The 66,520-nt window shown below is 39.6% G+C and overlaps 1 protein-coding gene across 8 annotated transcripts; it reads right to left on the minus strand.

The window, feature by feature from the left end:
* Positions 1-24,873: 24,873 nt before the first annotated feature.
* On the minus strand, positions 24,874-58,364 carry GPBP1 (GC-rich promoter binding protein 1). 8 transcript variants are annotated; one of them, XM_079330618.1, is made up of 13 exons: positions 58,345-58,364; positions 56,193-57,242; positions 55,342-55,409; positions 42,750-42,868; positions 38,756-38,879; positions 38,058-38,281; positions 37,370-37,436; positions 35,150-35,334; positions 34,073-34,213; positions 33,478-33,642; positions 29,936-30,120; positions 26,400-26,502; positions 24,874-25,349 (listed from the first exon to the last, which is right to left on the minus strand). In XM_079330618.1, exons 4-13 carry the CDS (start codon positions 42,810-42,812, stop codon positions 25,194-25,196), a joined length of 1,413 nt encoding a protein of 470 aa, XP_079186744.1. In that variant the 5' UTR covers positions 42,813-42,868; positions 55,342-55,409; positions 56,193-57,242; positions 58,345-58,364; the 3' UTR covers positions 24,874-25,193. The 8 variants fall into 8 exon arrangements, with proteins under 8 accessions (XP_079186744.1, XP_079186743.1, XP_079186742.1 ...); XM_079330617.1 differs by lacking the exon at positions 58,345-58,364 and adding an exon at positions 57,969-58,232; XM_079330616.1 differs by lacking the exon at positions 58,345-58,364 and adding an exon at positions 57,363-57,550.
* Between the last annotated feature and the right edge of the window lie 8,156 nt (positions 58,365-66,520).

A 66,520-nucleotide genomic window follows, 5' to 3' on the forward strand; every position in this document is an offset into this window, starting at 1 on the left:
GGAATGCTGAGTTCCACCTGAAACCACCGGGCAGGGGAAGCCATGACCCATGTGCTCTAGCCTGGCTGCTAAAATCCTAGCTTCTCCCCCCAGCATGGCTACCTAAAAATTCACTGTAAACAGCTCTGGCCACCCAACTGGGAACACATGGCTCTCTGCAGGCCTCAGGAAAAATATTAACTCTTTCACTGCACAGATGAGACTTGCAGACCTTCAATCCTCTTTCAAGTGAAAGAAAAGGACAGAGTGAAGACAAGCAGAGAAACAACATGAAGGCATCAAGGTCAGAAAGGAAGGAGTCAGGTCCCAGATGGGAGAGGATGAGGAAATGCCCTAGCTTGGACTGAAATTCTCTTGTGGGGCTGTGGTTAAGGTATGATTGATACATCAGGCTCTTTTCCCTGTAACTCATTAAAAAGCATGGGGTGGTTGAAGTGTTCAAACTCTAGATTATGAGCAAAGGCACCTATGCTAAAGCAAGCAGATGTTGAAGTAGCCATGATTCCATGAGAAGTCTGGACAGAGAAAGAGAAGGGTGATGAACACCCTTTGCCCACAGGGAAGAAGACCTGTGCTCCCAGAAATGAAGATGATCTCAGAGATAGATAAAGAGAACCTTTGCTTTTGAACAGATCTTCCTTAAAATAGTACCCCATAAGTTTTACATGGTCCATAAAGGCAGTTGTAGAAAGGCTGTAAAAATAGGAGGGATTTTGCAATAGCAGATTTCTGGGCAGCTGCTCTTCATGAAAGTTAAAAGCCATGAGAGAACTGTTTTCTTATGGAGAAGTCTCCATAGCACAAGAGACACCTCTCCCTAAGTGAGCTGGAGAAAGACTATTTTAGAGATGGTAAACTGACTGATTTGTCTCTGTACATTGTCAGTGGGAAAGAAAAGAGGGTATGAGGGGAGTAGAAGTATTCTGAAGGTTTTATTCTGGTTTATACTGGTTTTTTGTTTAGTTTCTGTGAATAAAGTTTTCTTTTGTATCCTTCAAAGTTTGAGCCTGCTTTGCTCTTCTCCTAATCCTATCTCACAGCAGGAAATGAGTAAATAATTCTAGTCAGTGTGCTGGCATTTGGTCAGTGCTAGAGCCATCACACAAACTGGCGTGTTGGCCGGGAAATCTCAGATTGGCGAACCAAAACCACTACACCAACAGAAACCTGAGGAACAGCAGAAAAGCAGCAAGATACACTTCAAGAAGCAGGAGGTCTCACAGCTTGAGTAACCAAAACTGACCCTTCCAGTTCAGCATTTCCTTGACCTCACAACCTTAAGGATACCTTCCTGTTTTGTGAAGCAAGAAAATAACTGGAATCAAGGAGGATGGGTGTACACTAACCAAACATGGGAAGGGAGAGATGATTCGGAAAACATCAGCACTGTTTCACAAAGGCATTCCCTCTTCTACAAACCTCTATGAATTGTCTGGACAGATATGCAATTGTGTGGAGGTCTAGGTATGATTGTCAGATAATCTCTCTGCATTTCTAACAATCAGCAAAGTCATCCACCAAGGATTTCTAGACAGGTGAGAGGCAGGTCACCTTCTCCAAGGTTCAGCTCTGGGATTTGTGGTGTAGAACAAATTTAGAATGATGTGGAAAAACCAATGTGGTGATATTGCTGATGTTTATTCTTCAGGGTAGTTGAAAAGGGCAATCTTCAACAATTTCAAGAGAACCTCATGAAACTAAAAGTCTATAGAGATAATAACACAGCAGAAATTCAGGACACGCAATAATAAAGTCAGTCTTAAGGGAGAAAAACAAAATATCCTAATTTCCAATGTAAGATGATGTTTTCCAAGCTAACTGTTACCACTCAAGCAAAACTTTGAGATTCTGATAAATAGTTACATAAATACAATTTAGAGCTCAGTAGGAGTCAAAAGAGCAAACTGAATAATAAGAATTCTTGGAAAAGGAACAGAGACCAAAATCAAGACCATTATGTCCCTGTATAAATCCAAGGTTTATCCATAAATTAAATACTGTGTGCAATTCCATTACTCTCATCTTCAACAGTGCATAATAAAACTGGAAAGGGTTCAGAGAAGGGACACAAAGATGTTAAAGGTGCAGATTGTTTCCCACTAAGAAGCAAAAGTTTGGGTTATTTTTGTTTCAGAGTCCTGCATCTGAAGAAAAAACAACCAAGGAGGACAATGTTAGAGAGACACACAAAAAGATGACACCCTGCAGGGACAGTGGCACTGCGTGTGGCTGGCAGCTCAGGAAAGGCGTTTGGGGCAGGCTGTCCAGGACTGGCATTGTAGCATTAATCATAAAAGGAGCAATTTGGCTAACCAAAGTCTGCAGGGAGAGATAATACCTCATTAAATCAAACAGTATACTTGGGGAAGAGATGACAAATTTCTGGGTATACTCACCCTTTGGGTTATTTGGCATCTACCACACTATATATCGGGTAAGAAAATGTGTCTTTCAAGGCCTGTATTGAAATGTCTTGTAGCTTTTTCTAATGACTTGATTGCTATTTTGTTCACAAAGCACAGCACACATCAGCTGTTTTACTCACAGTGTCCATGTATTGGCTGAAGCTCACATGATTTAGCTGAGGTGGGAATGGGAGAAAGGATCCCACACACAACCTTCTCCTGTTCATTGCATGGGGAGCTGGAGCCTGTGGCTCAAAGTCATATACCTCTGCAGCACCTACATTACCATGAACACTGACCAGTGCAGGAAGACCTTAGTCACTTCTGAGTCTTGGTTCCTAATGTAGTGACTTTTTTAAATGAAAAATAAAAAAAATCCAAACAGGAAGAATGCTTCCCACTGTAACAGGAGTGTCTAACAGGGTGAAGATAGCAGGGCAGCCATACATTCTCTTTTTCTCTTGCTGGTAAGACATACATGTAAGTGATATTTGTGATATGTGATATTATTCAGCAATGTCAGTGCATCTGCTTATGTCACAGTGTTATGGGCTGATAAGGAAGGAATGCAGATATCTAGGAAACAGCTCATCTGAGCTACATGCCATGATGGTATCTTCTCTGATTTACAGTTCAGAGCATTCAATTCTTATTATACACAATCAGAAGCAATCTGTATTTTTTGTCCTCTGTAGTAACTCAGTGAAACAAGAGCTTTTTATCTTACAATGTCTCATCCAGTGCTCCTGGAAGAGAATTTGTTAACATATCAGAATAATAGGATATATGTTAAATGCAAGGCTACTGAGTACAAGTTAATAGCCCTCGTGCTTATTATTCCACTATTGGAAGTTAAATATGTTTGCCATGCACTGTTACCTCAGTGACCTAAAGAGCACGTCAGTAGAGCTCTACCCACATTGCTGACACCTGTGATCTCCCTGGAAGTCTCAGGAGCAGCAGCAGCAGCAGCAAGACAAGGAAACAAGAACAACCCAATAGAATTAGTGGAACTGCCACAACACACACTGGGGGCAGAGTCATTAAAATGCTGGGGAATTAGTTTCAGTCTGGAAATTATCCATGACCTAAATGCCTTTTATAGATTACCAATCCTAATGACGTTTTGCCTATTCACACGTTAAAAACAGTTTTCCATCGTTTGTAATTAATTGTTGAAAGTGAACAAACACCCAAATGTCTGATGGCACAGCCTCAATTCTGTAAACCAAGGTAAGTGTTGAATTTTATTCACACAAGTAGCTCTTTTAACTTCATGCATACAAAATTCCAGGAAAACAACTACATTCATCTGCACTTGCAAAATCAGAGCCAAGGATCATTGCCAACTTTCTCTCCTCATAAAGCTAAACACATACTTTCTTTTTGTTCCAGAGGACTTGTGGTAGAGAGTGGTTAATCTCTTTGTTGTGAGGTCACAGTGTGGGGTGGGAGTTGGGAGGGAATGTGTGGAAAGAGGGAGAAAAACAATAAAGTAAACATTTCACAACAATCTCCAATAAAAGTCGCCACAAGGCATGCCAGCACTGCCAGATGGATTGGGTAAATATGAATTTCAACAGATTTTCCTCAGAGATTATCTCCTAGCTTGTAAAGCTACACTGTGAGTTGACTGTTTATGGTTTGGATTTATTGCATGTCAGCAGCTTCAGCCTAGATATGTTCCATTTAACAGAAAGAACACAAAGCAAACAAAATCCCTTTCTTAACAAAATATTACTTCCCTGAGGAACAGAATGACTGAACTATTTGATACAAATTTGTCATATTCTGCCTTAGAACTATTCCTGAAGTTTTATTACTTTTATCCCTTTCACATGCTCATTTGAAATTTAGTATTGCTCTATGAGGTTAAGCAGCTGCTGTACACAAGGGTGGATATGTATCAGAAAGGTGCAGTGGTTTCTGTGCATATTATACACAAGGAGAAATACAGCATGGGCCCAAGAGATATGAAACTGTAGGCAAGTAAAGAGTGCATCACAGTAAAGCATCACATATATATCTGGGGAATTAGCAGTTGCATGCCTGGTCAGGGCTCTCTGGAACCACAGCCCAGCAGATGAAAGCATACACACACTGAAGTATTACCTGAACCCAAACCAACCACAGTAAGTTTCTGAAAGCAGATATTTAGTAGCTGCTTGTGAAGAGCTGAAGTATCCTTCAGACCTTCAAGCTTTTATTCTGGGCTTTTACCACTAATTAACTGTGTCAAAAACTAGGTCCTCTCAGTAGAACAAATATAAACATATGCTTATAAAAGAAGCCACAGGCCTATAGCTTTATGTGTTATTAGTGAAGGGGCATAGTTTGGCAGCCTGGGAAAACATTTCATTAAAATACCCAGTGCAATTTGAATGCTGGGCTGCACACACTCATTGGCCTCTGCTCAGTCGAAACTGTTTTGCTACCAATTATTATGGCAAAGCAACTTTGGCATCAACAAAGTCCACAGATATCTCTGAAAGGAGTCTCCTGCCTGTTCAGCTCCAGCTGCAAGTGCACCATGGGATCCTCATGGGTCCTTCTGCCCTTTTCAGAAGGAGCTCATTAGCCAAGCATCAGTGCCAAGTCTTTATCACCTGCCATCTGCCCTGGACTAGAGGCTCCCACAGCATTTTCCACCTCCACTCTGTATTTCCATTCTGTTTCTGCCTTTCACAGACAAGAGAGATAAGCAGACCTTTGCTGTGAAAAGGCAGCCAAGCCCCACAATTTCAGCATAATCGGAATTACAGCCCCCAGACCTCCAGCTGCACAGTGTCCTTTCAGACCACACTAGACTGTAGCAGTAAACTATTATTAAGAGTGAAAAGCCATCATGGGAAAAGTAGAAAACACCAGAATTAGAGTTGCATTCACAATGTCATTGGGACACAAATGGTTTTACCTATTGAAGACAAGTCTGTTGGCTTTGGATTTGGTTCTCAGCTTCATTTCAGGCTGGTGTTCTGAAAATTACTATTGCTTTATTATTTGTTTTAATATTTTCAGAGAAGTTTGTTCTAACTATGCCCTTTTCATTCCTTCTTTCATAGAAAAGTAAAGGTTTAAGGTAACATTGATTTGAACTTTAAAAAAAAAAGAAAACAAATACAGAAATTCAAAAACAAATTTTGTCTCTAAATGCAAAGGAAAAAAAAAAAAGAAAAAAGAAATGGGTTAATTGTGGGCAGTTTTTGAAGTTTCTACCCAGAACTATCTGATTGGAAGATGCTGTAAACCAGCCCTTTCTCTACAAATGCTTTTGCTCAATCTGTACTTCTGGTTCTCCCTGTGGATGATATTATTTACTTCCAACTATTCAAACCATACTCAGACAATGTAATTATATTGTTACTCTGACACTGAGCTTTGTTGTGGTGTTCTTCAATCCCACTGCCCCTTTCCAGTCTCCACAGGAGCATCCTGGACCCTTCTGCATGACCTTGCCCAGCTGTCACCTCCCCTTTCCTGACACAGACAATATATTCTTGCCCCAGTTACATCTTTTCCTTGAACACCGTATCACAGCCACTACTTCATTTCTTTCTACTCATCATCATCACAAAGGTATTTTTATTACCCAAGCCAAGCTAACCATCACTCATTGGAAGTCTGCAGAGACAGAGGCTGGGATGGAAAAACAGAAACCTGGACAAGTGGAGTTATCCCCAGCCACTCATACCTCTTCCCATCCAACATTACATGCCTGAAATATTCAGATAGCCATGGGAAAAAACCTTCTATAAACTCCATCAGCCCCCTTCAAAAGCACATGCACTAGTCAACCTGAGACAGACTCACAACACCCATTTTTTTAGCCCATGCAGTCCAAGTAATAAGAAACTTAGTTGAAGAGAAATAGGAAGTCTTCTAATGGAAAACGTTAAACACCCTTAATAAGTACTGTAAATTTTTTGCTGCTGAAGGAGGAAACAGCCTTTCTACAACATGAATCTGACTCCTATTCTTAGAGGGCATTTTTTCATATTTTGCCTCTCTTCCTACATGTGTTTATTGCTTCCTCTGACTCCTTTAGTCTCTGTTCCCCCCCCATGTTTTCAGCAAAATCTCATTGAAACAGACCAAGGCTCAACTCGTGGCATCAACTGACATCAGCTCTTCTGTTTATAATTAGTTCAAGGCTTTTAGGAATATAAACTAACTTATATTTTACTGTTCAGGATAAAAATTCCCTTCTCATGTAATGTGAGGATGAGAAGGAAGCTCTGCCATCTCTGGAATACAGCAGCACACACAGCACAGCCAGACTGGTGACCTGCTGCTAGCTGGGAGACAAGGCTGCTCCAGCATCTCCAAATCTTGCTATTATGTTCATTAAAAAGAGTCCTTGGGGGTGATAGATTAAAAAAATACTTACTCTGGGCAATTAGTTGTTATCTGATTTAATTAAAGGGCTATGTGCTGATAACTACATCATAGACAATGGTAAACATTGGTAAACAATGGTAAAAAATCCACAGAAGTTGCTCATTCACACACCTTTTTTCACACCCTGCAAAGGTATTAGAAGCACAGATGAACCAAACAGTTCATCACCTCTAAAACAGAAAAGACATACTTTGCTCCATGGACTCAGTTAGCAACTGGAAAATAAAAATGTGCAAAGAAATTCTGAGACCCTGATATGCCTACCAAGAATCCAAAACTCCGAAATTAGGCTTAAAAATAATTTTATATAGCTTACAGGTGTGAGCTAAAGGACATCTAATAGTGACAGAAGCTATTGTGAATTTAATGGCTCAGATACAATACATTAGGATGAAAAAAATTAAATCAGCATTAATAGTGCATTACAAGAAAAAATCTTTTAAGTGTAGACCCAGGGAAAGCAAGCTTTAAAGCAAGATTAACACTCCACCTTGAGCCCAGTGTGCAACAGAACCAGGGCAAAACAAGAGATGAGTCCAAGTGGCACTTGCAAAACAAGGTAACCTTTCAGAAAACAACACTTGCAGTACTTCATTTTCTCTATGAAGCCTGAGGGCTGGGAGTCAGTGTCCTGCTCTGTGGAGGACCAGCCTCCAGGAGAGCAGGACTTCAGCCCTGTGTTCAGAAAAGAGCCCATCACTGGCACTGACCCCTGCACATCTATCACCATCTGCTCCCTGTCCTGCTGAGCTCAGCACCAGAACCAGTCACAGGCACTGAGAGCTTGAGCAGGGCCAGAGAGGGTCATATCATCACCTGGAACCCCATAACAGCAGACTGCACCAGGCAACTGACATGGAAATTATGGAAAATCAAAGCAGGAATATCAAGTGTTCCTGATCCATTCCACTGGCTGAGGGCAAGCTCTCACTGAGCTCTTTACAAACACCATTATTGCAGTTAAGAAATTACTATAAGCTGTCCTTTTGTCCTCTGCCTTCTCACCACATACTTCTCCTAATAACCATGATTGCACAAATTGCAAAGAGCTCTGGAAAAGTGAAGCATATAAAAAAAATAGTTGAACTGTCTTTGCTTTGTTTGATTTTAACTACTTCATTGCATAATATTAAAAAGCCTGACTTTAAGTCCATTAGCTTAAAACAGCAGAAAACAAACAAGTGATGATCTTTGTCAGGATAAGATGCACACGAAAGACCATTTTATTTCCATCCACCATCCCATTTCCAAACAACACGCTATTTGTGTGCACTTGGTATGCTTCCTCCTGGCTTGGTTGGTTTCAGATACATTGGTGATTTATGAGATGCTACACTGGCTGCTCATGCTAACGTGAAAGCATTTGGAACAGCTGCAGAGCTGCACTAACAACCTTTTTTTCTGAAGAAAATAAAAGTTCAACAGGAACCATGTGTAAACAGATTCTCTGAAAACCAGGGAGACATTTTAAAAGCAAACATCTCACACTCACCAGAAGACAGAGTTTCACTTTTCTCAGGAAAAATCAAATAGGCTTAGGGGTTTTTTCCCAATTTTATGCACAGAATCAGTTTACCAAGGGATCAAGGATATCTGAGTCAATTCAAGAGGCACTGGAGCATGGAGAGCCATATAGCCAGCAGGCAAATTCTCCAGAAGTAAAACCCTTTCCTGGTAGCAGTAACCTGGTAGATGTGCTCTGCCAATGCCATGAAATTACACCCCCATTTGTGTCAACTCAGACTAGCAGAGATAATTTTGGCCAGTGGATGGATGAAAGATAAGGGGCTGTCTTCCATACAGCAATGTCTGGCTGATCCAGGAGGATGGTTAATCATGCAGTAGCAGAAGTTCAGGCAGAAGGATCAGCACAAAGTCAGCATTTTCCTGGGCAGTATTTAATGTAGGCAACTTCAGAACCACCATTGCCACAAAGCAGAGGCATACCAGCAGGTAAAATGTTTGCTGCCTCTCAGCAACCTGTCATTTTTGTGAAAAAATTATGAAAAGGCAAAACTTTTGAAAAGATAGAAAATACATTTCTGAAGGTGTCTGCGATGTGCATGATTAGCAGCACCAGACTGCAAAACCTTATAGTCCTTTGTAACCCACTACTTAAATCAGTGCTGTTTTCCTGTTTTCTGGTATTGAGGACCTGGACCTCGGAGAGGAGGAATCACAGAGCACACATAAGCATTGATGTGCACAACAGGACCTATCCAGAAAAAATTACACAATGAATTCTCAAATTAACATAACAGAAATAAGATCCTTTCCAAACCTTCATCTTTGCAGTTGTATAAGGTATCCTTTCTCTTCCCTAGCTCCACTTTTGCAGAAATTTGGACTCACTGATCAGTCTTTGAGAAGCATCCCATAACAAATCATTAAACTTTTCAAATCCAAAATTACCCTTTGATAAGCATGTGAGACTTGACCTTAGCTCTCAAAGTCCAGTCATCATAACACTGAATGTTTTAAGACACATAAAGAGCCTTTTTGGAGCATTATTTTCCTTCTCACAAATGGCAAGGGCCTCTTTTGCTGGCAGAAATCTATGGCATACACCTGTTCACTTGAACATACAAACCTTGAAAAATAATGTAGGAAAAAAAGAACCTAATTTGAGTTCCCCCTCTTCAGATTCATTCCTATAATCCTGCAGACAGACTCAGCATACATCATACTTTACAAAGAATTCAAAGTGGTTTCTAGAATTCACTTACATAAATTAAAAAATCCAAATATATAGAGTTCCCTTGCTCCCATCATCCTAGGAAGGATGACAGTATTAAAAAAAAAAAAATGACCTGAAGTTTCCTGTGAAGATTTGATAATTTTTATAAATGCAGTGGAGAAAAGATCCATTTCTGTGCCTTGATTTCCAAGTTTTCCATTGACTGAGCAAGTGACAACTCTAACAAGCAGGATTTTCAGCTGTTTACATCCACCCTGTGATATCTTCAGAGACTGCAGGGCTCTCAGTGCATCTGCTGTAACAACCAAACCGAAGTCCATAACTAAAGAAATAGACACACAACCAGGCAGGACTAGGGGAGGACTCACCAGCATGTGTCCTTATCTCACATGAGCTGCCTAATGCTGTGCTTCAGACTTATTGCAGAATCCTGTGTCTAGTTCCTGCTATCCCTTTCAATTCTATGCTTAATTTGGAAATTACAGTAGCTATATGTTGTAGCTAAATTTGCTTCAAGAAGGAAAGCAGCAGGGCAAGAAACAAACTCAAATGCAAGCATTCTAAAGGCCTATTTCCAGCATTATCTGATTTCAATTAAAAAAAAAAAACCAACCAAAGAAGCTATTTTGATTCAGAAAGATCATTAATAATCTTTGAACTCTTTGGTTGTCCTGTGGGTTGGGACCCACAGGCATAATTCAAACTCCTTTCAATCATATTGACTTATGAAAACAGAGGTCAATAATCCAAGACTGTCCAAAAGGGAGTAAACAGCAGTAAAGTAAAAGGAGCAAAAGGCACAGAGACTGCCCAGAGCTACTACAGCTGAATTTGAGAACTCAGTGTTGTACAGGCACTGACATGTCCTTGCACTCTTTTATTCTTTACTCCCTAAAGCATTTCCAAATAATTTTCTTCCGTGGACTTCACTGGTCTCTTTCCTCTTTACTTGCCTTCATACTGTGCTACCTTTTGCTATGCATTCGTGCTGGCTTTCATATCAAGCAAACTATTTTAAGAATCTCTGACCTTGATATAGTTGCAGGATTCCTACAGCATAAAAATCCTTGCCCTCTTCTAAATCCCAGTAATGCCAGACACAAACATTATAGATTTCAAAAATACCTTAAAGTCAACTAAGCACAAAAAACTGAAGTAATTTTTTATTTAAAACACATGTTTTAATTTAAAACTCACCAAATCTACCCATATGAAAAATTTAATGTTTGGACTAGGTCCAGCTGGGTACCCTGCCTCCCCAGCAGCCAGGAACAGAAGCATGAGTGCAGGAAGAATGGTACCATAGTGATAATTTCTGTGGACATTGTACCTACAGGCTTTCCTGAATCAGAGTCTGTGTATTAAATCTACTTCCATTAATTCTACCAAGGACTTCTTCAACCATCTTAGCTCAGCAGTTACTTGTTTTGCTCCAATCCAGCACCAGGTTGCTTTCCTGAAAACAGAGAGAGAATCTGGAGTTCCATGACTTTCCATTTCCATAAAACGGGGGGGAAAATAGCACAGGGAACAAAATAGGAACACACAGCCAACCTCAATGTGAACCAAACCAGAAGGGTTATTTTGGCTATTCTGTTTCATGTTCTTTTGAACTTTTAGGACTTACTTTGGCATCTTACTGCTTCACTTTCATGTGGGAAAAAAAACTGGCAGGAGAAAAGAGAGGCAATGACTCTCCTTTCACTCTGAGATTTGGTAGAGTTTTGTTGCTCCAGGTGAAACCTGAATGAAAGGAAGGGAGTCCCAAATCAAGCTCTCTATGCACTTCAGACATCACCAGTAACTTTTACCCTAACCAGTCTCCAAACAAATCTATTTAGGCCTGAGTAGAGGATGAGATCTCCACGGCTTCAGTCTGTGCTTGCAGTTAGGGGTTGGGGAAGGGGAGTAATGCCCACTCCCACTGCCCTGACCCTTGATTCTTGTCTTGCTACAAACTGCTGTTGTCACCTAATTTGATACCATTGCAGTTTGCTGAGCACATGTTGGTAAACAAAGAGGCAATGGAAGGGCAGCATCCTGTTTATATTTCACTGCGAGATGATTCACTTACAGTTCTTCAGCAGGGTAGAGCCTGTAATCATGCAAAAGGTCAGCAGTTTCTGCTAGGGCTTTTGCATTTAGTCAGATACTGTTTAGGTTTAAAAAAAAAAAAAAAACTAGTGTTGATATAATTCTGCTGAACAATCTTCATCTTTCCTGGAAATCAAGAGTTTGACGTAGATGGAACTTCTTTAATTTAAGGTATGGAAAACTACTCCCTAGTTTCAAAAGGAAGTTGATTGTCTCCGAGTACATCTCATGTAATCTGCCTGCAAACTGAACCTTCTGGCAGGCACTGGCAATGGGCCACCTCCCACAGATCTCCAAAACTAGTGCTGCCAGACTTGCAAGGTGAAGGAAAAGAAATCACCATAAGCATGAGTGTCATCTGTTAAATAGGGCTGGGGGAAACTCTGCCATTGGTTGGATAAATAATTACAATAGGCAAATCATCTAAAGCACTGACACTTCAGTTATAAAGTACATGGCCTTCAGGATCAGCCACTGAAATTCAGCATCAAGATATTGAGCACAACATCCAGCACAATGGATGAGTAGGAGCTCATCCATTTCTGACCAGCTATGATTTCTTCATACTTAACATTTGCCTGGAATCTTCCACCCCAGTCACTGAGCTGTAGCTTTCATATGCATTAAGGAACACCTTTTCATGGTGAGGCCTCACTGTGAGACCAACACATGTAGGTAGTGCTTGTCCCCCAGTCTCTGCAAGAACACTTCATGAAATCCATGCACAAGCTCCCAGATAAGTTATTGATTTAGAACTTGACACCAGCCCCTAAATATAGCAAACCCTCCAAAGGTGTATCCTCTTCAAACACTAATCTTAGTTTGTCTTTACCAGAATAGACACAAGGAACAACCTTCCCTAGAGTCTGACCTTAAAATGCTGTATTATTTATATTACAATCAAATAAACATGGCCTCTGAGAAGATTAGAGCTACTTATTGCTTTCCAAATATTCCCTCACATAAGCACTTTCAAGCCAAAGATGTCCTTAAATCAGTAACTACCTCAAGAAACCCTCAAGGAACTAGGATGTAATTATTACAGCACTAGCTCCTGATTAAGGACTTGTTTGAGAAAGAGTTCATTAGTTTTCATGCACATCTGATTGACTGTGGTGGAAGGGAGCAGACAGAGAGCAAGGTACTGCTTTCCCTGCACAGTTCTTAGAGCATCAAATACATGCATACATGTCTGTTACAAGAATTGTCACCTGCTTGTTTCCCCCCTCTGCTATACCTTAACCCTAATACCTCAGATCTCTCCTTTTCTCATTGACCAAATTACTGTCAATAGTTCTGTGCAAGTCTGTCCAGATTATATTCACAAAAAACAGTGTTTCAGGGAAGTCTAACCTGCTTCCAAAGAGTGCACAAAAGGAGGGAGGGACATCAGCATGGCTGGGAAATAACCTGCTGCTTGTTTTCCCCTTTGTTCTGCTGCTATATAGAATACAGCCATCTCATAGTGATACGAAAAGTAACTCTGTGAAACTGATAATACCATGCTAAGGACTGCTCAGGAAAATGTGAATATAGCTCCATTTTATAAGTTCGCTTTAATAAAGAGAAAGATTTCTTTGCAATTTTATCTCCACTATGAAAAAGGTTTTAAGTCTTTAAAAAAAGTTTATAAGCTTTATAAGCCAGGTCTATGTAATTGAATTATCACAGGCCAGTTGGCCAGCTTTACCCTGGAAACCAGAAGGAAGGCAGGTAAAACAACCTCACTACTTCAGCAAGACAAAGGCCACTGAAACAGGAACTACAGGAACAACAAGTACATGGGAGTACACTGGTCAATTTACCTGGCAGTGTTCCCCAGCACCAGCTGACAATACCACAAACCCACAGGAAGGAGGGAGCCCCACATGCATGGAGCCCAGGTGCCAAAAAAAGTCTCCCTCTCAGGTTCCACCCCTGCACACGTGAGCAGTTACTTTGCCTCCAGTTTCCCAATGCCTGCCTACAACCTCACGCAGAATACCCTGGAGCTGGCTCAATTTTGATGGAGCTTTCTGTGAAAAAATGGGAAGAAATGTTATAGGAGTACCAGAAAAGTTCATTTTATTCATGACCTGGAGCAGAAGAAATGCAGAGCTAACATGTTTGTCCTCCCAGTTACTCATATACTTCTTCATTTTGTAAAATATTCACTATTTTAGGTCAGACACTAGTACTGCTTTCAAGCGAGTGGCACAGAATCACTTGCAGACAAAATTCTTCATGTTATTAATTCCAGGGAACTATGCTTTGAATAAATAGTTGCAAGCTGTCTGGGAGAAATACCTCTCCCCTGCCTTTGTTGAACAGTGTTCGACATTATCAGGTCTTTAGCTTGTTTTAACACACAAGCTTTTCACCTGCTGATGATTCCAAACACTCATAAATTTTCACCAAACTCTAGGATTTGGGGTTTTTTGTTTTCCTAAATATCCACTTGCTTGTTTATCTTGGCCAAAACATTCCCGTGTTCACAGTGAAACTTTCAAGAATTTGGAGGAACATTAGAGACAGCCACTTTTTTCTCCATGCATGCAAAGGGATCACACTGGCAGCTGTGACCCCTCTGCTGGAGATTGGACACCCAGCTCTTCCCAAGGCTTGCTTCTCCACCTCTGCTCCTCCCTAGGGACCAGTTCTCACACTCCTGACCACACAGAGCTATTGGATATCTTGTCTCTGGAGAGCAGCTTTATCTCTAAAAGGACCACTTCGGAGGCAGTCAAATGCCAGGTATTCAGGCCTGCCAAAACTTTTCCTAAAAATCCTGTACAAAGAAAAGCCTATTCCTTCCTATCCACTGTGCTTGAGGCTGCTTCCCTTGCCTTGTGTACTTCTGTTGCTGCTGATAAACAGAGGATGGAGTGATAGCAGTGAACACAGGCAATCTCCACTGCCAGTAGTTATTTAGCACTTAACAACCACAAAAGGATTGGCAGGATGGCCATGATCCTACAACAACGGGCAAGCTATATATAATAATCATAAAAATTATGTGACCAACTCCATCCAATGCTTTTGTTGAGCATTGTAGAACCAGAATAAAATAAGATGTTAAAACTCATAAAACTCAAATCATCATTCTTATATGAACATTACCAGATGGCCTTAGACCCAAGAAAATCTTGATTTTCAGTAGAAAAGAAATACGGTTTAATCAAGTTGTCCCTGCATGTCTACAAATTAAATATTATTCTGATGCATGGGAACTTCACAGTTTATAAAACTTGTGTTCAGGAATGCTACTGAGATCCATAGCAGCTCTGTAGAAGAAAAGGGAAAATTGTTTAAATCAATATGAAAATGCTCAAAATCAGTAAGACATGAAACAAATTATTTGCATTTCTCAATAAACAGAAAAAAAAATGAAGATTTAAGATCTGCAGGTAACAAGTTATAGAAATACTGGTTTTAAAAAATTCCTTTGCCCCTACCATTTTTTTAATTCATGTGATGGTTTAGAAAGAATATAACAAATAATGTCAACACAAAGCTAATTACTACAAAAGTGCACTTGCATTCCATTTAGGAAAGATCTGATACACAAAAGCCAAGAGCTGCAGATTGTTGCTTTTTTTTCTCAAATGTAAACCCAAGCACACTGTAAGGTCTACAAAACCAACAAACAAACATGATGAGTTCATTGGACTAAGTGTTCACTTTAACCCCAGAATATATTAATCTGCATATACAAACACTGTGTGAGAAGAGTTCTCTGTTTCTCAATTACACACCATGTTTCTCAGACATATGGCAAATAACCTTTGGAAAGGTTGCCTCTGGTTTCCCTGCATAGTAAGCCAATTCACTGCCTGAACATAAATATAAATCACATGCTCCAGGAAAAAGAAAACTGGTTTTCTTGAAAAGTCCTGAAGAGGGGAACCAGCTGTCCTGTGCTTGGTGGGTGCACGGGCATCAGTGCACCAGAACTGACCCCAGCAACAGCCTCATGCCCTGCAATGCTCCTCACACATGGGAAAAGCATTTCAGAGGCACAGACAGCCTCCCTGCTCTGAGGGGAGCTGCTTGATGTATTTAAAAGCCAATGTGTGGTTTAGTAATAGTGAAAATTGAGTGGCCAACACAAGAACTAGCCACTGAAGAGATGCTTCTAGAGAGACCTGCAGGTATGGTGCCTGCACAGGTGCCCTCTGCAGGTGATGGAACAGGTGGGTCAGGAAGGAGGCAGCATAGTTACACCCAATCCACTCTTCCAGATCTTCATTTAGATTTATTCATTCCTTACCTACCACACTTGAAAATAACCTCTGAGCACTCAGGCCTTAGAAGAGAGTTTATAGTTTGGTTCATCAAGGCAGGATTTTAACCAGTAACAAACATAGACAGTAGTTTGTTATTACTCTCACGAGGTAGTCCCAGCCTGGAGGGAGGATAAGGACATATTCTGCTTACACAAAGCAGCACAAGCTGCAGTCAGGCAGTCCTCTGACCTTTCTCAGGCTGCGTGAATCCAGGCACCTTCAGTGATACTGCAGGTCTGCCCACTACAACCACACCACGTACCTGGGGCTTAGAGCCTACAGCAAGAGTGTTAAACTTGTAAGCAGCATGTCCTTTAACAGAGAAGGCAGAAAAAATGAAACATTCCACAAAAAATGAGATGGTTCAAAAAGGAAGGAAGGACTAAAATACGATCTGTACTCAGAGTCCTTACACAGCTGAAGAATTCTACATACATGCATATACATGGACATTCAGATGCATTGGCTTTAAGAGTTTACTATGGAATAAGAAAAAAAACCCAATTAGAAAACTCACAATGCATTTTTTAATGGATTCCATATTTTTGCAACACCATTTCCAACAGAAAGTCATGAAAAGTTTAGTAAGAAAACTTCAAGATTTCAGCTGAAGAAAATTGTATTTCCTACTTTAAACTCTCACCTCCAGAGCCTGCTGCACACTTACATCACATACAGTGACATTTGTGAGATGGTTAGTTAACTCTCCTAAATTTCACCTTGCTCTATTGTCCATTCACTGTAAACCCAAGTGCCTTCCTTCAAGCACCTGCTGTCTCAGCAGCCTGATCCCTCACATTTTGGTGTGCTTCATGTGTTCTGCCTTTACCAGTAGAGCAAGATAGGCTACATAATGTTCTTTCCTATAAAAAGGAATTATCTGGGCCTGTCTTAGAGGCAATGGAAATGATTTAATGGGTCTGGAGCTGTTAGAATTCCCTCTGCTGTTCAGCTCTGCCTCCAGCACTGCAGCACAGCAGTGCCATCTGCTCACAGCAGTGAGATGCACCCACCACACACACCCAGCCTGTGCACCATCACTGCCACCACCAACCTGGGAAAGATGGAATCTGCTCCCCCTCTGGCATGATCAGGAGAAACTCTCAGATTTGAAACGCTCAGGGTATTGCCGCTGAGTGAAGGGAAAACTGAAATGCCTGAGCTCTCCTTACAGGGCAAAAAAAGCAATAGAAGAATTGGAAGAAGGTAAGGGCAGAGGATTTCTTTCAAATTACCCTTTGCAAGTGTGTTTTGGTCTGGTTTTTTTTTTTTTTCAAAGGTGTGAAAACCTGGGCCCTGATTTGAATGGTAAACAAAGTGGAGGCTTGCACAAGAGAGAGTGCAAAAACTTGTGTGGGCAGATGAGGGATTAATTCCCATTACAGTACAGAATTAACACCAAAAAAAAATCTATGGATTTACTTTCCCATTCTTAGATGGATACCTGCTGTTTTCCTGGGAGACGGACACAGGAGTGGGCACCTTTATTTCACTTGGACCTATATGAATCCCCAAAGCTCTATCATAAAACAGCTTTCTGCTGTGTAAATGCTCGACCTCTATTACACATGTAGCCTTTGATTTTTATTTATAAAAATACTTAAGCAGCTTTCTAGCCCCACAGAGCAGGACAGTGTGCCCACAACTACAAACAATTGTGACTGAGGGACTGAAGGGCATTTAACCCAGGACACAACCACCCGTAGCATGGTTAAAAAAAGAATCTCCAGTAGCATGATTAAAGAACAAAATAGGGAGGAGTGCTGCCCATCTCCCTGAGGAAGAGAGGCACTGTCATCTCATATCCATAGACACAGGCTGGCACATTAATACATCTCATTGCTTAACTCCCTTAGGTGTGGATAGATAAAGGAAATTTTCTTCTAATTAGAAGTCTAAAATCAAATAATGAAGTCTTGTTTTCAGTCATTGTATCTTTTACTCCCACTGGGAAACAGCAAGGGATTTGCTCTCCATCTCTGAATAAAGGCACCTAGTGCTAGCCCCTCAAAATTGAAGATTTTTGTCCAAAAGCTACAAAAACCTGCTTAAGTGCTCATGGCCCATTTCCAACAAGCACACATCAGCATCAGAACTTCAGGGCAAGACAGATATTGAAACTTCTTATAAAAATCCACTGGAAAAGGAAACTCCTAGAAGTGAGCTGCAAGTAGCAATCTAGCTGCAAATACAAAAATGAGAGCATGTTTCAACTGTATCTTTTCTGTCCCCTAGTGTCAGCTTTTAGTGTTTAACATTATTATGATAAGCCTTTTCCTGTTGTCCATTTTAACTGTTTCTTTAAAGAAAAAAGTATCTGTTCTATTGTGAATTGGCAAACACATGACTCAAAAGAGGCCAAGTTTTAACTGAAAAGCATCAGCTTTACCCAAACCTAACTGCATCATTACAGCACACAAAGCAACCTGCAAACCTCAAACAGGGGATTTACTTCAGGGGAGAATCACAGCAGAACAGAGAAAGCAACTGATTTTACTTCCATATTTTCTTTGAATTAATGTTCTGGTGTGCACAGAGTTTGTGTAGTTGAAAATAACTCAGAATTGTCTTTCCCTTCCTGATTTACAGCAGACCTATCCACACATGCCGTTCTGCTTAAGAACATGATTAGCCAAACTCCAACTTACAACAGACTGCCATTTCATGCATTTTGTGAATACAGGCATGTATTGTATCAAAGTACAGCAGTTCCATGAACAGGGTAATTGTCTCTGCATTTAGGGGCTGGCATAGTAAGGTATTAATCAAATCCTACAATACTTAGGTGCACTAGCTGAGAAAAGCAAAACCATATTAATAGTAGTTCCACGAAAGCTGAGCAGGAGCAGAGCAAGCAGAAGATCTCCAGCACCCTCTTCTGGCTTCCAGAGTCTGAAGGCACCACAGCAAAAACCTCTCCTCGAACTACATGGACAGACCCAGGTAATTAATACACAAGTAGAGGGGAGCGATGGGGTGCTAGTGCCCTCTGCTGCACTGACTTATATATGTTATCCTATGGTTTTGAAAATTTCAGGAAGGAATTTCACTAGTAGCAGGATCTCTCCTCACACTCACCATGCATTGACACAGGGCAACAGCAGCCAGGACATTGCTGCTGCTCCTGGGCACCCCTAACCTTAGAACTGCTCTGAAATACATTTCCCAGGTCCACAAAGAGGGCGCAGGGGCTCAACCCACTCATCACCCACCTCTCCCAGCACCAGGTCCCTCAGCTCACCTCCCAGAAAAGCCACCAACACCGAGCCCTCTGTCACACTGCAGCTCTGCCAAGACTGCCATTGTCCCAGAAGCCAGCAAAAAGATTTGCTGAGGCTTGCCACATATTAGTTAGTGCAATCTGTTCATTCTGGTTTGGTAAATCCTGATAGGTACCTTATACAGCAGAGAAGGGGTTATTTTAAAAAAAATTAACTGTGCAATAATGGCAGTACCAGCTTCCCTGCCTCCCTCATCCACATATCACTGAGCAAAATTCACTGCTCAGCCAGTGAATTTCACACACATTTCCTCCACATGCTTCGATGTTTACTCTTTGACAGAGCTTAAACATCCTGTTAAATACTCATCTGCCCTATGCAACAGTAAGCACCCACCTTCCATCAGTCACAGAACCACAGAAATATGGTGACACTGTCCCTGATGCCCCCAGGACACTCTTGGCCCTCCTGGCTGCCAGGGCACTGCTGGCTCATGTTCAGCTTGCCATGGACCAGAGCCCAGGGCCCTTTCCATGGCACAGCTCTCCAGCCTCTCATTCCCCAGTCTGTCTGTCCATCCAGAGCTGCCCCAGCCCAGGTGCAGAATCTGGCACCTTCCTTTGTTGAATTTCATATGGCTGGTCCTTCTCCTCACAGGTTCTCTTCCCCAGGCATGTTTCTGAGCTGTCACTGCCCTCACAGCTCTACCCCTTTGTGCTCCCACAGCCCCACCAGGCAGATCAGACACAGCTCCTGATCTGCAGCTGCAGCACTGCTGAAGCCCCTCTACCCAGCACAGCCAAGCTGACCATCCTTCATTTTGCCAGATGTTTCCATCATCCAGACAAGAGAACTATGCCTCTGCAGAGTCCTCTTCATCCTTGCTTATCACTATATCTTTAATTTCTATTATTTTATTTATATCACTATTTCTATAAACTACTTTCGATTCCTCATTAGAGCAGATTCTTCACCAGCCTTATCTCTCTACCCTCACTCCTTAAAGCCAGCTCTACCTGTGGCTGCTACCTGCCTTCGGGCATAGGGGAAAGAAGCAATGAGTCCTTGAGACATGAAGGTCTCCTGCTGCCTCAGCCCAAACACAGCAGCTTCTGGGCAGGCTCTTTTGCTACCAGCTGGCTGTCTCTGCATCACAAAATCTACCACAAATTCAAAGAAAGGCCATCTGCCTTCCAGAAATTTTAATAGAAGACAAAAAACAAAACAAAAAATCCTGGGGAAAAAACAAAACAAAACTAATAATAATTTAAAAAAAAATACAAAAAGTAAAAACAAAACCACAAAAAAACATCCAAACACAAAAATAAATAATCCCTGAAAAAACTCAAACCAAAAGGTGAAGATGCAGGTTTAACCTATATTGTAACTGCCTACTCTTGACCTAGGCCAGACTGTGCACATTTTTTTTACTCTATTTCAGTCAAGTACCTATTCCCCCTCCTCAGAGAGCTCTGGCCTCTCTCCCCACTCTCACCCTACTCCAGCAGCAATGCATCTTTTAGATAAGCACAGTCCTACACCTAGGCTTACTTGGAGGATGCAGTCTGCCCTATGCCAGGCAGAATTGTGTCTGCTCTTAAAAATATCTTAACAGTTTTATAGAACCTCCAGCTTTTTTCTCATCCCTTCTTCAGTCTTCATTTTCCCATTCATATGACAGGAAACTAACATCAGGACCACCTTTGAGAGGGCTTTAGACTGGGTTTGAAGGGGGAAGGGATGCAGCTGGGCTGTCTGGAATCAGGCCCAAGGGTGCTAAGCCTGAGTTAGGGGTGAAATCAGTGGCCCAGCTGAGGTGCATCTACACCAATGCACACAGCAGGGGTAACAAACACGAAGAGCTGGAGGCTGTGGTTGAACAGCAAAGCTGTTGGTGTAGTCACCATCACAGAAACGGGGTGGGATGACTCACACAGCTGGAGCACTGCACTGGATGGCTACAAGTTCTTCAGAAGAGACAGGACAGGGAGAAGAGGTGGAGGGGCAGCCCTTTATATCAGGGAGGCTTTTGATGCCATGGGTATTGAAACCAGTGATGATGAAGTTGAATGCCTGTGGGTAAGAATTAAGGGGAAGGCCAACAAGGCTGAGCTCCTGCTGGGAGTCTGTTATCATGCACCAACCAGGGAGAAGAGGTGGACAATTTATTCTATAAACAGCTGGAGAATGTTTCAGGATCATCAGCCCTTGTTCTTATAGGTGACTTCAACCAAGCAGACACCTGCTGAAAACTTAACACAGCAGAAAAGAGGCAGTCCAGGAAGTTTTAGAGTGTGTGGAGGATAACACAGACAATTTTTGCCACAGGTGGTGACAGAGTCCACCAGAGCAGGAACTATGTCAGACCTGTTGTTTGTAAATAGAGATGGGCTGGTGGGAGATGGGGTGTTTGGAGGTGGCTTGGGACACAGTGACCATGAAATTATAGAGTTCTTGGTATTTGGTGAGATCAGGAGGAACATCAATAACATTGGACTTCTGGAGGGCAGACTTTGGCCTATTTAGGAGGCTTATTCAGAGAGTTCCTTGGGAAGCAGCCCTTAAAAACAAAGGAGTTAGGAAAGGTGGGCATGCTTCAAAACAGAGATCTTGAGGGCACAGGAGCAGAATGTACCTGTGTGCTGAAAGATGAGTCCATGAGACAAATATCCAGCCTGGATGGGCAATGAGGTTTGAAGGAACTTAGGAATGAAAAGAGGATTACCATCTTTGGAAGGAGGGTCAGCTCCCTCAGGAAGCATTTAAGGGGGCTGCTAGGTCACATAGGAAAAAGAATAAGGAGGTCAAAGCCCAGTTTGAAATTAATTTGGCAACTTTTGTAAAGGATAATAAAAGGTGTTTTAGTAAGTATATTAACAGTAAGAGGAAGGATTTCCTTCACACTTGGCAACATTTCTCAAAGACTGGGATGACAATTAAAATCTTCAGACTCTTGACTGGATCCAATATGATTCAGTGAACAGCTTTACTGTGGTTTTAACACTCTTTTCAGCAAAGATAACTCGCTTCTCTTACACCTTAAGATAGAGAAAGGCGCTGTACAAGTCAGTGAGGGAAGCCTCTGGTCATTTGGGATGAGGTAAACAATCCCCAGCTCCCACCATAAACTCAGGCACCCTCCATGCCAGCAGCAGGCAGAGAATACATTCTCCACCAACAGCAGATCAGAAAATCACCAAGTAACTGATCACTCCTGTTTGCTTTTGAAGAGCGTTGGAACAGGGAATCAGGAAAACACGGTTCTCTGCCAGTAAAGCCAGGAAGATGAAGAAAATCACAGTGACTTCAAATCATGTCTGCTTGCAGCCACGTGTGATTACCACCATTGAAGTCAAGCTGTCAGCCCAGCACTGACAAACTGTCTCCGAAGCTTACTAGTGCCCACTAAGGAAATGGACAAGCTAAGTCACCAACTTTGCAATCCTTTAAGGCAGACACCTGCTCAAGCAGAAAAACAAGTACTTATTTGGACTTATTCTGGACTTATTCTGGGAATGGATCATGGTTGACAAATGAGAGAACAAGTCCAATGCTCTACTTAAATTGCTTTGGAAAGAACAAAGTCAAAGATGGATACAGTTACATTGTTAAATACTAGAGAATGAGATTTCATTCCTCTCTACATCATCAAGCACTGAAGAAGTGGGAGGGGAACAGTATGATAAAGTGCTTTCATACATTTTATGGAAGTACACCATGAAAACCAAACATTGTTTTGGGTGACATTTCCCAGGAAAATAAAAAACTGGAAGAGTTCCCACAGTAAGCGACTAAGAGCTTCTTAAGGTGACACATAAGATGACAGACACTCTACTCAGCTGTGTCATAAGTAAATATAACATAGAGGAATTCAGTTCCTCTGTGGAAACACCAAATCTCACCCACTCCCACAGTGCCGTGAAGGGCGAACAGAAGTAACAGAGAGGCAGATAAACATTTAAGCCAGGGGCCAAAAACCTCTGAGGGATCTCTGAAATGGCAGAACCCATCACTGTACAGGAACAGAAATTAATCCACAAGTCTCAGCAGACACAAGAGGAGAAACCACACGCGGAAAAGTTATGAAGGATGTAAAAGTGTTTCACTCTACAAAGCATAGCCGCCGCCCAATTCCTGCCACCTCCTCTGCCCACAGCTCATTATAATCAGTGCTTCCCTCACCAGTTGCAGGATATAAACTGGGAAAAAAAGTACCAAGTATAACTAGTGCTCCTACTTCCTCCAAAGAGAATTTTTTTCAATTGCAACTTGCATATTTCCAAATTTCTGTACAATTTTAACACAGCTCTTCTATAATTACATTAACTTCTCAGAGTTAATTACTGAGGTGACACACATTACCAAACTGAATAAAGAAGGGGAGGAAACCCTACACCCACTGTGAGAAATGCCAAGGCAAAACCATTTTCCCTTAGTATTAAAACAGTGCATCCATATATCACCACATAATTAGGATAGGCAGAAGATCCTGTCAATAGTATGTGAAAACCAAAAAGTGAACAAAATACACCCATATGTTAAAATAAGTTAAAAAAAAAAAAAAAACAGGAGAGGGAAATGAGAAAAGTGTATAAGGTATGCAGGTAGGGAAAACATCATTACAGATATGGCAGTTTTCTTTTTAAAAAGAAACATTTTTATCCTCTTAAATTGAGACTAGAAATGGAGTATTTCAATACACTATGCCAAAATACTACACCAACATTTGCAAGCCTCTTCTAATACAAAAACTGATCTCTTGTAAAGAAAGATCAATTTAAATTAACCATAAATCAAAAAGAGAAACATACCAACTTTGGCCCAAAATTGATGTCACCTTATAAAAAAATTCCTTCCTAAAGAAATAGGGATAGAATCTCAACTTCATAAATATTTTTGCTTTCATGTTCTAAACTGCAAATAATTTAGTCTAAGAAGTAGCAGAATTCAAAAACATTTTGAAGTGAAGTGTCTATATATATGTGTGTATATATATACTATATTATAAACATATGTGAAAACCCCAAGAGCAGTTCTGCTTATGAATTAATGCTACACAGCTTGTACAACTGTGGAAAATATTTAAAGAACTAAAATAAACAAAAAAAAACCCCTATAAATAATACAATATTGGTTTTTAAATGTGAGACTGTAAAGAAAAACTCTGACACAGAGTAAGCAAAACAGGTGGTTATTGCACACATATACTTTTGTTACTTTAAAAGCAAGATATGGTAATGAAAGTATTTTTACCTTTTACTGAAATGCACAACTGCATGTAATAAATATAAATGCAAACAAACTTGGCAGTTTTAAAAACAATACCCATGATGCTATGCACCGAGACAATACTCTGTAAGTCAGTTTATTTCCCATGTCGTGGACAAATCCAGTCAGTGCAATGATTTTTCTGCTGTTGAATAGTAAAATCAAACTGCTTATTTTCCCACAAGTCACTGTGAGAGTAAGGGTCTTGCTGCACGCCTTAAAACTTTCAATTTAAAAGTTAATTCTAGAAATTTGGAACTGTAACATCAGGGTCTTTTGCCATTAATAACAATGACAACACTACAAACAGCTAAAGAGCAGTTATTTGTAGAACAACTCAGTTAAGGAAAAGTTTTAGTGCACTTTGCTCATTTCAGCCAATGTGCTATATTGCCCTTTTTGAGTACAAAGTGGACTCATTGATTTCCACTGTAAGAAAGAAATTACTTGGCAAGCAAAATAAGTGTTGTGTCAAGCTGTCACTTTTTTCCTTAGATATTTTAAGACAGAAGCTTAGCAAGGCATTACACAATTCTTTCCTTTTATTATTAAGTGAGAAAGTCTGATTTGTAACATTGTCACATTGCTAGTCAGAGAAACGCTTGGGTGATGGAAGTCAGTGCTGGGTCAACACAAGGCCTCACTCTACAACATTCGTTTACAGAGAAATTACAGTGATTTTCAACACACCCAACGAAACATTCCTTGCCTCCTTCAGAGAAAAGTTCCATCATTCTTCCTGCACTGGGCACTTTACTACATAAATTATAATTTTTGTTTTTTGACAAAACATCCCCGAATTTTCACAAGAACAAATGGGCTTCTAGAGGTGTTAGAGAAATCTTCACACATCATCATCTGATGTATCACTGCTGCTTGTCTCAGAATCCTCATTCTCCAGAGCAGGTTTGAAAGTGCCGTTTTTCCAGGGGCTAAATTTAAAATTACAGATGAGGCCATTTTTCAAAATGCCGTTTTTCCGAAGGCCATTTTTTTGTAACTGAAATGTGAAAACACGACACATTTAGAGAAAGAAAATGCCAAACACAACAATCTGTTGCAACTCAACACCCTTTGCATCTTCACCTCTGGGCTACGCTGGATCCACAGCTTTTTGTATGTGCAGAGAAAGGATAACTCCCCTGTGAGTTCAGTTCTGCCAGCCACCTGTATCCCAGTGTCTCCAGCTGTGCTGACCTCTTGCAGCCAAGGGTTTCTGGGCAAATGTCATTTTTTTGTGGTATCCCAGAGAGGTTTGTTTGCATTCTGCCCCAGCCCTTTGGCTGTGAGCTCAGCATGCATGTGGACAGGTGTTATGGTTAGCTTTTTTGTGGTAAATTGTACTTTGGTCACCAGCTGAACTCCCAGGTTCCTTTTGCATAGCTAGTTGGCACATTTGGTACTAAAGGGCTTCTTTCCTCCTGGGGGAGTTTCCAACATGCAGCAACCCTGCTGGTATCAAGTTTGCTAATCGAATTATCTATTCAGTATGTGTGTGTTTAGACACACATGGAAATATCAAATGTTCAGATTTAGCACCACACACTATTCTCCTTTCTGACTCTTTCCCACTGACCCCACTAGGTATACTCAACACTCCTAATGAAAATAAAATATAAAAAAAACCCCGGAATCAAGTCTAGATTGCCTTTTCATATTCTTTTTACTAGTAAATTAAATGTGTCTCAACTCCCAAAAAAGAAAATGAAGCTCTCAGAGTAGCACAGAAACTGCATAAAAACCTTGAAAGAAGACTCTGTAGGTGAAGTTGAGAAGCTTGAAAGCTCTTGATGCACTTCTACCACCACCAGTACTAAAACTACACAGAAGTACGCCCCACCCTTCCCGTGATACTTTGTTAACAAGTCTAAGCTACAGCCAGCATCGATATCCTATTTTTTTAAGCAACTATACTTCCAAAAGCACAGTACTGACATAGCAGTGGAACAGCAATGTCCCTAATGATCAAACTTACTCAAGATCCTCCTCAAAGGTAAGCATCCATGGTAACTAACTACAGGTTCATAGTGGAAAATTAACTTAGTCTTACCTGTTCACTAATGACTTGGAACTCCCTCATCTCATCCTCAGTTAGTGGTGCACATGTTTCATCATTTTCACTGTCTTCCTGCCAGCCCATCTCTTTTAACAACCTTTAAATTAAGAAGGACGAGATTAAGGAATGTGCTACACACACTCAAATATTTCAAGCTCTGCCTACAAACGTGTAAAGACCTGTAACAAGTGCATGGATTAATCAGTCGGGTTTTTTTTTTTTTCAAACAAACTCTTAATGTAAGTGTGAGTTCAAAGTCTTGTAAAAGGTATGTAAAGTACAGAAGCTGAGTTCTCAGGTCCCTCAAATGTGACCCTCTTCTACCACTTTATGTGGTGAAAACTGTACCTTCACTGTAAGGCAAGAGATTGTCAGACAGAACAGGAAGAATGTATTTTTTTAACATAACTAGCAACTGTTAGTGAAGCAGCAATGTACTCCCCTGAGAACAGTATGAAGAGACAAAGACACCCTGAGAGACTATGCAGGTTTTCCTGACTAACAAAGCAGACCAAAGCATGAGGAATACTGGTGGTGTCCCCTTACTGAAACCAATTCAGGATTCAATGGCCTCACGTGATTTCTTTTTTATACCACATGCTAATGTAAAGAGCCATGTCAGGCTCCTCCACAATTCAGTCTCAGCTAACAGCACATACTGGTGTTTCAGCTCAAACAGCTAGGAGAGAATTTTGGATAAGGGGAAGAAATGAGGAGAAGAAAGACTCCTCTCATAACTAAGCTTGAGATATACAAAGATGCAATAATCAGCGTATTTTGGCTAGTTCCAAAAGAAGGATGGCAGTATCTGAACAGGAAGAAAGTGGTTTTACATTTGGATATGTTGTATAAACAGAGTTATCTGAGGGTGAAGACACCCTGACATTTAACAATGAAGTTATAAAGTTTGCTTGCTGCAAAGTTTTTGCCAAAAGGATTAGCACCTTCTTGAGGCAAAACAGGTATTTTTTGACCTTAAACATTAAAGCAGACTAAAGCTATTTCACACAAAATGAAGAGGTATCTAAAAATGTATGCCACAGCTGACTCTTAAGAGCTAAAAATCAGTGAATATATTAAAATAGGAAAATAAGACAAACTCACAGATGATACCATATACCAGGGACTTCATTTAGGCACACATCAGCAAAAAACGCCCTTCAACACAACCCTCCCCACAAAGAACTCTATATCTCAATACAGTAGATGTGCACTGGGCAAATTTGCAGGTAACCAAAGCCACCAATGTCTGTTTTTAAAACTGTAACAAAAACAAATTGTAGAAGGAGGAAAGTACTACTCTGCTTTAAAAAAAACTCAGTAGGACAGTAACAGAAATGGAAATAGTATCTCCCATTGCACTTGGACCAAACTGGAAAGCATAACAGGCAGGAACAATCAAATCATTAGGATATGGTAAAAAATATATGCATGTCAGACAAACTCTAAGAGAACATATTGTACAGAAAAAACACAATGCCAAGTGAAGTTCAATGATAGTTGAGTTTAAAAGTTTTACTGCAAGCAAGCTCAGACATTAACACTTCATTCAGTGAAGTAAACAGTTACAGAGCCCCTGTTAATGTAAGTAAAATTTAGAGTAACGGCTTACTAACTTTAAAGCAGCATTTTGTAATGTTAGCACCATTGTCCATTTAAATTGATACTGTTCTGGAATGGTTAAAAATGTGAACCACATAAAAAATTTTACTTTGGATTAGCAAACTTGATACCAACAGGGTTGCTGCATGTTGGAAACTCCCCCAGGAGGAAAGAAGCCCTTTAGTACCAAATGTGCCAATGCTGTTACTAGCTATGCAAAAGGAACCTGGGAGTTCAGCTGGTGACCAAAGTACAATTTACCACAAAAACGCTAACCATAACACCTGTCCACATGCATGCTGAGCTCACAGCCAAAGGGCTGGGGCAGAATGCACACACACCTCTCTGGGATACCACAAAAGAAAGACATTTGCCCAGAAACCCTAACAAAAGCTGTTTAAAGTAATTTGAATTGAAAAACTAAGAGTTAGATTTTACTCCCATCTTCCAGACAAAAAATCATGAGCCTCTAGTGGCCAAGGATTTCACAAACTGCCAGAATACCCTGAGTTGCAAGGGACCCACCAGGAAGGCAGCATCCAGCTCCTGGCCCTGCACAGAACCCCAAGCATCACACCCTGTGGCTGAGAATGCTGCCCAAAGACTTCTTGAATTATCAGGCTTGGTGTTGTGATCACTTCCCTAGGAATCCTGTTACAGTGCCCAACTATCCTCTGGATGAAGAATATTCTTTCCTTCTGAAAGCTACAGATTTTCTCCCTACAATGGCAAGCAGCATTTTTGCAGTCTTCATGTGTCTGTGGTATTCCAAGTGAGTATCTGGCAAGTTTCAAGTCCCCCATCAGGAGAGCAGCAGTTGACTTGAGGTGTTCCTTAGTTCCTTAAACAACAGTCAGTGTCATTATCCTGGGTGGGTGACCTACAGTAGACTCCAACAATGGTATCTTTTTTTTGTTTGCTCCTTAAAACCCTAGAGGCCCTTAACCATTCCATCACCAGCTGCAAGCTCCATAGATTCTACCCCATCCAGATACACCACCAGTCTCCCACCTCTCCTGCTGTCCATGCCTCCTGAAGAGCCTGAAAACATCCACAACACTCCAGTGACAGAACTCATCTCATCTGGCATCACTTATGGCAGTGATGTTGTACTCCATGGCCAGGCCAAAGCTTTCTGTCTTCAAAGCCAATGGTGGAAAAAATGAACACAGCAGGGCTCTTTGTACTCCTCATATTCATGAGGAGTAAGAGGAAATGAAAGTTTCTTCTACAGGCACTACAAAATGAGGAGTTGTCTAGTACAATGCATGGCCAAAAAAAAAAAAAAAAAACAAACAACAAAAACAACTATCTATTCTATCACTCCTATTCCCAAAAACTGTAAAAATCTGACAGACCTCATGACCAGCTCATTTCCAGACTAGGTTGTGATTTTCCAGCAGCATCACTCCTATCTACCAACTGCTACTGCAGCTGCTTTACTAGGATAATAGAACTGTTTCAATCCTTCTCATGAAATTACTTTCTCACCTTCCAGTGGACTGTCTTGTGATATCACTAATCAGTCAGCTACAAAAATAATTAAATAGTTTAATAATGATGAAAAGCTCACTGGAGTTTTATGTAAGATGCAGCATTTAAAATATTGCTAATACAAACAGCAACTACACGCAACTGTTCCTCCCAGATATCTAGACCAAAATCAGAGAGATGAACTCACCATGCAGTTTGCTATATTCTTCATTAAGAAATAAACTTTCTTTACTAAAAATTGGATGTAAATCAGCACATAGGTCTAAGAAGCAAAGTATATCTCATGTTAAGTTAGTATACACCTAACAGATAAATTTGACGTTACTCAAGAAAAATTGTGCTCTCAGTTTTCAGATTCTGGCTTCTGAAGTAATAAGAATTTATGAACATGCTCAGTTACCATGAACGAACTCTCTGTTACATAAAGTACATACCTATGCTCTGCCTCAAGTGAGCTTGAAAGAACATTTGCCTGAGGGAAAGCTGAAGACTGAATGATCTGCTGAGGTGTAATTGAAGCATTGCCATTCTCCTGTGGAATCACATTTTCAAAGTTTCGGTTTATATCTCTCCAATTATGAGAACTGTTGCTGTTGTGCAAGCTGAAGGACTCATCATCCTAAATGCAAAAATAATTTTACATTACAAAACATAAAAGTGAATTGCATCCACAAGTAAATATCCAGAAGTGCTGCAATTCAGTAGTTCTGTTTAGTTTAAAGTAAGTTTAAATGGAGAGGCTCTGTGCTTCACAGGTAATTCTGTTCACTCCTCTGGTGTCTACAATACCTGCATACTGCAGAACTCCTAAGATATGCTACTGATTAAGTAATGCAGAAAGCAACTCACATGCTTTTCCCCAACATTTTTTCCACAAAGTTTCACACATATCTTAAAATTCAAACATACTTCAGCTATCCTTCATATTTACAGAAATAACAGGCTGTTGGATTTTTACCGTTCCTAATTAAATATCAGAGCTTATGTGGCAGGAGAAGTCTGAAAGTATATGAGTTCTCAAGTTTACTTAGTCTACATGACAGGTCACAACAACAATATCTCAAGTAGCAAATTCTCTGCCATGAATTCAGAAAGACTGCATACTGCTCCTTAAATTCAGACAAGTTCACTTACACACATGCACTCAACCCCCAGCTTCTCAGGCTGCTGTGAACAGCAAATGTAAATTACTAGCCACGAAATACAAATCAGGAAAAAAAAAGAAAATTTATTTAGAAAGCTGGTTCACCCAAAGATTAAAAGATCTTTAGCCTATAAATATGAATATTTCTTTCTACTCTACTCATTCAGAAACCTGTAATTCTTATTTATGAATGAGAAAGCCTCAGAAGTCTTACCAACTGTAAAAATAAAGAAGCATACAATCATTATCTAGTTAACACCTTTTTATCAACAGAACCCTTAAACTGGGCATGTAAAAGCATTACCCATAGCAGGAGTAAATCATCAGTCTTCTGCAACTGTAAGAAATTGTACTTCAGAGCACAGAATCAAGACCATAATCACTTCCCTCCCACTCACATGTTGTCTGCTTTCAGAAATTTTAGAACAGTCAGCAAGATATTGTTAAGAACACACATCCCAATAAATATACATTCAGCTGTTACATGCCTCAGGAATATGTCACATAATATCAAGAAAAACTTAAAAATCAAGCAATTCTAATATGTATGGCAAAACAGCTTCTTCCAAGTGCGATTCAGTTACTGAGTATGATTTGCCTCATTATTTCATAATTCTGAATCTCTAGATGGTTCCTAAGATCTTTCTAATCTTAAATCAAAATCATTGTGTATTTCCTGAATATATTAACAAAGCTATACCAAATATCCATCTCAGGTCACTCAGTCACAGAAAACACCTAATGAAAAGACATAGGCCTTTTTTAGCTCACACATATATTCCCATTACAGCAAATTGCATTTTGCCTGAACAGGATCAGGGTCAGAAAAGTCAATCTCACTTTTTGAGCAATGTTTGCTTTCCCTTTTTAAAAGGCACTTTTCCTTTTTAATATCTCAGAAGCCTAACATCCCTTACTCAAAATCACTTGTTTATCTGTCTGATTTGTAATTTATGAGATTTTTTTCTTTCAATGAGATATTTTAAACCACTCACAGCAAACAAGCTTGTAATCGTCTCATTCTAAATAATAAAATACTTATCTTCACTTAATCTATATATGATAACTTGTTGGTGGCTGGAAGCATTTGACACATTCTCTAGTATCAATCAAGCATTACATAAATCAATTCAGACCAAAAAAACCTGATGAATATTACATACACAGCCATTATAGGCCTTCCAGTTATCAATTAGTAAAAACCAGCAGTTTATGCATTTATTGAGCTATTTCTCCTATGATTAGAAGAGTAGAGTACTTCTGGCTATTTAAACACTAATTAGAAAGGAAATGGTTTGAGAAGTAGAACCAACTTTTTTGTTTTGTAGGATAACTAGAGGCCAAGGTACGAAACATTGCCTTCCACAAGTGGGATTCACACAAAAGTACAGAGGAAACTGGCACTTCACTGAGCCACTTTCCATCATTTGCCACCAGTGCTCGACTACCAGAAAGGTCCCAGGCAATTGGAGGGGTGCAAACGGGACACTCATTTGCAAAAAGCGTTGGAATGAGATTCCAGAAGCTGGCAGCCCATGGCCTGGGCAGCTGCACTCTTCACTGGGTAAAAACTGCCTGGATGGATGAGCCCAGAGGGTGGTGATGAGTACAGTTATATTCAGCTGATGGTTTGTTATGGATGGAGTTCCCCTGGGCTCAGTATTGAACTTCTGTTTAATATCTTAATTATTTGACAAGTGCAGCTCAGTAAGTTTACAGTTGACACCAAAATGGGTGGAAATTCTGGTCTGGTGGAGGGCAGGAAGGCTCTGCAGAGGGATCTGCACAGGCTGGATCATGGCTGAGGCCAATGGTGTGAGGTTCAACAAGGCCAGTGCTGGGTCCTGCCCTTGGATCACAACAACCCCAGGCAGTGCCACAGGCTGGGACAGAGAGGCTGGAAAGGACCTGGGGGTGCTGGTGGCAGCAGCTGAACATGAGCCAGGGTGTGCCCAGGGGCCAAGAAGGCCAATGGCATCCTGGCTGGATCAGCAATAGTGTGGGCAGCAGGAGCAGGGCAGGGATTGTCCCCCTGTCCTGGGCACTGCTGAGGCCACACCTCGAGTGCTGTGTCCAGCTCTGGGCCTGAGTGCAAGAGAGACACTGAGGGGCTGGAGTGAGTGCAGAGAAGGGAATGGAGCTGGGGCAGGGTCTGGAGCACCAGAGCTGTGAGGAGCAGCTGAGGGGGCTGGGAGTGTTTATCCTGGAGAAAAGGAGGCTCAGGGGTGACCTTGTCACTGCCACAACTGCCTGAAGAGAGCCTGTGGCCAGGTGAGGGTTCGCCAACACTGACAAGACACAAGAAATGGCCTCAAGTTGTGTTGGGGAGATTCAGGTTAGACACCAGGAAGACTTTCTTCACAGGAAGGACAGCCAAACACTGGAATGGGCTGTCCAGGAGAGTGGGTAAGTCACCAATCCGGGAGACAATTTAAAAGACATGTACATGTTACACTTGAATACATGGTGACACTACTGAGTTAATGATTGGACTCGATGATCTCAAAGGCCTTTTCCAACATAAATTAATCTATGATTAGGTTATTTTATTAAGCCTAATTTATCCTTTTCATTGTTTCTAAAGACACACAAGTACCTAAGTCATGAACACGTACTAACAGATAGTGCAGAAAGACAAAAAGAAACTACAAAACAGCATTGGAGGAAGACTAGTACTTGGAGCAATACTTTTAAATTCATAAAAAGATATTCCTTTCCTTCATTTAGAGACCTAAAATCATTACTTAATAGCTGTTTTCAGCAAAGCAAGTTGTAATTTAAAGTGAAATCTCTGAAATCTACTGGATCTACAGTAAGCATGAATAAAATTACCTTCTCTTGCCCATCCTGACTCTCATCTTCATGTTCCTCTTTCACTCTATCTCTTTTCAATGCTTTCAAAAATTCACTCTTCTTATCAGTCCGCATTCTCGTCAATTTTGTTAAACGAGGCTGACCAGATTTGTCCACAGGGGATGAAGAATTTGACCGATTATACTAGTTAAGAAGCGAGAAAAACAAAATGTTACAAGTGTTTTCATTTAGAAAAAATTTAATTAAAGGCACAGGTATCTCTTGTTTTATGTTTCACAGCCAAAAGCAGAGGGAAGATCTGTATTTTGGTATATGCAGTTTGCATATGTAAACCCAGGGATGCAGGTTTATGGAGCACTGCTAATGAACATGCAATACCTTTAGCAGTTTTGAAGTCTAAATCTATCAGGTTGTATTTCCAAATGTGGGGTTTTATTCTGAATCAAACCTACAAAGGACACTGCACAACACTTGAGGGCCACTGATGTGCCTTCCATCTTTCTTGTACATGAAGTTAAAAAAAACCATATTTAATACAATTCTGCATAAAATTTACTGATCATCCTCAAATAAATGAAATGCTTTATAGATGTAACTACAGCCACTGCTTTACCTCTTTCATTGAATTTTGTGTTACAGCAAATGCCTTCACAGTTGATTTGAAAGGACTGAAATTGCCAACACCATGTGCAGACTCATGAGGAAAAACATTCCCAAGTTTATTTTCTTTTGCTTGGCTTTTCCACTGTGTGGGCTAGACAGAAATATAAACAGACATAAAGAGTCATTAACTACAAAAGGATTATCTTCAAGAAAAATGATTAAGCAAAAGCAAATCCTAACTGCAATCTTAATGTAGTGCAAACATCTGTTTTCTTGTAGAAGAGAGGCTGTTTATGAGCAATTCATCTGCTCATAAATACTGTACACATTGTTTATACACAGACTAAAATTTCAAAACTATTAAGATCCTCATATTTGAGGTACTGAAAATTAAATATGGGACTTCAACATCTGAAAGTATTATTTTAGATTTAAAATGTTACAGAGTTAAGAACTAACCCATCATATGCTCTCAAGAGCAGAGAAAAATTCCAGAAACAAAAAAAATTACAGATTAAGCCAGTGAGAATAGCTCAGTTGATTAGAGCCTGGTGCTGATAATGCCAGGGTCATGGTTTTGAAGTCCATATGGACTACTCACTTAAGAGCTGGACTTGATGATTCTTGTGGGTGCCCTCCAAACCAGAATATTCTGTGATTATGCACATAGGAAGTTGCATTTGAAAGGTTATAACATAGGTTATAACATCATCTCTTTCTCTTACTGGGATAAATTCTGAAGGTATTATGCTGACTATACCTCTCCATTAATTTTATTCTGTTAAAATCATATATACAAAAGGGACTGCTATTCCTTAAGTTAAAAACACCACTTTTACTATCACTTGTACAGCTGCAGCACTTCTCAAAAGTGGTAGATGAGAAGCAAAGAGGGACTAAATTAAAATTTTAAAAGAAAAATGCAAAAAAGTTGGTTTTATTCATTTTTGGGGTATGTTACATTTTGCAAGTGTTGAATACATGATAATCTAGGAATGGTGTTCTCAGGGATGAAGTAAGCACATTCAGAATTACAGCATGATTTTTTCTAGGCATGTTTTTTGTAACACTAGTATCCAATACTCACCTTTGCAGGTAGAGTGGCAGGTTTGGGGACTAATCCTTTACAAACACTTGTGCCAGTTCCATTCCTTACTGGTTGTGAGTGAAGACTTCCTATTACTGGGAATCCAGATATTCGCAGTTCTTTTGTACTGCCCTTTTTAATGACCAGCATTCTCTGAGATCTAGATTTAGGATTTAAAGGGTACTCTGGAAGAAAAAAAGAAGTGTGTGTGTATGTGCCTGTGTACACAATCTCACTAGTTTTTAGCTCATGAGGTATTGGACAGCTATATTATCCAGAGCAAACAGGAACATAAATCAGTATTAGTTTCACAAATAACATAATGTGCAATCCTGGAAAAACACAGGTCTTTTCCATTTTCTACAACCATAATTTCAAAAATATTTCGACTGGAGATGCAGGAATTGCACTTTTTCAAAGAGAATATATTCTTCAAAGAACCCTGCTACACAGTTCTAGAGACTGTTGCATAACAATTCCATAATCAAAACACTGCTAGTTGTTGATAGTTACCCAAACTCCAAAAGAGATTATGCCTTTCATATTCCCCTTAAGGTTTCCAAAAGAATAATTAGTATATAATTAGAATAATTACATATTTATTAACTGCTCAGTTTAGAGCTCTGCACTGAGGTTCTATAAAGATGAGACAAGATGTGTGCTACACATCAGACCACGGCAATGACCAGTTTCTCTAGCTCCATGCTTCAGATGGACATAACAGGACAAAATTTCCATGCTCTGGAGCACAAACTAGGAGACATACAGTCAGCTGTCAAACTAGAGAAACTGTCATTTAGCAGTGTTAAGGAACACCTATTAAAAACAGCTTTTAAAATGCCAAAAAGTGAAAAAAAAATATTTTTTGCACATGCATTCCAGCATTAAGAGCCTTTTCAAATATTATCTCTTCTCCCTGCAAGCAATTCTACTTCACAGCCACTTTATCCTCTGTTTTAAAAAAAAAAAAAACAAACCAACAAACTCTATCTTAAAAGTATACATGACTTTAACCTTGTTTAGCAGGTAGATGCTACAAAATAATTATAACTGTAAGCTTCATTTTTATTAAACTCATGACAAGGTTTTACATAATACTCACAGGCTCCCATCACATACACCAAGTAAAATGGAATCTGAAAGAGGCCTACATTTTTAACAGATATTGAAGGGACTGTAACACTCCTCTGTCCTGAATATTGTTTTCTTTTAAAGAGAATAATAAGAGCTTTAATTTCAGTTTTTCAATTCCAAAACAAGATCCTTTTATTGAAAGACAGATTATCACATAAAAGCTGCTAACAACACAAAAACAGAAAGCGGCCTAATTATTTATGATTCTGCAAAGATTTACAGCAATTAATATTTATATTGATGGGTTATCTAATGTTACTTTGTAAAAACATTAGAGTGTAAAAAATACTGTTTAAGCGTGAGAAAAAAAAATCAGCAAATTAAAATATCTTTAAAATCTCAATATTAGCAGCAGTTAAAGTAAACAAGTAAAGTTTTCAAGTTTAATTATTTTTTTTATAAAGAAAACTGTTCTTAATTTAAGTACATTTATCACTTTAAAACCCCTGCCATCTAAAGTTACCACCTTCTTATGGGTAAACAATTGACTACAGAGCACATTAGAACTTGCTAAGTGATAGCCAAACACAATCAGGTGAGGATGAGAAAACAATCCCAACTACAGGTCTGCTCAGTGCCCATGCTCAGGATAGTATCTGTCATACAAATAATGTACAAACACAACCAACAACATAAGACACTTGTTTCCAGAAGCAGACCTTAAATCTCTGGAAACTAATCTACCCTTCCAGCTCCCCAGGATTCTTTCCAAATTCTTCCAATACATCTAATCAGTCAGAAGCATTATTTTACAAAGCTTGCAGCCAGCAATCAACACCACTAATTTAGGTGACCACTTTTCACTGCACCTCCTCTTGAAAATAAAGGTGAAGATTTCTTGACATCTTTACAAAAAAAGGTGCATACTTGTACTGTGAAACAATATTAGTTGCGTCTGCATCTACAGAGTAGCTGAATGATACTCAAAGGGAAGCTGTTACCCTGTAACAAAAAGATATTTACACTGTAATATTGAAATCTTCTCAATCTATACCTTTATAATTTTAAAAAGCGGCTTGTGTTGCAAATAAAACAACTTCAGATCTCTGCTACATTTTTGCATTTAAAAACATTAAAAATACTCACCCCACACACCTGCAGCTAGAGATTTATTCTGGTTTGGTTCCCTCTCATGTTCAGGGTTTAAAGATGGCTGAAAGTAAGTTTTGTCATTATTAAAAAGGTAACTCTTGACTTGTGGGATGAATGAAATAAAGATTCATAATTACTCCAGCAGCATGACCTCTGCTGACAAACTAAACACTGCCCCCATGAACCAAAAAGATCAATGCTCACTTGTTTCTCTTCTTCAACAAATACCTCAGGCAGCAGTCAATGTCATTACATGAACTGCCCAGAGAAAGCAAAAAACAGCAATGTGTGTTTCGTCATAGAGAAAGATCACCCTTCCCCTCACATCCTAATTGCAGGTTGAAGCTTGAGATTGCAGAAGGCCACAGACATGAAGATTACTTTGTTACTATTTCACATTTTCAATTAGTGTAGAATTTAATGCACACATACCACAGCAGATCAGAATCCAACTGTGGTTTCACTTAACTATGCAAGTCACAATAATAAACATATAGGGACAAAATCTGGATACAAAATGAGAAACAAATTAATGGACAAACTACTAACACTTCCTTATCTATGGAAAATTCCTTATATGATGATCTGAAACTGGTGAAATCTCATGAAGTGACTTGTAATGGACAAAATGGTACTTGCAGACAAAATGAAACCTTTTTAATTGCAATTACAATTTACTTACAAAATCCTCAGCCTCAAACTGGTTGGGTATTTCTTTGTTTTCCTTTTGGTGGGTTTCATTATCAGGTACACTGTTTTCATGCAGTCCCTGGCCTTTTCCACAATGGAAGGTGCTGCTACGAGTGCGGGAACCTCCACCATGGCACCCTCCACAATGATTTATATTTTCTGGACCATTTCTTCCTTGTGAACGCCAACCGTTCCTCTCTTTTCGCCCAAAATGCCCTTGGATTTTAAATTTTAAAGAAATGTAATTACAAACAATTTAAAGAGTATTTTACTCTGCAGAATCATTTAAAAAGTTAAATCACAAGCCCTATGCACTGGGATACAGTAGCACAGGAAACAAGTTTTCACTCACATAAGCAGCAGGGAAGGATCTCACAAAACAGTGCCAGAGAGAAAAGATAAGACAGTCAATGCTGCAAGTCAACCTCTTTTTCTGGCTGCTCATTTATATGCTGTTGGTTAGAGTATAACTCAATACTCTTATTCTACTCAAGAGAGAAATACACTTGGAATCACACTACTTTAACCAACCCTTAATGCTCACACCTTCTCCCAGAAGTATCTTTCCATTATCATTCTTTTACTGCAGGAAAAGAATTTAGCACAGATGAGCTATCATCATCAGACTTTCTTTCTAGCTAGTAGTACAAATAAATGATGGAAACATATTCAGTGTTCCATAAATGGTACCTCCATTTGGCCTTCCAGTGTTAGAATCAAACCCTTCTGAAGAACTGTGTCTTCTGCGATTTGCTTTGTAACGATTCTCTGTCCACGAAAAATTTTCAGAATGTTTCTCAAAATTCAGCGTTGACTGTAAAGGAGCATAAGTGGAGATGTGAGATGTGATCAACAACAAAACTTAATCATCAGAACTGTAACACCCACATTGTTCACACTCTCTACACAATTCCTTCTCACAAGAGCTTAGAGTGACAGACAATGCAGCAGTCCTCTGTGTCACCATCTCAGGCCAGCATGGTGGAAGCTGCATCTTCTGCTCCAGGACACTGAAACAGCCCTTAACTACATATCTGTGACACAAGGTAAAAGGTGCCTACTTTGTTGTGGCAGCAAAACAGTGCACAAATTACATGCACTGCAGCAGAAGAAAAACTTTTTTATAAAGATAAGAAAGGACAGAAGATCACAACTGGGAAGGCAGAAAACAAGTCTAGGATTGTAATCTGAATTTTCAGAGACTACATACATGCATACCACAGAAAGCAAGGAATCACTTCCACCCAAGGCACCTATATCCAAATAAAGCCTAATTCATTAAGCTTGTCATTATAACTTAAAATGGCAAATACAAGTAGTTATGAAATACTAATAAAATCTAGAATTAGAAGTGTCCAGATTCACAAAGATACTGCAAATATTCATCATACAAACACACATTAGAGAAATTTTAAATAAATAAATATTTAATATATCAGTAGGAAGTAGTAAATTAAAATCTTATCTTGAGAACAGTACCAAGAAATCAAACCACATCCTGACTAGAATTCACATCTAAAGGGATTAAACCAAAAAACATTTTGCCTTACACAACCCATATCTTCCTTATAACTTCTCTGAAGTACCTTTAAAATCACTTCCTTCTTCCTACCTACCCCACAGAGGAAATCATACACACAAAAAAAAGATACCCAAGCTCTATGAAAAATGCCCCTGTAGAGAGATCAAGGTGCTGTTCAATATTCACTGCTTAAAATTCAATCTCAAATAAGTATGTATTTAAAAATCAAGCATGTATTTTTAAATTGTACAGAAATCAAATGTACAGGGACTATCCTCTCCATCTGAGACCTGGTATGTGACTTACTTGACAAACTCTCCTTGGAGAGAGCAAAACCAGAAAACTGCAAAAAACTATTATAAGTACATCAAAAATTACCAAATTAATCTAAATACTTAAGTGAAAGAAAATCCTTAAACAGGTTTTGACTAAGCTGCCAAAAATTTCAGAAATTGCTAGATCTGTCAACCTTAGGTGAAATCTTAGAAGATGCTTCATGTGTTCATTTACATACAACAACCTCTTAATGTTGCTTTTGGAATTTAACTTTCACTTCTTTGTATTAACTTCAAAACAATCAACATTTTCACAAAGTATGACTGACAGCATTTTCTATAATGTGTTTGAGTTGTGCATACTATAGTGAATCTGTTGCTTCTAAACAGTGCACAAAGTTCATGCAGTTTGCATTTTCCCCACATGATGGAGGTACCAGTCTATGAAGCCTCTCAAGGCAGAGATGACAGTGAGCTTTGCAATCAAAAGAAAATTTATTGGTAACTTTCATAAATTGAGAAATTATCTGACTCAGTTCAGCCAGTCAAGAAAAAGGGAGAGAAACAGCACAGATTTTAAGAAATACAGGAAGCCTAACTGCTTAAAACAAAGTAAAAGTGAATTTGTAAAATTGACTTTATCTATCTGCAATGTTCTACAGCAATACTTTCTTAAAAGTTTTGTCCATATCCCAAGATGGTTTCACTACTCACTACACCTTCCCATTCCACCTGCCCATCTGCAGTACTGCACTGACACAAACACCTTAGTTCAGACCTGAACAAAACCAATTGACTGATGACAGATACACACCAATTTAGGCAGATTTTGCTGTGCAATTGACAGAGGGATGAAAAAAGCCTGCTGTTAAAAGCAAATCAGCAGCAACAGATGAGATGGATTTCAATCAAGCTATAATCTGTATGTCACATTAACAAGCCCATTCACAACCACAGCTTCCTGGTAGCAGGTTTCTATGCCAGCCTTGAACTATGTAAGGCAAAACATCTCAGCTACCAAGGGACTCAAGAGGAAAACCAAGGTCCTGTAATCCCTGAAAGTGATTATACTTTAGGAATATAGAAATTGACTAAGCAGAGATCAGTTTCTATTTCTCAAGTCTAAATGTTGTTGATACCATAGCCCCATCCCAGCTCCACTCTGCATGAAACATGAGACACCTTGCCTTCCTCACCCCTTCCTCTTCATCCCTCTTATCTGCTGTTCTCTTCTGCTTTTTTGATATACAGCAGAAAGTAAGTCGATTACAGAAAATAGAGGGAACGGGGCCACAACATTTGCAACCTGTCTTCTGGAGTCTTATTCTATAAACTAAGAACTACAAACAGACTTTTCAAGCACTTAATATCCAAACGTGCTGTATTCCACAGAATGCTCATCATTGAGGGAACCCGTAAAATAGGGAAATAAAGTGCATTCCAACAATGACACACAAATATTACAATAAAGTAAGAACACAGCATGGAGATTTTGAAAGAGAAGAAAATCTAACTAAACTTCATGAAGCAAAGAATCATGGAAGAGAACAGGAGCCAAAAAATATGCTTGCAACAAAATTTCACACAATTCAGAAATGAGGTGACAAATACAATCCATACCTCAGATATATTCTGGTGGTACTAGAGTGCTTCTGGAACTTAGTTTTATCTTGCTATATCAGCACATAAAGCATGTCAATATAAAGCTCTTGCAGCAGACTCTAAATATGTAGTGAAGATTGTTTTGCAATTGTGACACCATATCAAATTAAGTTCCAAATACTTTTACAATTGAAAATGTACTACATTTAAAAAATCAGATCAAAGAAATTGAATGCATCAGAAATCACAGAGAATGAAGAGACTGCTTCTCAATTTGGATTTTCAGACAGTATGTATCCCAAAACAGACAGGCTTTATGTTCCCTGAAACAGATTACACTAAGCAAAGAATCTAGCTAGGTAAGGGTAGAAAAAACATAAACAGAGTGATATAATAAACAAGCACATTCAATGACCTAACTAAAAAAATACATTTATGTTTGTGTAGACAAACAGAATCAAAGCATTAGGAATACAATTAACACTGTCATCTATCTGTGCATTTAACAATACCATAAGCCTGTGGCCACAAGTTTCTCAGGGCTAAGCATGTCCATGGACATGAAAGACTGCACAAAGCTTATATATTAAAGAAAAGCAATTCTCATAGTAGCAGATATAAATACTGAATTCAAATTATTATAATGAAGATAGATCTACAAATAGGGAAGCAGATGACAGGAGTTTTAATATCCAGTACTGACACTGCTTCTTCATTTGCACAAATTAAGAAAGAGTAGAAAGACAGGCCAGGAAAAAACACTTCTGAGATAAGACATACTCAAGACTTCCATTAATATTTACAAATTCTAACAATTAAGAGATTATTATTTCTCATTTGCAAGCAGTCCCATTCTGAAAAGTAACAGCAGTCTAAATGAAACAAGCAGAGTGAAGATGCCTAGCTGAAAGAAATACTCCACCAGTAGCAACAAGCATTCCACCATCAAGTGCAGAGCCATTTCAGAAAGTCTAAAAAGGCAGAGTTTTAGTCACTTGGATCACAGAACAATACTCGTTTAAAATCATCAGGACATAATTAAAAATCAGAAGGGAGAACATAAAGTGCATGCTCTGTCTAGCATGGAACATAATAATTAATTTTAATCACCTGATGAAGGCAGTCTTCAACCAACCACAGCCAAGGCCAGGCATGTGCTTCTCTCCATGTCATCTGTCATCACAGGGTTCATGGAGAGATTTGCCTTTTACTGTGATTGAGGTTATGACATTTAGACTTCCCTAATAAGGAAAGTGCCTTTTCAAAAGAACATTGCAAAACATACCTTTGTTGATGATGGTGGAGTAGGAAAATTAAGCCAGGCTGGAGCAAAGTCATGTTGCGCCATTTAGGTCCAGTCTTTCCAAATCAATGAAAAAAGGCTTAGCACCTCATGGCAAGTCCCTGTAATCAAAAGAAAATAAATGAGTCCTTTCAGATGCTCATGTTACAAGGGAATTACACTTATTGTCTTTCGTTCAGCCTTCTGTTTTCCCGTATTATTTTCCTCACAGATCTGGCTTAGAAGCCAACTATCCTCATCTCATTTATAGCATCAAATCTGTGTTTTTATTACCAAAGTAATATATCAAATATATCACAAAAACTGTGAACGTATAACTGTAATATTTCTTTCTTTATTTCCTCTTATAAATGGGATGAAGCAACTTGTGTAAGGTCCTATCCAGAACACTATGGCAAAATTAGCTTGCTGAAATACTATCTGGTACTATCTAGAAGAGATTTTGTGAGCTATTTTATTAGCTTTCTAGAAGGTGATTTTTCAAATTAATTCCTAACAGTTAGTCTCAGCAGCCATATGGAAGTTCCTGATGAAAAACCTAGATACTTGGGCTCATCACAAACCTCACAATGTCTCTAGCTTTGATGGAAACTGTCTACATGTCCAGAATGTCAAAATCCAAGAAAATTCTCTAGTTTGAAAATGGACCAAAGAATGTAATGGTTTATGATTAAAACAATTTTAATTGTAAGAATACTTGTTCTATCCTACACTCTTCTCATAGGTAAGAAAATATTTCTCAATAAGCAAGAGAACACAAGGTTCTTGCTTATTGAAGCTAAACTGTAGCACAGACAGGAAAGAAATGGATGAAACACTTCCAGAATTATACTAGGGCAACTGAATCATGCTCTGTCACTGCAAAATGGTCAATGATTCAAAAATATTTTATGTATGATATACAAGCTACTAGAAATCCAGCTAGTGAAAACATCATAAACACCCACACACATTATCCAGGGAGGCCCAAATAAACATGAATTCCACATCTCTGCGCAGCAGAGTACAAATCTGTTAGTAAGCACAGATACAGTTCACTTTAATCTATGGCTGCTGTAACCTATTAGTAAGAGATGTGGAATTTGAACTTGATAACTCATAATTATAGTTGTTCTCTGGCCTGAACCAGAACATTGCAGGCTACTGCCAGATTTTCACTGACAGTCAGGACTGTTCTAGCTTCAAAAAGGAAGTCTAACAGATTTGTTAGATTTAATTTAGTGCACAACTGTACTAAGTTGAGCTGCTGTTTATTTTTAGTGAGCTCACATTTAAGTTTTTGGGTCCTTTTAATACCATAGTTAAAGTAGAACATACAGTTATTACAGTTAAATAGAGACTAAGTTAAAGGTATGCCTCACCCAAATATTTAACTATAAATTACTCTGCTGAAGTAATTCAAATCACTCCTAAACAAACTTCAACAAAAAATATAGAGAGATTGTCTAAGTATTTCCAGTTATATCAAACAAAATTCTGGAGCCAATGAAACATCACAGAAATGGCTTCTCTTTCTAAAAGGAACCATGTTCCTTTTTACTGATATATCCCATTCAGCAACAGTATACAAAAAGGCATATGTTTATGAACCAAGAGATGTTAAATTGAGAAACAACATTTGAGATTCCACCAAGAAAAAATGTATTCCCTTCACTTAGACACAATTCTCAGCTCTAAGCAGAAGAATCGTGGTATCTTCAGAAATTATCAAGACAGATTTTCAGTACAGAAAGATTGACACAGCAACAACAAAAGTCTTCAGACTGAGGGACTTACAGTCTGAAAAACTGAGTAAGATTACATTTATAAGAGTAAGAATATAATGATTTCACAAAGTACCACCAAGTTATTGGTGTATCAGCTATTAAGTACAGGACAATAAATACACTAACACTAACTTAATAGATTTATCTTACTGTTTTTAGGAAACTAGTCAAGCTTCCTAACATTATTTATGCAACTGCCATGAGAAGAGTTTGTTATTAACTCATTAACAACCTTACCTGTTATCCTTTGCATAAAAGACTGGATGATAACCAAATATCCAAGGACTGGCAAGGTATTTTGTAAAAAGATCTTTTTCCACAGCTCACTGACACTGGCTGCCTATTTCTTCACGCAAAAATTTCATGCTCTCAGCCAAAAAAGGTTTTAAAAAAAAATTGACAGTACTGCTCTGTCAGATGAGTCAGACCATTTCTTAGAAAGAAGTAAACTTAAATGGCAAAGGCAGAGACCTGGGCCAGAACTGCCCAATATTCAGAGCACAAAATCAGCAACAGAATACATATGTAAGTTTCAATAAGCCCACAAAAGACAAACTTTTAGGGCTAATTCTTCCAAATAATTTTAATTTAAAAAAAACCAAGAAAAAATGCACACATGTATTTCTAGAACACTACCTGATCAAACTCAGAGGTTTGCAGTTAAGCATTAACATGAAAAACAACCCCTGTAGATACTCCACACCAAAGTCAAGAAAACATTTTATTTCACCTAATTGTACATATGCCTGGTCTAGCAATTAGACATGGGAACAGAGTGTACTTTCATTATTAAGTCTTTCTAACTTTGAATAGGCACAAACATCCCAGCCATAATTAAACAGGGAAACAAAAGGCAAGTCAAGAAAAGATATTTTAAAACTGCTTTAGAGGCCATTGCTTACCCAGCTTAAAGTTGCTGGTTCCATATTTTACCAGGTTTCATAAACATTTTTAACCATTGCTAGCTTTCTGATATTGCCAACAAGTTTGCCCTATACATAAAGAAAATTTTATTATAAGTACAATCTCTGTTCAGATGATCTGACACATATCTGATCACTCTAGGATACTCTTCATTCTCAGAAAGGTGTTTTTGATAAACTGAAAACAGATCACAAAATATAAGAATAGGATAAGAGCAAGGCACCTCTGCTGCCACAGGCAGGATTTACTACACCTAAACCCTTTGTGACCAGCTTGGTTGCCAATACTAGTGTGTTTCTTGCTTGTTTTCCAACTTAAGCTGGACCAACAACTTGCAGATTATTCCCCAACACATTCTAACATTAAAAAAGCTTTTTCTACCATATTTCCCTGCTATTCAGGTCCCCTACCTAAGCTATCCCAAAAAGTCAGAGATGTGTACATTCTGCATCCACCAAAGCACTTGCAATCTTTATTCAGATACATACTATCTACTACTTGTATATTAAACAAAAACAACATTTAAAGTATTTTAATAGAATGAAAATCTGTAGCATAAAATTGCTTTTTCTACACTGACATGAAACCATAAATCTACTAGCAAGTTTTCTCTTGCACACACACCGCACAAACACTGCTCAGTAACATTAATACAGCAGCTGATGTACACCCAGCATTAATGCAGCTATCAGAAGTAAACTTACTGAGGTAAACACCACAGATTAAAAAACAATTCCAGGGCTTTCAGAAACTCTTTTGGTAACAAAGCAGTAGGCCCAGGATTTATCATGACTTTTTAAACCACCATTCCCTATTAGCACAGATCTGCCATTCTTTAACCTAACGTGGCTCAGGCTCTCAGCTGTCGAAGCAGAGCTGCACAATTCTAGAAAGGTAAGAAAAAGATATTGAAATACTGCCATCCTCATACTATTAACACTCAAATACATTTAAACATCTTTAGTCAGACTGGTAATACTATTGTCTCATCTCAGCAATAGCCACTTGTGACCAGCTCAAGTAATGTGTAGTGGCCTTAGCGATCTCAGCAAAAAAAGTCTTCCATAGCCCATAAATTTAGATAAAAGTCATGTGTTGCTGTGCTGTGGGTAATAGAATAGTTTAGAGCAAACAAAGAAATCCTGTTCTCAAGTTTTACATCTTGAGGGAGCGATCTGATAGAAGTCTGTAAAGAATTTTGCTTTAAGTAACATGCAATAATTAATCCAACATTCAATTAAATAAAATTTAATTCTATAGTTTTGTGAAGTGTGATCGTCAATAATAAGGCAGTGACTGACAAAGAATAATTAACACTGCACCAAATACATTCCACCAACACACAGAAAAGACTGGGCTCGGCTTTTTTTTACTATTGAGTCAAGGTCCTTTTGTGATAGAAACTATTTCTCTCCCATTGTGAATCAGCAGGAAACATTATAGTCTAAAAAAAAAATTGTGTTATCTGCATAGCATCTGGGAAAAATTGATATATTGTCTCCACTTTACAAAAATCAGTAATATGCTATGAAAAGGGAATCAGAAAGCAACTGCATGAATCAGGAGTCAAGACTTCAGGGAAAAGGCTTCTAAGAAACACACCAAGGGTCAACATCCAAACCTGCAAAACCAACAAAAATGAAGCTAGAACGAGTAGCATTGGTTTGTCTGGTGCTTACCAAATTAAATGAAGAAATCAAACATTAAAGACTACAGTCAATTTTCCTCACACAACTACATTTCTCTTTTTTAAATTCCCATAGAAAAAGTGAAGTCACACTTAAGAGTAACAGCACAGGGATTCAAGATTGTACTTGGTGCAATAATGAACTATTTCAGTGATCAGCGATATGGATAGTCTAAGGAAAGTATCTGGCTTACTTTGCCTCACAAAATGAAGACATAAAATGTATTTAAAAAGCAGTTCTGAACAACTAAAGGAGAAAATTTCAGTGAGAAAGGAGATGTGTCAATCCAAAACGTTACCAGAATCACAAGGTATCAATCACAGTAAGTAGATAGAAGGTGGACAGACACATGGTCCCAAAGATCAGAAGAACAATATTCTGAAATAACTTTAAGACTCAGACAAATATTTGAATCTCCCCATTCATATTACACTTCCAAATCAGACCCTAATAAGTGCAACTAAAGAGTTTACATGCAGGATGGTGCACTACACAAAGGTAACACTGTACAAGTTAATCCCTTTGTTCCCTCTTTTCAGTGCCAACTATACAAGAGCGATGCCTCCCCAGCAAATTTTTTTTACTCTCCCCTGCTATTTGAAATCAATATACAGCTCTAAAAACTTACTTTTTAACCAATAAAAACACCCATTAAAACCAAAATATAAGTACAACTCTGGTTTTTTCCCTGCAATAACACAAATAGAATTCAATACCATACAAAAGCAGAAAACACCCCTCTATTCATGAACTGTCATATTAGCTGGCCTTCAGATTACTTTAGCAAAGCCCTTCCTCAAACTTCATCTTCTTATTAAAATTATCACCTTATCCACAACCATTAATTCACTATTACTAGGACAAGCAAACTTACTAACATTTGAGTTTCATTAGCAAAGCTTGTTAATAAAATAAAACCTCCACCACTCAGTTCACATATAAAATACAGACGAAATACACAGATCAGGAGATCTGTATCAGGAGATACAGATAAACAAACTAACAAATAGTGTTATAAAGTAGATCTTGGCTTTAACAAACACAATTTGTCATATTTTAATAAAGTCAAGTAACTTCTTGCAGTAAAAAATAATTTATTTTAATACTATTTTTTTTCTCCTTTATTTATTTACTGGGGATGGCAGGGGGGGACAGGACAGGTGGGAAAAATGTTTGCTCATTCTCACACCATTTGGTTACACAAAAACGTAATTCACCTGAACACTCATGGTCCCTTTTAACAACAATCTTTGACTCAGAATTTCTTTTAATTGTATTCATCAAACCTTTACAGCATTTAAAAAAAAAAAATAACCTCTCCCTAAGATTTACACAACACTAAAAATAGCCAGAAAGCATCTCTGGAAGAGCACACTCTACAGGAACTGGAAAAGTGACTGTTGTGAGAATTGAGCTGCAGCAATCTCTGTGTAAGTGGACACGGGAGCCTATAGATGGCAGGGTAAAAGAAATCACCTTCTGAAATATTGCAAGCTGGCTGGGCAGAGAAAGCAGATGTAATCAAAGCATTTGGGATTTCAGTACTCTTGTACCTAGTCTCTAGTCCCATCAACAGTACTAACAAAACTGAAGTCTCCCTCATCACTTGCACTTTCACACAATTCTACATGAGAAGTGAGTTTAATGGCTTAGTAATTTTAAATTTAGAAAGGACCTTCAGAAAAATTAAAATACAACATCCAGAGATAACTCTGAGCGACTAATGGCCAACTTGTGCTTCCTAAACTTAAAACCAGAACTAATGGCCAACTTTTACCTCCCTAGAACTTTAAACCAAGTATTACCCTGTGCCCATTGGAGAGATACCACAGACTCTTTACCATCTTTGTGGTCCTTTACTGAACTCTTTCCATCATGTCTCACCCTTTCTTGTATCAGGGAGCCTGTAATAGTGTTACACATCCCGGAAGGGTGACACAGTCCTCCACATGTAGCCTCACCCAGGCTGCAAGCAGGACAAAGCAGAACTCCCCTCAACTGTCAGCAACACTGGTCCTAACTTCACCCAGAGAGATTTTCACTTTACTCCTTGTAAGAATGCATTGGTGGCCCATGGTTGCCTTGCTGTTCAACAGGACCCCCAGAACTTCTCTGTAGCTGGTATAAGCAGCTGCTATTCCAGAAAATTCCTTTTGTTTCATGAGGATCATCTGTCCATGCTTTTCCACACAGCTGACCAAACATAAGTGTGTGTATCAGCCAGTTGTCCATATCTTACAGGATCTGCAAACTTGCTGAGGGTGAACTCTGCCCCACTGCCCAGGACTTTAACCAAGGTGTCCAACAGCAGGGGCTCTGCTACTCAACTCCAGGGCACACTGTAACAGCTTCCTCCAAACAGCCTTTGTGCCACTGACTGCATCCCTCAGGACCTGTGCCTAACCATTCAGATAGCTCTGGATACACCTTATTGCTCATTTCTCCACACACACTTGTCAACTTTTTCATGATGAGGTCAAGAAAAACACCATCCATTCCTCTCTCTTCATCTACCAAGCTAGTCACCTCATCATAAAGGGTTATTAACTTGCTGAAGTGTGATTTCCCCTTCATAAAGCCATTCTAACTGCTCTCACTCACCTTCCTGTCCTTCACGTTTGGAAACAAGTTTCCAGGATCAGCTGGTGAAAAACCTTTCCACAGACTGAAGTGAGGCTCACTGGCCTACAGTTCCCTGGATTCTCCTTCTCATTCTTACTGACAACAAAATTAGTATTTGCTCTCTTCTCTTACTCAAGAACCCCTCCCAATGACCATTAGACCTCTCAAAGATAATAAGGAATGGCTTTGCAATAACATCAGCACTCATAGAATGGAACACCCATCATGGAACACTCTGCACCCAGGGAAGCATCCTGTCAAACCCCACGGACTTACAAGTTATTTAAGTGTTCCATAACCTGATTCTTTCTTCACTGAGGGAGGAGAAAAAAGCACAGCAGAACTTGAAGATGAAAAGGACATGAGACCAGAGATGGTCCCCACCCAATTTTAAGGGCGTTGTTTAACTTGTCTAACCAGTATTCAGCTGGCAGAGACAGTCCCACTGGTATTGAACAGATCCAACGTCAGGGAAGTCTCTTCCAGTGAACAAAATAAAAGTACTTCTTTAGTTCAGAAACCTGTCTTCAATAAATACTTAAAATAGGTTTTATTGCTGTAGATAATATACATTTAGCAACACTATCCATCTGTACTGTGAGAATAAATAAAAACAGTTCTGTTTTTTCATAATGTTCTAACATGAAGAAACAGATAAAATAGTGTCATCACCGTAATAAGAAAAAAACAGGGCAATAATATAGTAAAAAAGCCAAAACTTCTACATTTTAAAAATTTTATCTCCTAAAAGAGATCCATTTTGGAATGGATTGACTATATATATAGTATAGTATATAGTATATACATATAGCATATATACATGTATATATGTATATATACAGTATATAGTATGTAGCATATAGTATAACTACATCCTATTTAAATGGAGCTGACCAAAATTTTCTCGAAAAAACAGGTTTTAAATTAAAGCCAAAATTGGGAGTGGGGGGAAAGCAAAGCAACCCTGTCAGCACTGAACCCATCACTGAACCCACTGTCAGCAGAAGACATGGAAAACCACAGAAAAACTGTTCTGTATTGTCAGGTTCTATAGTTAACCTTTGTCTCTGCATAGTCTGTACCATTTCACAGGAAACAGTTTCTGAAACATTTGGGAACTTGAAAGACTGTCAGAAGACTATTAAAATAAAAGGCAATATAAAGTCAAACACCTAGGGATATCTGAAGCTTATGAATTTAATTTCAAATTTAGTAGCAATGGGGGCAGGTGAGAAAAGGTTCAAGCCATGATTCACAAAATTAGAAGAGATACAAATTTCTTGATGCTCCCTGAAGACCAGTTAAGAAGTTTAGTCAATTGATTTGCACAGAGAAAAACTTAACATAATACATATTAAAAGCACATTTATATTTTCCAAGGGAATCTAAAATTAGTATGTATGAATATCTAAGTAGTGCATTCCTATGAGCTCTCATCTAATGCCTCACAGATTATTATCACAGTAAGTACAGCACACCACCAACTACATAGGGGACCCTTAACTCCACTTCTCAACTGCACACATATCACAAACCACTCTCCCTTTGTCAATGTAATTTTTAGCATAATATTTATAAATGGGGTACAAGAAGGTTGTAAGCTATGAGAATTAAGACACACTATAGTGCTGTTATGAGAGCATGGGAAAGAAAAGATTATATGAAGCATCTCAATTTTATGATACTTTTTGCTTCTTGATAATGAGCTCCAGCATACGTATCAAATTCTTATCAGAAGACAAACAAGAGCATATGCATGCATTTCAGAGGGTCCAACAAGAATACTGGCCCTTCAGTCCTCCCATCATGGGCTAGCTTCAAGTCTTCATCAAGAGCCAAAGGAAAACTACCGAGTAGTGGCTTGAATTAGGCAAACAAACTACATGTGAAAGACCCAGCCACCACCCTATACACTCTTTCTTCATATACACAATAATTCAGGACTTTTTTCAAACTAGGCAAACCTTCAAAATAACCCATGCCACCAAAAGTTTTTCCTCTGCCATAAAACACATCAGCAAAATAAAACTTTCCAGTGATACCGGATCCTTCTTTGTTATCCCTCTCTGCTATCTCTAGTTAAGAGTAGGAGTAATTTCAAATCAAGTTCCTAAATGTAAGGTCTAAAAAATACTTTTATTTAAAATCTATAAATCTGTTTTCACTCCCCTTTTGAAGGCATGGTTTATTTGGTATCTTCCTTACTACTCTGATTTATGTGATTTATGTATCAAAAATCAAAATCAAAATAAACTAACTTCAAGTTATTTTGCTATCTAAAATTTTCATGTTAATAAAGTAGAAAATAATATTCAAACCTTACACAAGCTTTATGAGTTTCTGAAATGGAGTTTTTATGAGTTTTTTTCCACTTTGAACACAAGTTCCTTATAGGAGAATGAACCAACTAAAGCAGACTGTGTTTTGCATATGGATCTAGAATCTGAACACTGCTCTTTATCAGATGGCTCCCTTTTCTATATATGCAGTTATGGTTCACAAGCAACAGGTTTTAACATCACCTCTGTGAATCCAACATGAATGTCACAACAATCAAAACAACTTTTAAAAAGTGTTTCAGATATAGATGAAGCTGCTAAGTACTTCAGATACCATGATGACTTTTTAACAATAAAAAGGTTTTGGTTTTGCACTGTACCAAAATGCAGATTTAAAAAAAGTGCAAATTATATCATAACATGAAATAACTCATTTGAAGGTAAACTACAGCCAGGTTTCCACTGAGAGTCTAACACACTTTGCTGTGCAATGATTCCACTAAATGGTACTAACCATTTAGCAAAAGCCTGATAGATGCTCATTTCTTACCCTTTAAAACGGTTCAAATTCAAAAGCTGTAATGTGAGTTCAATTACATCACTGCCCTCGTCAGCATATGTAATGTAGGAAATCACCAGGAATTCTTCAGCACTTGGAATTGCCACAAGGAAGAAGTAGCAGTTGAAAAAGGTAGAAGTTGGGCCCTATGCTGAGCATATAAAGCAGATAAACAACTGCCTCTTTCAGCTGTTTCCCTGACTGTGTTTACCCAAGATATAAAAGGAGGAGACTGTGGAAGACTTGATAGCACCACATCATCAGTTACCGTGTTCAGTTACTCAAACGCACAGAGTAAGAAAAAACAAAACAAAAAGTGTGCCAAGTTTCATTCACATCTGTTTACAATGAGGTCTGCAAATAGTTGTCTTTGCAGAACAGAATTTACTTCTACTACTAAAAACAAAGAGGAAATAATGCAATTTTGTCAGATGCTATGTAGATATATGCAGATGTAACAGTTTTATCCACACATTAAACAGAATAACCTCATTAGAATGGAGGACAAAATAAAAGGAGCACAAAGCACATTAACTTACACCATGCTAAATATCTGCACAATTTGCCTCTACCGTTTTACTGATATAATTCTGTTCAGCTTTAGTGCAAGATTAAAGGGTACTTATTCTCAAAAGTTTCCACCAACAGTTTTTTCACAAAAAAGCAAGTAGAGATTTTCATTCTAAAGAATGAGCCAGTGCAAATGTACCCATTTTATGAAGCTACCAGAATAAACACTTCAGTAAAAGACACAACCTGCTGACAGTTACCCCACTACAAAAGCTATGTTTACATCAAGGCTTAAAGTATAAGCCCTTAGGAGCAAGGACATGATCTTCATGGGTAATGAAGACATGTCTGCAAAGACAATTTAACAGACTGTAAGCACCTGAAAAACAAAAATTTAGGGAAGAAATTAAAGTGGACCTGCACACTTGGCATTCTCTCCTCAGTAAGCATGAATTTTGTTTAGGGTGCCAGGGCATAGCTGTAAAAACTCCTGAATCTTTGTCAAACACATATGCACACAAATAAGAAAAGAAATACTTGTATAGAATCCCTGAGGGTAAGGGGCTAAACTGTATATCTCAAACACCAATAGCTGGATGACTGCAGAGCCAACCAACGGTTGGTGGTAAATGGGATGTGGCTGGAGAAGGGGCCATGCAGAGGTAGGACAGCACTCCTCTGGGACAAACATCCTCATCCTAGTCCATGGCGACACAACAAACAAAAGACAGCACCAGCACAGAAGCAGGCATGAACTGCTGACCAAAGGCCAACACAGCAGGGGGTAATGAGATTATCAGGGACCCCCCCCCCCAAACCCCTCAAGCCATTTCCAGAAAGGCCTCAAAGAATGGACTATTCAAGATAACCTAATTTACACAGAAAAATTAAAACCTTAGTTTCAGGACATCCCATCAGCGAGACAACACTAGGAACCAAGGCTGGTAATCTCTTTTTCTCTCTTTCTCTCTCTCCCTCTCCTTAATTAATCTCTTCTCTTCTACACTATCCCTGCTATGTAAGCTGTGTGCTTATATAGTAGGCCAGGGACTGACATGCCCATTTCAATGCCAAGTGTGCAATTTATGTATAAAACCCGGGGATTTTTTGTGGGCCCTCCGACTTTTGCTGTGCATTTTAACCACAAGAATTTGTGAAACTTGGGTGCTCCCTCCCCCTTAAATGTGAGACACTCCAACTTTCCAAGTGTAAGTACTGTGAGAGGAATTAAATAATCATCGTTCCAGCAAACAGAGAGGTGTAAACACAGAATTAATTTAATGAAGGTAAAAAGCAAACTCCTCAAAACTTCCAGAAGAAGAGTCTAGAGAAAGATGTCACCCAGAATAGTCAGTGGGGGATGTAGCTCCTTGGTTTCAGTGAGAGCATCATCTTGAAAAGAAATAAAAGAATCTCTCAGCACTGAAGATTAATAGCTTGAAAAACAAGCAACACATCACCTTTTCTATGAGTTAAGAAGTGAATATTCCTATTACTCTCATGAGGATACAATAGACAACAATCAAATTAAATGGCCATTCACACCTGAACTTTCCATCTACCACATGCTTTCAATAAAAGCATACTCATACAAGTAAAGGAGTATACAAGATCATTCTTCTCTATTGGTTTGGTTCCTTAACAGCTCAGCTCACAGTCAATCCTAACCACCCCTAGACAACATAAGCCATAGCCAGAGATCACAGAAACAGCCCCCTACTCATGTCTCAGTTTCCAGATTTTCACAACAACAAAACTGAAACAGAAGTTAAAATAACAAAACAGTGAGACCATCCAAAGCAGAAAACTGAAGCTAGTTCAACTTTTAGATACTGACAACACACAAATAAGAAGTGTAGTGGCACCAAGAATTTACAAAATTCATGTAGATGCAAGTCATTTATGGTCCAAATAATAAGCTACAGGAGTTAAAGTACACTGTATTACACTTTTTCTACAAGGTTTGAACACAAGCAATCTTCCAAATGTCTTTGCACTGCCCTTACCTTTTTTTTCATTAGTTCACTACTAATAATACTTCAGAAGTATTACTAGTATTATTAGTATTATTTAGAAGCTCTCAGAAATATTTTAGAAGGTGACAACAGAGTGTCTCTATGAGACACTCAGTTTAAAGTCTACCCAATAACACTTTAATTATTTAAAGCTTTATGAATCATCAGGGTGGGGTAGGGAATAGAGAACTTCAGTAAAATTGCCACTGACTTTTGAATTAAGTTGCTCTGTCCATCTTAATTTTCTTCAAGCCAGCAGCAGTTCAGTTGAATGCAAACCTACAAAAATTATTATAAACACATTAATGCCAAAATTAAAAAACATCTAATTCACTGTGGGATGAAGGAAACTACAATACATCTAAAAATAACAAAGAAGATAAACCAATTCATCACTAGATTTAAGTTTGAATCGTTCCCAGGAGAAGTAGCTTTTTTTCAAGTATTATACTTGCAGACCAGTCAGACTAATTAATTCCCATTCAGAATAGTAAAATACACTGAAGTCAATCTTAAAATACCAACACAGAAAAAAGCTAGCCTGCACATACAGTGAAATAATTTTTGGTAAAAAACCCTCTGGCTCTTGTAAGGGAGAAAGAATAGTGGAAAGAAAAGGAAGAGTAAAAAACCCTCTATATTATTACTGCCCTGATACTGTAAACACATCTAGCACAAATGGAAGGACTGACACATGCAAGGTCTCCAAAAGGCTTGGCCAAAAGGATACAACATTCACTGCTGAGATTACAACATTAACATGAAGGCTAAATTCTTTATGGATATAGATAAAGCTACTTTCTAATCTCCCGTAAAAAACACACTCTTACCTACGCGTTTCTCCTTGTACCTGTATTCTTCAAATTCTTAAGGAACTATTCCATTAATTGTAAAAGCCAACAAGTAAAAATTAACAACCTTCAATATTCTACACAAAACAAAACAACAACACACAAAACAACACAAAAAACTTCTAACCAGTAAAAATTACTGGTTTAACTGTTCAACTGATAAAATGTTTTTTTCTAGTGTAAATTGATTTATGAACACCACAACACTTACCTAATCCAAGAGGACTGCACAAGGTGTTAGTATTGCGTGATTTATATTTTTCCAGTTTGTTTTCCTTGAGATAGTATCCCAAGTTCCTGTTGATACTACATTCGCAGCAGTTTGACATAGATTTGACCTCACAGAAATCAGCTACCCATCCTTCTCGCTTACAGATCCTGTAAGGCTATTTACAAAGTCTGCCAATGTCTGTCTTAAAAACCTTTTATTTTCTCTGACAGATTCTTCTCTTGTCTATTCCATGTCTATTTCATAGATATCACCATACTCAGCACCAAGTGAAATAAACAGATGTTTTACTCCACAAATGTGATGCCGAAAACATAAATTAAATTTCACGTATGAATTGTAGAACATTTCCTACCTTCTGGTAGCAGAGGCATTTGTAAACAGTTATCTGGATACCTCCATACTGCTTATTGGCAACAACATTTTTCAACAGAAATATTAAATACAATACAAAAGGAAAAAAGGTAAACAAACACGTATCAAATTCTTCATTTATAAAATCGGTCTCACGGCAAAGTGAGAGAAGACTGTGTCAGAAAATTTTAAAAATGAAATAAGGGTAGGGGAAAAATCTGCCATGAAACTTTTCAGCAACGTCTCCACAGTGACTCAGGCCACATTTAACCTGAAGCCAGTTAACAAAACTGGTTATGCCCCTGACTCAGAAAAAATGTTGCCGAGAAGAAAAATACTATGTAAAAAAAGGAAAGCACTTTATTTTGGCAGCTGAAGTATTCAGAACTTCATATATTTAGCTATGTATCCATGCCATGCGGACAAAAGAATCCAAGGGAGATGTGCACAAGACTGCTAGAAGAAAAAAACCTCACGACTTCCTTAATTCTTTTCCCAGATGTCTACTGTTACTTCAGAGGCCTTTTCAGGACGAAGCACGCCAAATAATCCCAGAACAGTGTCTGATATTTCTTCCACAGGAAGCAAGTGCTGCAGGTCACTGTTCACCTTTTTCTTCTCTGCCAGCCGAAGCAAAATGCTGCAAACATCCAGGACTGACTCTGTCGTTCAAGCCACCTACAGTAAAAAGAACCAGAGAAATCAGTTTACCCGTATGAGATCTGGGCTGGCGTTAGACAAACACAAAACAAACCAACGCCAGAAACCTGAATCTCAAAAACAGAAACAAACAGAAACCTGGATCCTAAGAGCAAGCACGGACGGACCGAGCCCGAGGACGGAAGCCTCGGCCACAGCTGCCCTCACAGCCGGGGAGGGCGGCAGCGATGCTTGACGGAGGGCGCAGCCTATCAGCGAAAACCCGCTCCTGCCTCTCATCCCGGGAGAAAAACAGCGGGGGAGCGACGGGGGACCGGCACTGGGGGCTGGGAGGAAAGAGCGGGGAACGGAGAGAAGGGGTTTTCTCGTTTTATTGGGAAAGATGAGCAGCAGAAAGCACCGGGCGGCAAGCGCTAACCTGGGCCAGGGACATTGGCAGCGCCGCCCGGGGCACGCTTTCTTTCCTGGCGAGCGGGGACAGACAGACGGTGCTCCCGAGTGCACGGACACTCACACCGCCCGCTCCGGGGCGTGCGGGCACACAGAACCCGCTCTGGGGAAGCACAACCTCCCGCTGCGACCCCGCCGAGCGCTCTTCCTCTGCACTCCCGGGGGCCACCCCGCTCCCCCGGGAGTCCGGCGGGGGAAGGAGCGTGGCGGCCCGGCCGCTGTGTGCGCGCTCCCGGGGCTGGTCCGAGCTCCCGCCTCCCACAGCCGCGCACGCGCACCGCGCGCTCGCTTCGCGCTCTCAAAATGGCGCCGCTCTGCGCCGCAGTGCTGCCCGCGCGCGCGCGCACGCGCAAACTGCGCGAGAGCCCCCCCTCGCCGCGCGAGCCCGGGGAGGGGCGGTGGGGCTCCCCGATACCGCCCCCACCGTGACGTCACGGGAACCATCCCGAACGTTCCACGCGGGACTGGGAATCCCAGAGCGCGCCCCGCCCCCGCGGCGGGAGTTCCCCAGCGCCGCCGTAATTAACCGGGAAGCGGTGCAGCCCGCGGCGCACGCGCAACCGGCGTCGAGCGGCGGCGCGGGGCGCTCAAACCGGAGCGCGGCTCGGGCCGCGGGTCCGTCGGACCGACCCGGCCTGACCCGACCCGGCTCCGGCTGGGAGGTCCGTACGCCGTGTGTGGGAGAGCGGCCGCCCGGCGCGGCCCTAGATCAGCCCGGCGCTGCCGGTGAGGTGCCCGCCGTGAGGAAGCGGCTGCGGCGGGACCGGGAGGCGCGGGTCCCCGGCGGTGCCCGGCTCTGCGGACTGAGCGGGCGCTCCGCAGCGCCGAGCGCGCCCCGCGCCCTCCGTGCGGTTTAACCGCGGCGCCTGAAGCCAGTAAAAACCAGTAACCACCAATTAATAAAACAAAATATTGTTATAAATGAGAAGCGAAAGTCTCGATATTCAGCAAAATTTAGATTGCTTTATTTTATATAGACAGAGCAATGCAGCGCGCTGGGGAAAACGTGAGGGGTCACCGCCCACTCTACGCTTCCACCGAACTTGGTTTGCAGCTCCCTTTTTATCGCTTGGTTTTCCTTGTAGTAATCAATAATTGTTACTGTTTTGTTGTCATAAGTCTGCAAGGTAAGCAAAGGTGGTCAAACACATTTCCGTGGGACTGCTCTACGAGCAATTTGTCAAGTAACCACCTGGTCTTGGTGAATAAAAAACAGAAGAAATGGGAAGTCTGATCTTAGCAGATAGTTTGCAATTGACCACACAAAGGCAGAAAATCTGATTCTGCTAAAAAAAACCTTTCGGACTATGGAAAACTTTTTTTTTTTTTGTAATAAATTGGTATACTAAATATTCATAACAGAATTTAAACAGAGTGGGTTTAATCATACGTTTCCATTTATCTAGGTACATGTTATTTATTTGGTTTATTTATTTGTTTGTTTGTTTGTTTGTTTATTTTTCTAAGTATTCTGATTTATACAAACTCCAGAACTTGTATGATTAACACGAATATTTATCAATTATCACAATATCATCATCTTCTCTACATTGACAGATGCGGCTTCAGTGTTCAAGTGAATGAATGGAAATGCCCTGGAAGTCCACACAGTCATTCCATGCCTGCAGTTTTGAGAGAAAAGTGATGGGTAGATTCTTCCTGCCTGAGATCTAAATGTCTAAATCAGCGGTTTGGAATTTTGCAATCTTTTTACCAATGCAACCAAAACTGTTTTTTTCAATTAATTAGGTAAAAAAAGTAAATTTACAAAATTGTATTTAGTTATCATTAGAAAGAATGCTGGCAAGTAGCAAGTTTGTAGCACCTGCATTTGATTCTGGATTTTCTTTGGAAGTTTCCTCCACAAGTTGTAAATTATTGTCAAAACTGAGATTATGCATTGACTTTTGAACAAAAATTGTCTCAAACTGTAGGATTCTTTTTTAAAAATATATTTTATAGACATGTACATGTGGCCAAAGTAAACTATTCTTCATAACTTGATAGAAATCACTAGAAAGAAACAATTACCAGAAACTTTATTAAGAACCAACAACTGAGAAAATAAAGCAGAAAAGCACATAATAATCTCATCTTTAAACTGAGAGAAGCTCTAAAACAGCTCTGAAACAATTATGGTCACATTAATCTTCAGCTCAACTCTGAGTAGTTAAACTCACAGTTAAACTGTTCTGATTTCTAAAACCAGCAGTGTTTTTCTAGATTCCCAATATTGACTGCAGTGAAATCTCCTTTCTCCTCATCCTTTGAAATCACCTGTGTTGCAAAAGCAAGAATTCTCAGGAAGGGTGTGAGAGCATTCCCTTAGTTATTTGCACAGCCTGATGACAAACCTGAAACCATGAACAGGAAAGGCAAGGCAGTGCTCTGCCACCTGGTGCAGCTATGAAGCAACAGCCCAGCACTTGGCCTTGTTGAACCTCACACCACTGGCCTCAGTCCATCATCCAGCCTGCCCAGATTCCTTCCTTCCTGCACTCCAGCAGACCAACACTCACATTCAATTGGTGTTGTCTACCACACTGAGGATACACACTCAATCCACTGGTCCAGATCATTGATATGATATCAAACAGGAGTGCCCCCAGTACACAGCCCTGGGGAAGCTCCCTGGTGACCGACCACCAGCTGGATATTACTCCACTCACAACCACCCTCTGAGCCCAGCCATCCCAACAATTTCTACCCAGCAAAGCACCTGTCAAAGCCATGGGCTGCCAGCTTTTCCAGGAGAATGGCATTGGAGACAAAGACTTTACTAAAGTCCAAGTAGACAACACCCACAGCCTTTTCTTCATCCGCTAAGCAAGTCACCTGGTCATAGAAGGAGATGGCAAGCAGGACCTACTTTTTCTGACACTATGCTGGATGAACCTGATCCCTTGGATGTCCTGCACATGCCATGTGATTGCACCATAGCACTCAAGATGATGTGCTCCACAACCCTGCCAGGCACCAATGTCAGGCCTGTAGCTCCCCAGAGCCTCCTTCCAGGCCTTCTTGTAGATATGTCACATTGGCCAATCCTCACTCAAGTCAACTGGGAGCTCCCTGGTTAGCCAGGGCCATTGGCAAATGACAGAGAGTGGCTCAGTGAGCTCTTCCCCCAGCTCCCTCAGTATCCTTGGGTGGATTCCATCTGTTGAGTGTCTAAGCAGCTCAGTAGGTCATGAAGTTCTCCTGGAGAGGGGCTTGATTCTGCTCCTTGTCTATGTATACTGGCTCAGAGGGCAGGTTGTCTTGATAATAATTGTCTTCTTGTTGAGGGCTGAGGCAAAGCAGCCATTAACTACCTCAGCCTTTTTCTTATCCTTAGTTACAGTGTTTCCCTCTACATCCAATAAGGTTTGGAGATTTTCCTTGATCCTTCTTTTGTTGTTAATTTTTTATAAGAACTCTTTTACAGCAGCGGCCAGATTGAGTTCTAGCTGAGCTTTTGCCTTTCCAATTTTCAGTCTGCATGACCTAACAGCATCCTTGTACACTTCCCAAGTTGTCTTCTTCCAGAGGTTTTAAAATCTCTTCTTTACCCTGAGTTCCAGGAAAAGCCTCCTATTCAGCCAGACCAGTCTTCATTCTCCCTGCCCTCTCCAGCTTGCTTATTTTGGCAAATAGGGATGGGTTGCTCTTGTGCCTTTAAGATTTCCTTCTTCAAGTATATCCAGCCTTCCTGGATCTTTTTGTTATTAAAGACTGTTTCCCAAGAGACTCTCCAAACCACTGTCCTGAACTAGCCAAAGTCTGCCCCCTATTAGGCCAAGGCAAAAGTTTATTTAACCTTTCTTCACCAAGAATTGAAAGTTATCATTTTGTGGTCACAACGCCCAAGACAGCTTCTGACTACCACATCACCCCCAGTCCTTCTCTATTCACAAATAGTGAGTTCTTCCCTCCCTGGTTCACACACACCAGCTGTGCAAGGAAATTGTCTTCCACACAGTCCAGGAATCTCCTAGAGTGCTTCCTCTCTGCTGTGCTGTTTCTAGCAGAGATCCAGCATGTTCAAGCAAAGTCTCCCATAATAAAGAGGGCCAATGATCATGAGATATCCTCCAGGTGCTTGTAGAATGCTTTGTCTTCCTCTTCATTCTGGTTAGGTGGTCTTGAACAGGCTACTACCATGATATCTGTCTTGTTGGCCATCCTCTTGATTCCTACTCATCAGGACTCAAACTGGACATCACTGTCCTTGAGGTCTATACAATTGAAACACTCCCTAATGTACAAAGTCACTCCACCACCTCTCCTTTCTCACCTAATGGAATGAAGTATGAGACAAAAAATGCATTTTGGCAGGCACTTGAAATGTGCTTTCATTTATAGTAGTAGAATACAACATACTTACATGAGTATAGTACACACTCAGATTGTTAAAGAAATACTGTAGAAAAATATAGAAACATAATTAATTTCCTTCTATTACACATTTTTGTGTCACTTCAGAGGATGTAAAAACACTTCAACTTTTTTTGAAAGCCCAGCGTGCCCAATATACAGCCAGTCTGAACCAAAGGATCAGGTAGAAAACTGAAATCTAAATTTTCATGTAAGAGGTTTAAATCTAATCAATATAGATTTGATCCAGAAAACTTCTGATGCAGTGAGCCAAATATTTAAAAACTAGAAAGCAAATGGCCACCTAATGCTAATAATAAAAACTCCAAATCTAATGTAATGTTCTTCTCAGCAAATGATTAGTTGTATAATCAGCTCCCAAACACAGTGGGAGTTCCTCAACACCAACACAGTTCTAATGAACAGTCCTTACTGCAAAGTTTTAAACATCTTTCAGCTGTATGTTCACATATATTTTAAGTAGCAAAATTAAAAGAATGGAAGCAGTATACAGAAGTGTGCAGCAATATTTAGTCATTATCATTTGCAATAATGTGATGAACACTAGTATGTAGTATCTGGGCTTATCTATTTTTATGTATTATACCTTCCAGGAGAGAAAGGCAAGGTGACTTTACCAATTTATTCCAGATTTCAGTGAGTCTATCTAGATAAACAAGACAATGGGATTTGACTGTATTAAATAATTGGTAGCTATTATTTACATCTCTGCATCCAATGCATTCAATATAACAAGCAAGTACCAGACAGGTCTGGAAATTAAAACATAAGTGCTTGTTGACTCCTTATTTTCTGAAGTACTTTTATATTAAAATTACCACTGCCTTTGACAGAAGCAGAATTTTGGGCAAAGACTGCAATAAAGCTGTAGTTAACAGATCATATTTAGAAGTAATATCTCAGTATTAATTTTGATTTGCATGAATTTTACCTATATTATTGAAATAAATGGATCATTTTACCTTTCTCAAGATAATGTCTGTTTCTATCTCAAATAATCAGTATCTTGTTGGCACCTGTGAAAAGCCAGGATAAGAACTGGGAGGCCATACTTTTCTTTTTGCTAATTTGAGATAGAAACTCTTTTGAAACCAAGCTTTTAAATGAGCAGCTTCTCAGTTTCAAGTTTTTCATACATATTTTAACCAAAAATAGTCTTACTAGTAGTTTTTCCCCCTTCAACAGCAAAAGCATTTATCTCCAATAATGCATTTCATAAACACTGTGCAGTATTAAGCTAAAGGCTATTTGAAACCAATTGAATGGTTTATCTCCATTAAGTAGCATTCCTTCCTTGTCATGAGAGATAATAAAACAGAGGTTAAAAGGGTGCAATTGTTCTTCAAATATGTCCCAGATGAATGCTGCCTACATTACACTTCTTTTGTTGAAGGACAAAGCTATGGTATACATCTCCTCCAAAATATTATGCATCTGAATTCTAAATGTACTCAACTTTTGCCACTGATGAAGTAGCAGCAAGTGCATATTCACTGGTCTAAATTTTTAAAAAGCCTTAAAATAGTAACTGTTAATGACAAGAAACTGTTTAGATGAAAAGGAATTATATTGAAGGAATTATGAACTAAACATTCAATACCAAGTGACTAATTTTCCTAAGATACTTGTCTTTATCCTTTTCTCTATAAAGTGAAAATTCTGTGTTTTCCCTAAAATTAGCCTTGTTAACATAGAGCATATTAAATTTGAACTAAGGAGACCGGATAACTGGCATGATACCAGGACCTTGCACATACCTAAATTTAAGCAGATCTCCAGTTTAATGCTGTTTCATTTCATAGCCAATTTGATTTGCTTTAGCTCTTTTTTCTTTAAAAAATCCAAATTGTGCCTTTTTTTTTCCCCCATTTTTTAATCACTAGATTAATTTAGTGTTGGGGGTGGGGGTTTGTTCCCTTACTTTTCCTCCTCTTTGGAGGATTTTTCCCATTATCATGCTAAGGAAGCCTGCGGGCAGCAGGCTCAGCTCCTGGTCGCTCAAGACAAAGGGATGGGCAGGGGCTGTCTCTCTCTCTCTTGCTCACCAGAAGGGTTTGAGGGGTCCAGGCACTGCTTGTTTCCAGTCCACGCCATTCAAACACTGGGAAGTGAGGTTCCCTGCTAATCTGCCCCACTCCATCCTCCTACCTCTGATACCACAGCTGACCACCAGGACCCAGACAGTGAGCAGGAGCCTTTCCTCCATCCTTCTCCTACCTGGGACACAGCGCAGCCACTGCTGCCTCCCTCCCACTCCCATCTGCTCTCTGCAACTGTGCAGGTCCTGCCCTGCCTTTCACCACTGGGACCGAGTGCAGGCAGAGTGACTGTGGCCAAAAAAAAGACTGGAACTGAGTTATTTGTTCTGCCTTGTTAATTTTCATAGATGCTGTTATTTCTGTTCATCTAGTTAGATATATTAATAAAGAGCTGTTACTCCTACCCCCACATCTCTGCTTGAGAGTCCCTGATTCAAAAATTATAATAATTTGGAGGGAGGGGGGTTTACATTCTCCATTTCAAAGAGAAAATTCTGCCTTAATTGGCAGACACCTGTCCTTCAAACCAGGACATTTAGAAATTTACATATCCAAGTGAAGTGAAGAAAACCATTCTCATAAGGATTTCCGCAAGTTTTGTCCATCAATGTTCAGAGTACTAAGTTTTTTGAAAGTATGTGTATCTTTGTGAAGTCTTTGAAAGACAGTGATGATACTTGCTGTGAATGTGATCAATTAGGGTACTGAGGGAGCTGGCAGAAGGGATTGTTAAGGTGTTCTCTATCATCTATCATCAATCCTGGCTAACTGGGGAGGTACCAGTTGACTGGAGGTTGCTAAATGTAATGCTCATCTACAAGAAGGACTGGAAGGAAGATCCAGGGAACTACAGTTCTCTCAGCCTGACCTTGGTGCCCAGCAAGGTCATAGAGCAGATAATCTAAAGTGTCATTATACAGCACACACAGGACAGCCAAGGGATTAGGCCCAGACAGCACGGGTCTAGGAAACACAGGTCCTGCTTGAGCAACACCAAGCTGGGAGGTGTTCAAGAAATTACTTGGAATGTGGCTCTAATTGGGAAGGTAGTGATCAAAGGTTGGAACCTATGATCTCAGAGATTTTTTCCAGCATAAAGGATTCTGTGATTCTATAATTTTTACAAATTAGCTCAAAAGAATTAGGCAAAACACTCTCAAAACACAAGTACCAGTGTCTTGGGTTGCAATGCAGGATGTAATAACCAAAAGTATGTATTATATCACCATCTGTTGAAACCTCGTGGGGCAGTGATCTTTATCTTTTCCACACATCCTTCCTCCAGGGAAGTATCTTCTGTTAATGGGCCATTGAGTCCTACTGCATAACTGATAAAATTACATCATCCCATTGGGAGATGCTCCAGGCAGGGGAAGGATAAGTTCCTACCTAGATAAAAACAGATTTGGATGTCGCAGCGGGGCGGTGGTGGCATGCTATGACCTTCCAGAGAAAGACATCCTGGTGCCTCAGCCTCATTCCTGGGCAAAGTGATTGAGCTCTTTTGTGAATCCTATTGGTGACGCTGAAGAGAAGGGATAACAGCCTCATATGGGGTTCCAAAGAGTTCTGAAAACCAGTTTTATTAGTCTTCTCCTCAGGGGTCCAGGGACGAGAAGCTCCAAACAGGGTTGGGGGAGAAGGGTTTATACAGGAAAGCTTAGGGAAGGGGTAGAGCAACAGACCAATTCGCTGAGGGTGCAGGGGAGGAACAAGGGGGAAAGAACCAACGGGATATAAACAATTTGCCTAGAGCAGGGGGGCATTATGGGAGAAAATCAGAAAGGTAGGTGTCTAAGAGCGCTCTCTCCAAGGGAGAGCGGCTAACTCCATTCCTGTTGGCCCATTGGCCTCCACAGCTCCCCATTCTTTATTTACTATAAAGGTTTCTCCAACTGCTCTTTTGAGGCAACACAACAGACATGAAAACATAACTAACACAATAAGGATAATAACAAAAACCCACAGAATACTCTTAACTAATGTAAGTCCCCACCCGCTTAATCCCCATTGTTCAAGAAGACCATTAAGTCGATCAGTAAATTTTTCTTCGGTCTGGATCTCTTGGACTTGGTTTTTTCAGCATCTGGATGCTCTTTGAAATTGATTCAGTGTGCAATGATAGGTTGAAGCAACAGGGTCCCTCAAAGTCCTGGCAGCCGTGTCCATGGACTAAAAGAAGGAAGTCGATAGTCGGTTGGTTTTGTAAGGTGGCATGTCTGGTTGTTTACTCGTCTTGGAGGAGGTCACTAAGTACTTTTGATGTCATGTTGGCCTGCTTACTAAGCCAGCACCCCAGGTGATTAAGTTCACCTGGAGATTTTGCAGCTGCCACCCATGGGAGAAATACAGATGTTGCAAATCTCATACCTTTAGACCAATTGGAACACAATTTTCATCAAATTGAGTGGGTGCTCTCTTTTTGCGTGC

This window comes from Erithacus rubecula (genome assembly GCF_903797595.1).
Source record: "Erithacus rubecula genome assembly, chromosome: Z".
Lineage (NCBI taxonomy): Eukaryota > Metazoa > Chordata > Aves > Passeriformes > Muscicapidae > Erithacus > Erithacus rubecula.

Coding starts and splice junctions, on each gene's coding strand:
- GPBP1 (XM_079330618.1), bottom strand. CDS start 42,812: ATGGCGCAACATGACTTTGCTCCAGCCTGGCTTAATTTTCCTACTCCA. Junction 38,880..42,749: donor CTCCACCATCATCAACAAAG/GTATGTTTTGCA, acceptor GCTCCTTTACAG/TCAACGCTGAATTTTGAGAA. Junction 30,121..33,477: donor GTCAGGATGGGCAAGAGAAG/GTAATTTTATTC, acceptor TTTTGCATTTAG/GATGATGAGTCCTTCAGCTT.